The following is a 69325-nucleotide window of genomic DNA, read 5'->3' as shown; positions in this document are numbered from 1 at the left end:
TAGGAAAGCAAAGATCTCAATTTGGAGCCATGCACATGCAACAAATATCAGAGGCCACCCAGATGGCCAGCACACTCTTGGTCCTACCCCTCTGCGTAGCTCCCAAAGAAGCAGCCCCCAAAAGAAGTACTTATCCCCCAATCCACCCTCCCACATCTCTCCAGAAGAAAGAGCTTGCGGCCCAGCCCAGTCCTCCAAGCCTGATATCTGGACAACACAAATATCTACAGCCATGGGCTGAAGAAGGTTCACAGTGAGCTCCAGCACTTCTCCAGTTCACGAGACCACTGCTCAGTGCTGTCAGCCGATGCTGCATTCATGGGTCTGGGCATGAATAGATTTGGAATGAGGAAGGTCCCACAGCTGCTTATTGGAGAAAGAAAAACTGGAGCATGACCTACATCGCCTGCTGGAAACCAGTTCCTCCGCCCCCCGCCATGCTCGTTAGCCTTGTGATGAAGCGGGGAGTGTTTAAAGGGACAAAATTGAGGCATTTTAGTCATATTCATGGGATTTCTGAAGAGGATATTTGAAGACCGAGGTATTATTATCTACGTATGTCTTCACGGAGGTTGCATGCAATTAGCATTATTCAGAGATATGCAATTAGCATTATCCAGAGATATGTATTTCGGGTGGGAAAATAATTGTTTTTCTTCCCAGACAAGTTGTTTTGTGCACAGTTTTCTCAGCTCTGAGCATTTTGGTCCAATTGGAAATTGGAAACATGCCATTTGCCCCAGCTTGCTCCTGGAAACAGAGCATGCAACAGCAAAGGATGGTTCTGCAAGTGCAGATCTTGTTTAATTGGTGAATTTTGGCCAAGCTCAAAGTGCTGGCAGATCCAATGGGCGCCTAAGCAACAAACTGCCCCAATACCACCTGCAGCATCATTCCCTGGTGACCAAGGCCACATCCCCAGCAGCTCTGTTCTCTATCCTGCCCAGATGCAGAGCACCTGCCCCAATCCTGTGCCATCTCCAGGAAGATGAGTCTCATCTCCGGGTCAAGGACCCAAGTCATGGCTTTGGTTGCAAACCTCCCCCTCTGATGTCTGGGGGTCATGCTTGGGTGGACCCAGGCTGCAGATGGGTCCCCATGGGGGGAGCAGAGGACAGCAGCTCCAAGGGTGGGTTCATTTTCATGGCCTCTCAGCAAAATAAAGTGATCTTCCCCCAAACGAAGAGTGGCAGACACCTTCTGGGACTTGTCTTCATTTTTCAACACAAATATCCTCCATTTAATCAGTTGGTTGTAATATCACCTTGTGAAATGTCATTACCGGAGGATGAGAGGTGAGCTCCGTCCTGTCACCAAAATTCAGAAGTGTGGGGTGTCTTGCTCTGAGCGTGCAGGTTTGGATGTCTGGGCATGCAGAGAGCACAACCTCAGAACACACCGTTGAAGGTGGCAGTAGACAGGGAAAGTAGACAGGGGTCTTTCCAACAGGGAAAGATCGATTAGGTTCACGGTTCTAACAGCCACTGGTTTTGATTGCAACTTGCAACACCCTAAATAGTGTCAATAAACACTGAAAAACAGCTTTGATTTAGCTTGGTGAAGATCTGAGCTGTATATAAAGACACATTTTGTAAATTAGGAATTTGAGGGTCATTTAGTGAGAACAGCTCCGTAAATCCAGTCCCTTTTCCCCTCCTCTAGCTTTAAGTTTAAAAGCTGAGGCAAGGGCAAGGTCTAGACCTACCCAGACACTCTCAGCATAACTTTACCACCTGCAGGACTTGTCCTCAAAATGAGAACTCCAGATGATCATTCACTCACAACCATGTTGCAAACATAGTAGGTCCAGGTAAATCCTCCTTCCGTTGCTGACAATTTGGTCACCATATCCATAGGGTCCTTTGAAATGAATCCAATGGGTGTCTGGAGACATTAGTGCTCGCAGGAGCAAACTAAACCCAGCAAGCAATGTTTCACAGAGCTCTTTAGGCAAGATGAAGTGTGTTGGATGCCAGATTTAAAATTGTTTGAAGGCACCAGTTGCTTGGTCATAGTGGAGCACCTTGACGCAGCAGGTGACTTGACTTGAGATAAGACTGTAGAGCACATCCCTGCAGCTCCAACCCATAGCCATGAAATGCTGTGGGAACACTCATCCCCCAGGCCTTGCCCCATCCTCCTGGGAGGCAGGTTAACCTAATGACACAAACACAGAGAAACCACACATGGACTGACGGTCAAACCAAGAGCAGACCCAATGCCCTGACCCCACCACGGGCTCCAAGAGCAGCCAGGCATTGCTGCACATTCAGCTCAGCTTCCCTGCTCAAAGGGACCACAGGGGCCACCACACAGTCCCGCTCTTTCTTTCAGAAAGAGCCAAGCCCTGCAAAAACACCTCATTTGTTACCAGCAGTGCTTCCTCCAGGGCATCCCATGCCAGGTGGCTTCATACTGTGCCAGTCCCCAGTGTCAGTCCCTACTCTTCCTTGCTGCAGCCAAGGACCTTTACAAATAAACAATGTTCCCTTCCAATCTGTTTGAACAAGCTGGCCTCCTCGGTGCCACCAGGGAGAGCAGCAGACGAGAAAGGGCTGAGGAGATGCACGGAAAACACCTGCCCATTGTCCAGAAACACTTATAAAAGACAAACAGGCTGCCTGGGTGTTCTACAAATATCTGAAGTTAGGAAATCTGACATTGCATCTATCAGTGGTGCAACCAGAAACAGCTTCCAAAACATCATGGCAACCCCGAGAGAGGTGCCAAGGACCCAAGAGCCTCACATTAAAGGCATGAAGACTTTCCAAGGGCTAGTGGCCCAGGATGAAGGATTGGATGCAGTGGATGGAGGCCAGAGACAAGCACCAGGACGAGCTCATCCCTGCTGCAAGAGGAACCATTCACTCGCAGACAGCTCCAGGCTGGGCAGGCGCTCGCTCGGCTGCGTGCAGATGGCTCTGCATCCGTCCTTGGGGCTGTTAAACCTCTTCATTTCCCCAGTAAGAGCATCACTTAAATGTAAGCTACAGCAAAGCCACAAGTGGGCTCTGGAGCTAATGCACAAATTATATTTCAAAAGCACTTCTCCCCAGCGCTGGCTATGCAATACAGGGAAATTGCTGTAATAAAAAGCCATCCTCTCCAGATGCGAAAGGCAGCGAGAGGGGCAAGAGGGAGCAGGGACTTCACTGTGAGGCCAGCAAAAGGGCAGCCCTTTGGAATGGGATTATGCAGCATCCCTCATCTCTGAGTACAAGGTGATGCTTCCTCAGGCAGCCAGCTGGGAAGGGGTTTTCCCAGCACGATTGCTGAGACATGAAGATGCAAATCTCTCTGGACAAGGAGTCAAGGGTGAGCAACCCATGCTATAAAAAAATACAAGGTGCAAGTCCCGTCCCTCTACCAAAAGTCTCCAGGGAGGGCTCTGGGGCAGCATCCCCAGGGCACAGTGACTACAGTTTCCTCTTCAGCATCTTTCTGATGTCAGCTTTCTAAATCTGAGGGTAAGCGTCTGATGATGCAGGTCATCCTTAAGGCTCTCAGTCACAGGCAGAGCATCTGCAATCAGTGGCAGACCAGCACCAAGCCCAGACTCACTGAGTCTAAGAGAAGAATACCTGCTTCTGGGCCCTTCGTGCTGAATCCAGGCACTCCAAAGCAGGGTTGTCTCAATAAGTCATTTATAAATGAGCGATAGGAAAAGGATTATTCATGCAAATTATTAGAAAAGTAATTTCCAAGAGCAGAGTGCACTGCTAGTAACACTCGGCATCCACTTTTCACAACAAGTTGGAAAACCTGCTTGAAATGAGCTGTTCCAGCCAGGAGCCTGAGATAAGAAGGTGCAGAGGGAGACATCTCAAGCACTTGCCCTTGCATGGCCACGATACCTCACTGCTGACCACCATGCCCAGCCACAGAAGATACAAACCACCACGGCCCTTCTACATATATCTCCTAGTCTGGAGCATCATCACTCCAGCAGAGCCAGCCCTGGAGAGCACCTGGAGAAGAAGCCAAGCCAGGGAACACCTAATGCCAACGTGCACCCCCGGTTGGCACCCACAAAGGTCACTTTGCAGGCTAGTGGTAATCAAGAGGCTTCAGGGACCTGTCACCTGTACTGATAACAGCCCTCTCTTTGCCAGCTGGTCCCATGCTACAATTTGTCATCATTGGAAAAAAACAAACAAACCACATGACACCAACTTCTGAAAAACTACTAGCGCTCAGGAGGGGCTCACCCTGCTTCTCCCCAAGCAAGGCTGAAGCATCATCCTCTGAGCCCCAATTTGATAAGATCAGGCTGATTCTCTTTTGGGGCATTTTCAACCCAGAAATGAACACATCAGTGTACAAAGTGTCAGGACAATCATTAGCTGGGTAGAATGAGAGCAGCCCCTGGAAGAAAAGCAGGTCTGGAGCTGGCTGCCAGCCAGTCTCAACTGTCCACCCACCCAGGGTTGGGGAAAAGATACAGGAATCCCCAAAACCCACACAGGGTTGCAGAAAAGATACAGGAACCCCCAAACCAGCCTCAAAAGCCCCATATTAACTTTATTTTGTGCCCACATGCCATGCTCTGCATGCAGGAGCCATGGCTGTGAGAGGCCAAAAGCAGCTCCCTGCACTAATTGCTGCTGCTTCCAGTGAAGCAATGTTTAAACTCGAGGAAGTGAAGGGGAGGATCAGACATCATTGGTGTTAACCAGAAATCCCCTGTTCCTCTCCAGCCTGCTCTCAGCTCCCGTTGCTGTGCAACCCCTCTGGTTTGGGGATTGCTCCGGAATCACGACTGAGAGTCAGAGAGGTGTTGGGAGGATGCAGAAGGCGGCTGCAGCAGCTCTCCTGCTCCCAGCACCTTCCCAGCAGAGGAGCGTCAACCCCTTCTGCTGCCCCCATAACACATGGAGTGCCTCCAACCCATCCTTGCAGCATTCAGAGACTGTGCTGGGATCCTCACCCCTGGATCTAAAGAAGGCTGGAAAACATGACATGGATCGACTTTCAGGATGCAGGACACAGACAACCCAATATTTTGGCAAAGTCTCCTAAGACTCAAAAGGTGGAGGAGACCAACTCATCCAGAGCTTGGCAGAGCAGAGCTGCTCAGCTTTGAGAACAACCAAAGATCCCACTGAAGGCGAACCTGACCTCTGCTCTGCCCCACAGGGTGTAGGATCAGGTCAGCCCTTCACCCCATGGGTTAAGGCAGGACCAGTAGGACAACCCACGTAAATACTGCAGGACTTCACGCATGGGGAAACCCCTGGTGAAAAAAGCCACCAAGGATCTCAGGCACATATTAACCATGCCCTGCAAAAAGTATCAGGGAACTGGGTTGTCTACCTCTGATAAAAGCCAAGGGCACAAAAAAAAGGACAAAGTTTTCAAGGAAGAGGGGAAATTCAAAGCTGCTTTAATTTCATGGTGGATCCTCCACCCAGCTCAAGCTTCCAAACTTGTTAGCCGCCATCCAATTCTTCCCTGACAGCAGGATCGCTAATTTTGCACATCCCAAAATAATATTCGCCGAGCAGCACTCTCGCTATGATTAAAACAATATCGGGCACTAAAAATATACAGCTCCTGGGGGAATCCTGTCTACCCAAGACAACAAACTATTTAAGACACATCAAGGAGGAGCTTCTTTCCAGTTAAAGGCAAAGTGGGTCCATGCTCTGTGATGGGGAGCTCAGGAGGGATGAAGGCAACGAGGGGAAAACTGAGAATGAGGAAGAGACAAGGGATAGAAGAGGTTGTTTCAGACATGAGATACCTGTGATAGGAGGGCCAGGGCTGGGGAAGTGGACATCTACCAGCAATGAAGCCCAATGCTTGGAGATGACCCCCAGGTGTCATCTCTGTACCCTCCTGTCTGCAGGAGTTCCCATCACTGGTCAAATTATCTTCCAAAAAAAGCTACACTACTAATAGCTCCTGCCAGCTAATGGACAAAATATCTATGTGTAAGCAGTTCATTATTCAAACAGTCCCCATGGCTAGATACAATTCATCAAGGCAAATATTTGCATTTTTATTCCATCAGCTAGCAAATGAATTATCAGGCAATACCCGCTCCTGGTCCTCAGCAGCCAGGAAGCGTCCCCGAGAGCATCTCTCCATTGCGGTGGCTTCACGTGTTTGCTGATCTGTCCATCCTCTGTACATTTTCTCCCTGTTTCTGACCTAAATCTATCCCCCATTGGGTGTTCTCCATTTGTTCTTGTGCCAGTATTGTCCTTTAGCTTAACCTCTCCCCAGTCCCTGCGCTCTCTTCCCCCCCAGGGCACTGCCCAATGCCTGTGGGCTGCACAACCTCCTTGGAGCCAATGTTGTGTTTCTGGGCCAGTGCAACCCAAAAGCTGCAAAGATCCATGTCCTTCTCCAGCTAAATAATTAATAATCACTTCTCTGAACCTATGATTAGCATGGCCAGCAGCCAAGGTCGCACCACAGAGTGCTTCCTGGTGAAGATCAGCCTCCGATGGATGCCCTGTCACCTTTGACGGTCCAGACAAGGGCAAGGACCTTCTTGGTAGATCCTGGGGCGGGTCCCTGCAGAGCAGACCCCACGGTGAGCCATGGTTTTGAACTCAGCGTGCTTGCTGCTGCCTTTGATCTCCCCTTCATTAGTCTTTCTCCTTTGCTTTCAAACATAATTAATACTTCTCTGATCAAAAGCCGCAGTGCAAGGAGAGCTTTAACAACTCTTGTTTCACTGCATGTTCCCATTAAAGGAGAGTTCAAACATAGGGGAGGAATGCGACCTCGTCATTTGGAGCCTCAAAACTGCAGTGATTTCCCCTCCCTCTGCCCCTTCCCCAAGGTCTCAGTGCCAGGACCATCAGAAGAGTCAGAGCACACCGTGTCCCACTTCTTCCCAGCATTCAGCCACCCAGGCACAGGTTCTCCAGGGAACTCAGGACCTACATGATGGCTGCCTCGGGTCTAGTCAAACACCATCAGCAGCACCTAGAGGAGAAGACTGGGGAAACCATACAGGGATTTTCCACCAGCACCCAGGTGCTGTCACCTCTCACCTGAGCCGGAGGAGGACCACATCATCCATAACCTTCACTGGATTTCGACATCCAGCCCCAACCTACCCCAACTCTTATTGCTCAGCATCAAACTCCAAAGTCCAAGCTTTGAGCAAACCTGATCCCCTCCAAAACCCTTACAACTAATCAACAGCCTTGCTGCTGGGCTGCTCAACCCACAATCAGATAATTCAAGAGCTACATGATTAAAAACCCCTGGTTTACCTTCCTCCACTGACACAAACCCCCAGCAGATATCCTATAAGGTCTTAACCAGCTCATGGGGCTGTGGAAAACAGCCGCTATTGCTGATACTGCAGGGAACAGCACAGGGCAGGGGGTGGTTTCTGAGATGATTGACAGTAGTGGGCACCCACAAAGCCCAGCTTGGTCCCTCCACCCCAGCACTGACTTCCTGTGCACCATTAGATGCTTCCAAAGGCCACAAAGCATCACATGTCTCTTCTGCCAGCCACCTGCCTCTCACCGCCCAAAACCACCCACGCTGTACCTCTGCAGGACGAGCCAGAGCCAAGCTGTCACCCAAAATGCCAGGAGGAAGGTGTTGATCCAAGCACCAGCCTTTACTGTACACTGAGGGTCTCCAGAGACCCAGCTCCTCCCCACATGGAGTGAGACACTGTTTCCCCAGGCGAGCTGGAGATGGAGGTGATGATCTTACATTTTCATCCATCAGCGAACAGTTTTCAATTTTGCTGAGAGAAAAGAAACCAAAACCACCACCCAAAGCATGTTCAGCCCTGGCTAGATACACCTTCCCCTGAGACATCTGAATTTTGATAAAAGCAAGTTGTCTGCACACAACATCCTTCTCCCTTGCTGCTTGCCCTGCAACTCAGACAAAAGGAAACCAAAGATATTTTTTAGATCGAGGGATGCTTTTCGGTCTCACCAGAGCTTTGCTAGCCTGCTTGTGTCCCAGCCTTTGCATCAGCCAGGACAGCAGCATGTCCCACACAGGGACCCGCTGACACCAGAGCCAAGGTCATTACATCCAGGTGACATTACCCAGCAGGCACATCCAAGGTGTTGGCTTTGCTCCCTGGCACAGTCAGCCTGGCCAGACCTTGCAAAGTCACATAAGGTGACATTTTCCAAAGAATTTAACTCGCCCTGATAAAAAGACAGCTAAAAAATCCTCCTGTCTGTACATATCCCTGCTGGGAAATACTGTTCGGGGGGGGAACAGGCTGTTTTTACTGGCATTTACTAGGGGGAAGGAAAGGGAACAAGTTTTTTCCCAAGGTAGGAACCACACGAGATTATTTCCTTTGAAGAGGCATTTGGTTCGGCTCCGTTTTTTATTTTGTGCTGCAGCAGGCACGATGTTACGCATCTGTTCAAAGGCAAAAGGAGAACACAATGCTCTGATCCACCCGGACAACCCCAACTACACACACACACACACCCCCCGCCCCCACCCCCGTTATCATGGTTCAGCTTTTCTCTTGACAAAAACATTGGATTTTATTCCACCTGTGAACAAGAAGGGTACCGAGCAGCTGAATGCCTCACAATGCCAAGCCCTGGAAACCCTCAGGCACTTTGGGAATGAGCCTCTGCCCCCCAAAACAAGGATTTTTTTTCTCCTTTTCATCCTTGCGGCAAGCAGGAGGAGGATGTATGCTTCAGGGTAAATAGCAGAGAAAAGCCTAAAGCTTCTTGGGTCAGGGAAGCTACAAAAAAAAATCTCGTTTCAAGATGTTTTCACAACCTCCCCCTTGCCTAGAGCTGCTGCTGCAGACACAAATCACAGCCCCCTACTCATGCAGACCAGTAACTGGAAAACATGGCTTAGAAACAAAGATTTTATTTGCCTTGCCTTGGTCTTATGCTGATAAAATAAGAGTGGGAATGGGGTGATCTTCCACCTTGGGGGTCTCCTGGGGACCTACCTGCCCAGCCCTGGGAGCTCCCATGACTGGAGAAGGGGCCGGTCCTTATACGAAGCGCAGGGAAGGAGCAAATTAAAAGAGCTAAAGGACATGCAACGCTCACGGTGAGGACATGGGAACTCAAATGCCAAAAAACCCCACCCCACAACATGGGGAAAACAGAGCATCAGAGCAGGGGGGGGCACTGAGTACATGCTGCAGCCCAGGGCAGTCTGATCCTGCTCCCACCACTGCTCATCCAAACTTCATCCTCCAACAATGCAAGGATCCACACCCAGGGACCACAAACACAACTGAGCAGTCAGAACCTGCACTCAGCCCTTTGCAAGTGCAGGATTAGGGCAACAGGGTTGGGGGTTTTTTTTGTCTGGTTTGTTCTTGCATCCCTTAAGATGCTACACCACAGTTCAAGTCCCAGCCCATACCATGCTCCAGCTGCTCCCCTCCTGCCTAAGCTCAAGCTGCCAGTAGTAAATGTCTTCTACTGCTTAAAAGCCGTTCTAATATCACTTAAGAATAACTCCGAGTTACTCTCAACTTCCCAAAACAGGGATTGCGTGACCTTGGGATAAATGTCCCATAAGTGATGTGCAGAGACATGGATACGGGCTCAGGGAATTACTATCAGAGGAGTCAGGGCTGGAGGCACTAAGTTATGGAGGTTGTGGAGTCTGGGGATCTTTTTTTCCTGCCCTTCTCCTTCATTTTCTAGTGGTATGACATAACCCTCTCAAAGTTATTTTTAAGCTCTTGTGACTCGTTTCATCTCAGGACAGATGCTGATCCCAGGAGCACGGGGTAATTCCCGCACAGTAGCATCACTCTGGGAGAGATGGCACAGCCTCGGCTGGTCACCTTTTATACACACTGAAACAGTTTCTAAAAATACCTGAGTTTTTTGTAACATAAACAGGGGAGAAGAAGAGGAGAGGGAAAAAGACCAGTTTGGTTTTCCTGATGCATTTCTTCACCCTGACCGTATCAGAGGACACTGCTGAGGACAAACAGCCCAATTTTTCCTTCCCAGAGCCCATCCCAGACACACTCTTTTTGGGATGCATCACCAGAGCTGAGGTTTTGACCATTTTTGGATAGCAGGGAAGACCAGGACTGCCCCTTTCTTGGGGGTCCTCTTCCAAGGACACCTCTTTGAGCAGGGAGGAGTATTCTGCATCCAGAGCTCCCACAGGGGCAAGAGATGGGCAAGGACATGGTCCAAGAGACATCTCACAAGCTTTGACCCCCAGGGTTGCCACACCAGCAGGAAGGGCAGCATGTCCTCTGAGGTTCTCCTCTGCCTCTGAGCTCCCATCTCTCCCCATTGCTCTCCCACTTCTTTGCATGAAAGAAGTTTGAGTGGTCTCAGCCTCAAAACCCTCACAGCAAGGGCTGGGTAGGTTTTGTGGGACATCTCCAAGCTGTTGATTTACAAAGTAACTGTACACTCATATTCTGGGTGCACCAGGGAGCATGCAAAAGTTGCTAGATCAGCCCTGGTCCCGGCATTAGGGTCTGACAAGAGGCCGTGATGCTCCTGCTCCTACAGCTTCAGCATCCCTGGGGTTTCCCACTGGGCAGATGGGATGTGCCTCCAAAATAAAATCAGCCCTCCTGCCTGATCCCAGCACCTCCTCTCCCTTCTGGGCAGGGAGGGTCCAAGGTGGGGGGTTCAGGGGAGGGGAGTAAAGGAGGAAAACCCTGCTGAGATGGCAATCTGCAGCCAAAGCCAACCCTCAGCTCTCCACCTCCAGACAGCACTCAAGTCCCATGGGAAGATTGCTGTCCCCTTTCATGTGCAGGTTTTCCCCCTTCAGGAAATGCAACGCTTTGAGGGGAAGATATCACACAAAGATGCAGGGCCCACCCACAGTCTCTGGGTGTTTATGGGGTGATGTGCACCCCAAACACAACAGAAAGCTGCCCAACCACTGCTTCAAAGCTTCAATACATACTGGGGGAGCACAGCCCAGAGCTCACGGGGCTGTCACAGGGTACCAGTCAGTAGCTCCACACATGAGGGTTAATTTTGTCAGACTTTCAGCATGGGGAGAGCTGGTGCTTTCCTTTTACTGTGCAGAAGGGGAACAGGTACACTGCTGTCAGGGTAGGGAGAGCATCTCCAGATGCACCAGCAGCACCAAAACTTTACAGTGCATCAGCAGCTCATCACCCCCAGAGCCGAAACTCAACCCCACCCAAAACTCGAGGTGATCTGAGCACACACACATGTGTAACTTTACACACAACCCCCCCATGAACGAGAGCTCAGATGCTCCAGAGACACATCCCCACCTCACCCAAACACACAGCACACTCCCTCGCTCCTGCCCACACACCCGCAAAGCTGTTTAAACAAACCATCTTATTTTTCCTATGAGCTTTAAGGGAAGCAATATATATTATATTGCAGTTGCTTCTATACTTAAGCACTTGGCTCTTACCAAAGAGAGGAAGCAAGGCAGAGAGCGATGGGTAATCCAAGCCTCGTAGCAAACATCTTTGAGTCAGAAAGGTTGAGCCCACATAACTAAAGTGATGCCTTCTGAAGTTTCAGTCATGGCACACACATCTCACCATCGTCTCTGAAGTAAAGGTTTCAGGAAAATTGGTCTAATCCTTTCCAAGTTATAAAGATTTAAATACTTTGCATTTTCATCAAGTGTATTCTAGCTCACAAGGAGGAACAGATCCTCTCTAAGCACACTGAGAAGAGCAGAATCAAGCACGCATGGGGTTAGCAGCACTTTCTCACGGCATCCGATCCACATCCCATCCCTTACAGGACCTTTCAGCAAAAAAATAAAACAGTCACATAATTATTTATGTCTATTTTTCCCAAAGCTCAGAAGCAGCCAGCTGTATTTTGTTCAGACTGTCCCAAAAGGCTCCTAACAAAGAAGAGACCAAAGCTGGAACATGCACCGAATGATTTTGAAAGCTATGAATGACTGTGGCAAGGAAGCAGCTGGGAAGTCCCCCGGCAGACACAGCCCACTGGGATGCCCCATACCCTGCAGGGTCCCCATTTCTTCTTGAAGGGGCTCAAGATGGGCGAGGGAGAGGGAAAAGAGGCCACATGTGGTTCTGGCGGGCTCTCAGCATCACCTAGAACTGGTCATCCAGCTCCCTGCCCCAGTCTCCCCTCTGCCGGCAGTGCTGGAGTAAGAAAGGCTTTGAGACATGGTACAACTCTTGCAGGGGCTGTTAAACCCTCCCAGGCTCATCAGCAGAGGAATTAAATTCCTTCTTCATATCATTCATGGAGAGCATGCATCCTCAAGCAGCTCAGCTGTCCCCAGGAACACCAGCTTTTGATTTTAAACCAACAAAATAGGGGTAGAAATTCAGTGTAACCACAGACACAGGAGGACCAAGACTCAACAGCAGATGGTAGGAAGGACCTGCTGGCGGAAGAGCCATAAATCCAGGGCAAGGAGCAGAGCAAGGGACAAGGAATGGACATCTAAAGCCCATTTTTCTCATTTCCCAGTAGAGCTGGGAAATGGGGACAGCACCTCGCTCATCTTCATTTCTTAAGCTCTTGTGATGATCCCAAAAAATCCGGAAATCCTAAACTTCTGTAGGCTACAAAGCCCGTTCCACCAGGCTGATGGATGGTTCCTCACAAAGCCAAACTCAACACAACCTTGCCTGCAACTCCCCATATTTCTTCTGATGGGCTGAGATGATGTTCTTTGCCACAGACCTTGCCTTGGAGCATCCCACCAGGGCAGGGGACACCAAAATGAACACTTAATGAAAAGAGGAAAGCAAACATCAACCAAAGGAGGAATTACAAAAAAGCAGCAAGATTAAAAAAATAGAAGCCCTTCAAAGTCAGCTCCTTAAGGTTTGAAGGAACACGGCCTTAATTTCATCAACTGTGAAAATCCATTAGCATCTTACTAAAGTCCATTTAAAATATTCATCTGGAGGATATGTTATGCAAAACTGCTGCTGTGTCTTAAAAGCTGCTGCAAAACATTAACAGCCACATTGAAACTCCCCTCCTGTGGCAGTCACCTCCCAGTGGGTTTAGTGAAGGTGGCAGCAGGGACAACAGCACGGGGTGACCCAAGGGAAGGGACAAACAACGCAAGGAGCCCCTTGCCAGCTTCAGAGGAATAAAGCCCAGAGCAAAGTTTGGCCCCGTTGATGCTAGTTTTCTAGCCTGGTTACATCCATGGGTCAACCACAGCACGGTGCAGGGTGATGTGCAAACCCTGCAGCCTCAGAAGGTGCTGAGAAGGGGCTTTCCCGGGGTCACAGCCCAAATCCAAGAGGGATGCACAAGCCCCTTCCTCCTCCTCAGCAGCTCGAAGGAGATTTTTGGGGCAATTCTTGGCTTTTTCTCCCCCCTGGAAAGCACCACAGCTGTTTATTTAACAAGCCTTAGCTCTGCCGCGGCAGGGAATTAGAAGGCAAGAAGCTCTCTGCTGTGGCCTCTGATTAACAAAATATATTATTAGCATCCCAAAGTGCGCTTTGCCAGTGCCTATAAATACGAGCCAGCCATGACTCAGCAAAGCTGTAGCTATTTCCCCCCCAATTTCCCAGGTAGTTGCATCTTGGGGTGTGCATGTGTGTGCGGTCCTGGCTCCCGGGATGCTGTGCATGTCGTCATGGAAACCCACTGCTGCTGAAATCATCCCTACTCCAGGACAATCCAGCACTAAATTTCCCCCCAGCCTGGCCAGGGATGCCCCAAGCAGACGTGGGACCAGGCTGTAACATAAGTTGGCAGCACAAGGAGGAAAATGGGGGGTTGAGGGTTTTTTTTTTTAAGTTATTCCTGGCTTTTCAAGCCACCCATGCAGCAGGGAAGATTCTCTGTTGTCTTGTATGAGGCTGTGCTGGGCACCCTGCCCTTGTCCAGCACCCAGTCCACATTCTAAGCCATAGCCAGGGCATAATGTCATGCTTTTTATTTTTTTTCTCTAACAAGGTTACCTGGGCAAGAGCAATCAAGGGGGATGACATGGAAAAAAAATGCATTTTCACATGGATTTCCCACCGTCTTGGGCACTTCTGTCTATCACTAATTAATTCTGTCATGAAACCAAGGAGATTTAATACATCTGTCCTCCCCCAAATATCAACACCAGTAACACTCTGGGGTTTCTAACAGCCTTCCCTACATCACATTAGTGGACTCACCCAGTCCCAAGGCACAAAACGCTTCAGTTGTTACCGAGCTTAAAGGATTTTCATTTGCAAATTTACCAGCTAAGCAGGGCCCTGGAGCAGAGACAGCCAAAGTTTTCCAGGAAAAAAAAAAAAAATCATCCCAAAAAAACCCACAGGACGCTTGGCAATCCCCAAATTTCCATGTCTTTGTCCAAGTTTGAGAGTTGTTTGTGCCTGGAGGATGCCAGCGCTGTTTTGCTGCAGCATTTAAACAAGCCGCTGCCACTGAAAAGGAGATTTGCATTTGGAAACTCCCTGTGATTTTACTTTTCCATTCTTATTGAAAAAAAAAAAATTCATTTGAAAGCAATTTTGATAGAAATTTCTGTTTTGGCTAGCGAGGGAATCACAACTGGAGCACCGTGGGATGGCTCAGACCCTCTTAGACCAGACACCATGGGGATGGGCACTGCTGGGTGAGATGGGAGCAGTAACCAATTCCATTAATATTAATATTTCCAAGCAGCAGCAGCTTCTGATCAGTGAAATAAGGAGGTGGTGGACAAAATAGGCAGAGTTTGTCCCCCATTCTAAGTCCTGCCCCAGAAGAAACCACATCCCCATGCCCGCAGCCAGCTCTGCAGCAGCCCACTCACTGCACTGCCGCCCTCTGGGGCCAGAGGTCCCCCTGATTAATTATTTATCATTGCACACCATAAACCATGAAGAATTTGAAATGGAAACCTTCCCATGCAACACAAGCAAGGTCACCTTTCGCCTGCCAGGGCTCAGCTCTCATGTTTCTAGATTCAACACTGAGATACCAGCCTGGCAGGAAAAGATGCCGTAATTACATCCAGCTCTCATGATGGTCACATACAGAAACCAGAGATCCCATTTCCCCATCCCAGCATCACAACAAACAAGGAATTGAACAAGATCTGGGGTGAAGTTATCAGGGAACATCAAGAAATTCTTAAATTGAAGTCATCTCAGCAAGCATTGCTGTGGCCAGGCTCTGCCAGGACTGCTGGTCCCAAAGGATGCTCAACTGGCTCCTTCAGACCTGCCCCTGAAAGATCTAACTTTGCTTGTGGAGACCCCCTAAATCATTTGAGGTCTTCAAAGCCAACAAGGCAGCACATCCCGAAACCCGCTGATTTTATCCTTCCTATTTATAGCCACCTCTCCAGCGCGGTCACGCCAGAGCATCTCTGAGCCCTCGCCAGCACAGTTCAGTCCCCACAGAAGTACAGAAGACAGACAAGAGCCAGAAACTCGGATAAGGTCATGGACAAGGCTTTTAAAAATGTAAATGAAGCCCAAGGAGTTGGACTAATCCTGCAGGCAGGCACTTTGCAACATGCAGAAATGAGATTAGCACAGGGTCCCCTTGGCGCAGGTCGGGTCCATCTGCTTGGTATTCTCCTTGCAGAGGGTCTCCCAGAGGACAGGACTGAGTCTAGAGCTCCCAAGGACATCTTCTGCCCCAGAACCGTCCTACTCGGGCATAATCGTCCTGGCAGGTGTCAAATGGGGGAAAAAAAAGGATGCGGTTTTGGGCCAAATCAGCATTTCATTCACAGAATATCACTGCTGATGCGGCATCCCTCGAAGGGAAAGGAAAGTGCAAGTAAAGCTGGAAAACCCTCTTCCAAAGCTTTGGGGAAAGGCTTATTTTTCCTTTCAGCATTTATTTGGGTAGGGTTTTTTTGAAAAGCAGCTGGAAAAATCCGCTTTGCTGTCGAGCTCCAGCGCTGGCCCACAGCCCTTGGCCGCTGCTGGGGCTCCTCCAAGCCCAGCCTTGCTGCATCCCTGGTACCTCCCCAGTCCTCCCAGCTGGGCAGCTCCAGAGGAGCACAAAGCCTGCTGAGCCACACTTCAAATTAGCATCTTTATAAAAGAATTCCACTTAAAATATGACACGCCAAACTCCAAACAAGACCGCTGTGTACAAGCTGAGGATGGCAGAAAAGATGATTTAACACTTGACCCCAACAGTTACTTTCCAGGGGTTCAACTCTGAGCCCAGGCTAAGGTCCATCTGCCTGCTGCCCACCAGCCTCCCGATACCTTCCCTGCTTTCCTGGAGCACTTTCAGCCCAAATACTAAATGGAAACGGAGGTACAGGGCGATGGATGTCACCTGCCAGCTCAGCAGAAAGCAGCAGCCAGGGTTTTTCAGATCCATGCTCTCCAACTGGAGCCTCTTGCCCCTCAGCAGACACCTCTACAGCAAAGCCAAAAATGGGTATTTTTAAGGCTGACCATTTAGGGCACCCCCAGCTCCACCAGACCCCATGCTTACTCCCCTCTCAAACCTCAGCGTGGATGCTCAGAGGTCTCCCCTCTGCTAATTTCCAGCACTGTTTGCACAGATAAGCCATCCCTGAGCAGACTCAGCTCCCCTCACTGGGGTGATTAATAGCGGTTTTGCTAGTAAAACAAAAGGCCATTAAGAGCGCTAATATTTGCTCTCCCTACTCCCTGCCTACTTCATTTCATACTTCAACACGAGCTCTGCACGCTTTCCCCAATGAGAAATTAATAAGGGCATGAAGCCACATTGATTTTTCCCCCCCTACAGGGGATTGGCTACATCGCCCTGAACCCAGAGACACTCAGACCCACTGCCTGTGAAAGCAAGGATGCTCCCAACTCCACCCACCCAAATAAGGGATAAATCCCAGACTGGGGTTGAAATGATGGGGATGCCTTTTCTCTATTTGAGACCAAGTTTTTTAATACTAAGGGGAAGAGCAGCATTTCCACAGGGCTTTTAGCTGATCTGGTCACAGAGAGGATCCCATATCCATCCCCATCCCAGCCTTACAGCAACAGGGATGCCATTAACATAGAAAAGCTTCATTAAAAGTAGCTCTGAGCAGCCCAGACCTCACAGGTCTGGGCTATAAAGAGTTAGGAAACCAGGAGAGAAGCCCTAAGGGACCAAATCCCAGGAAGAAGACCCCCACTTTGGGGTTACTCACTGCCCACCAGTGCTAGCTCCCCCAGAAGACGCATGGGGACAACCTCCCCTTGCCAAAAAACCTCAGCTGCAGAAGAAACCCCCTTTCTCCAAGCCCCTTTAGATGGATGTTGGGGCTCCTTCAATCCTTTTATACTGATGGTCCCACCCTGCTCAGGTGGGATGTGTCTGAGCTAAAAGCCCTGGGGAGGGAGGTTGAGTGCCTTTGGGTTTATTTGGGCTGCGGTAGTGATTTGCTCCAAGAGCTGAACAAGTCAATATAGCACAGGCCAACAGCCCTATGGGATGGGATACATGTTTTCCACGCAGATACACAAATTCATGAAAATATAACCTTTTTCTCAGGCTAGGAGCAGTTTTCCATTTTGAAAGCATCTTTGGAGAGCAGTTGTGAGTTTTCCCATGTCTCATTCCCAGCAAAGCAGGTGGTTTTACAGGTCACACCCATGTTGACAGTCCATTTTAACACGCTTTTTTGATTTCTACCAGCTTAAAAGCAACAAGTAGATCTGAAATCACCCAGCCACAACACATGGCCTGAGCACATTGGCGGAGCAAAACCATCACTCATCCTCACCACAGCCAGGCTCCGGGCTGTGATTTGAAATTCAGGGATGCTCTGCTCGCTAGGGTGAGCAGATGTTGGGAATCTGGGGATTTGGACCCTCCGTGGTGTGGCTTTGAGGGTGCTGAACCTGACACCAACACCAGGCAGAGCAGGGTGCTGAACCCAACACCAACACTCAGTGCTGGAGCTGCCAGGTTCTTCTGGTGAGCAACAGACTTAAGTTCCCAAAAAGAGCTCATCATGAGCCATCTCACAAAAAAAAAAATCCCTAATTATCACCAAGTACAAGGATTTTGATTTCACGCCAGGTCTTGCCCTGGGGAGTCGAGACCCCAGCAGGAAGGGGAGCCCCATTTTCCCCCAAACCACATCAAGGACCATGTTTTGGAGCATCTCAGAGATTAATTTGCACGTCCCATGTTTCAAATGGTCCAAGGATAAAGTCAGTCCAGGAGAAATCTGTTTCACCATGAGTATCCCGTGGGATTTCTCCCGAGAGGAGGCACCGTCTGCTGCCGCAGGAACGCAGCAAGATGGGACTCGCAGGTCTGCAGGCCAGGGAAGGGTGATGGAGATGGGGAAAAAAACATATTTTGAAACATTGCTCTAAACAGGCTTCTTCAGGGATTATTTTCTTTCTCCTTTTTGGTTTCTTACCATATTCTCTGCAGGTTTTTCCCGGGCGGCCAGGACCTGAGGCGCTCTTAGGCTCGGCGCTGCTAACATGTATTTCTGTATTCTCACATCTCTCCTCGCTAATCTTTGGGGAAAGAGGAATTGACAAACTGGTGAAAAACTGACTGACACTCCAATCAAAATACAAAAGAAACAGAAATAAATGGCTCTGAAAAGAATTGCTATTTAATTAGAAATTAGATCTGTGCCAGTGAGTCACGGCGGGGAAGCGATACATCAGCGGGCTCGGCAGCGAAGGGCACCTGCCAGCAGCATGACAATGGGGACCAGCTCCATCCCGGAGCTGCGACAGGAGATTTTGGGGGGATGGAGGGGACCCCCTGCTGTGCTGGTCCCCCGCTAAGCCTTGCCAAGCTGAGAGCCACCCTGCAGGAACCAGCCTGGCACGACCCTGGAAAATAAAATGCCTGTGAGCCCAAAAGCTTTGCAGAGAAATCCCCTCCCAGCAGTTTTCCTGCTGGAATGGGAAAATCCCCAGTAAATCAGATCTAACAAAAAGCATAAATAAAGATTGCAGAATGAGGGAGATTAGGGAGGTGGAAATAAAACTGCTCCTCTCTCTCCATCGTGCTCTGGCCATGTCCCTCCTGTGGGGAAACCCCAACCCTCCATCAGTGGGGTACCCAATCTGGGCAGCATCTGGGGATCCCCCCAACTCCTCTGGGAGACTTCAAGAAAGATGGGGTGGGATAGCAGAGGATCTGGCAGGGAGACAGGGCACATGGATCATTCACAAGGGACATGAGATGCTGAGAGCGGGGTAGTCCGTGACCCCCTGAATGATGCAGCATCCTCAGGGAAGCTCCTGCTGAAAGCTGTGTCTTTCACTGAGCTCTTCGCGGGGAGGAATTCAGGCTTTGCAAAGCAGCAAATAAAAGCAGAAAATAGATTTTTTTAAAAAAACAAAATACCATCTTCCTATTTTTCCTCCACAAATGATGAATCCTCCCACAGCTGGAAACACGGTGGCTTTCACGAGTGGAGAGAGGCAGCATGGACACTCCTCCCCCCCGCAGCCGCCACTTTGCCCCTGGCACTGGGGGTGCTCAGGGCTAGGGGTGCCCCTCGGCATGGGACCGGCTGAGAATGTCTATCCAGGGCTTTGGAGCAAAGGAGAGCAGGAGCGAAAGGTGGGGTGTGCTGTGGGTTTGGCTTCTCAGGTGTCTCATAACAGCTGAGCCTTTCTGTCCCCTTTCCAGGGGTAGAGCTCGCTGGCTCCCCCTCGTTTCACATCCAAGACACCATCCAGAGAGTTTCAGAAGGTGGTAGGAAACACAGCTCTGGCCTTGGACCTCACTCTGGAGGCTGTGGACATCCCTGCAGGGACATTTCTGCTGCCTTATGTTTTCCAAGACTTTCCAAAGCAGGTTTTTGGGCAGCTATGACACTCAGGGTCCCACTCTCCAGCACTGGGTACTTTCAAGCATCTATTATCACCCTGGCTTGGACCAAAACTCCCTGGGCTGCTGGTACTCATCATGGAGGTGATGAGCAGATGCCTACAGGAGAGGGAAGAGGAAGTCATGGATGAAGTGATGTTTCCTTCCCAGCCCACATCTCAGCCACTCGTTTTATCCCCCACTGTAGTTTATTCAGGTCCTCCTCTGGCCAAAATCATTCGATATCTTTTATCACCTTTGCCAGATCCGCTGTGTGCATTCAGAGGTGAGACCTCACCCGGTCCCGCATCACCAGTCCAAGGTGCATTTCCCAGGAGCAGCACCTCCATCCCAGTTTTACCACCTCCACTCTTTTCCCAAATTACTGTCCTAATACCCCCGCGGATTTTTGTCTCTGCCTGGTTAACAGTGGAGTCAGAGCATGAGCTGGCATCGACCTGCTATTAGAGGAAATCAGAGCCTGGGAGCAGAGGAGAGAGTGTCATGGTTGTCAGGCACCCAGGTGGCCACGTTGTCCCCGACTGAGCTTCAGATGCAAATCACTACATGGAGGAGGTTCCTGGTGAAAACTTCCCCTTTGGAAAATATCATTACAGTAAGGCTGTGCACTGAGGGATTGCTTACCAACATCCACCACGCACCCTATCGCTCCTGCTATCCTGGGGATCCACCGCTGGACTCCGACGTTCTGCGGGAATTGGAAGAGCCCCCAAAGCATCATCTCACGACGAGCTGCTCTCTAAAGGATGAGTCAGTTCGGGTCCACGCCAAAAAGTGTGTTCAGCACTTTTGAACATACCCGGTAGGAGGCAATAAATAACACGTATGCGCACACGCCGCCTCGCCTCTTGCAGACCTGGGATTGCCACCTATCGTCGCCGTTCATCTCTAGGACAAGAATCTCTCCTTGCTCCCATTGCTGCTAAACTGGATGGATTTTCCCAGGCTGGATCTCTGCTTCAGGCTGATTCCCTCCCCTCGTTGGGGTACCCCGCAGACCAGCACACCCCCCCACTCCCCCCCCCACCCCCACACAGGCCCGTGGTTGTTATTTTCCCAGGCAAGTCCTGCATCAGGGACCTTTCCTAGGATGATGCTCCTGCATCCTGGGTGCGTGGGTGCTTTTTTACAGGTCCTGCAGAAATTGGCCCCAAATATGACCCACAGGGTGGGGACAGACATTTTGCACTCAGAAGGGACCAGCCTTAATAATCCTATTATTGGGGCGGAATAATGGGGAAACTGAGGCACAGCCCCCCTTCCCGAGCAAGGGACCCCCCCAGCGCTGCCTCAGTTTCCCTGGACGCTGCCCCCCTCCCCGCTCCGCGCCGTGCAAAGGGACTCCCGGCCCCTTTAAGCCCCCCCCGCCCGGCGGAGGCTCGGCCCCTTTCTCTGACACAGCAGCCGCCGGGGCTCGCCGAACCGGGAGCCGCGGGGAGCGGGGAGGCTGCGGCCGGGGCCGGGGGCCGGGCGCCCACCGCCGCTCCGCCCGCCCCATGGCTCTGCCCGGGGCGCCGGGCGCCGCCCGCCCCGCTCCGCCCGCCCGGCGCCCAGGGGGCGGCCGGCCCTGAACCGGCATCGCTGCCGCCGGTCGGTCCCGGGGGCACCGGGGGAGGGTGCGGGGGTGCGGGCAGCGGGGGCACCGCGGAGGGAGGGAACGAGGGAGGGAGGGCGGGAGGGAGGGAGGGAGGAAGGGAAGGTGGGGGGGTGCGGGCAGCGGGGATGGAGGATGCGGGCAGCGGGAATGGAAGATGCGGGCACAGACATCCTCCATCCCCGGTGCCCCGGAGGATGCGGGTACCAAGGATGGAGGATGCGGGTGCCGGGGATGAAGGATGCGAGCAGCGGGGATGGAGGATGCGGGTACCGGGGATGGAGATGCGAGCATGCCGGGACCCCCCCTCTCTGTGCGCACCCCCGAGCTGAGGGGATGCGCCCCCCCACCCCACTCCGCCTCCGCCCGTGCTGCTTCCCCCACCCCCCCACCCCCCACCGCCCAGGAAGGGGGGGGCATTTGGGGACAAGGTGGGTTTTCCCCCTTCCTCGGCCGGGGCGGGGTTGGGGCTTGGACCAGGCAGGAGGATGGCGGTGGGATGGCCCCCGCGGGGGGAGGAGGTTGCCTGACCCCCTCCACCACCCTCAAAGCGGAGGGGTCCCCCGGGACGTGTGTGTCCCCCTCCCCAGCGGGTTGTCACCTCTGATAACGTCTCATCCCTTCCAACAGCGACCGAAGGAAGGTGGCCCCCGGACTCCTCTTGTGCCACGCAAAAGATCCGAGGGAGGAGGAAGAGGAGGAGGACGAGGGGGAGGAAGTAAGAAAAGGAGAAGGAAAAAAAAAGACAAGGAAGAGCTTGGACTGGAGCCAAGGGGGGTCTGGATCGCAACGGTAAGTTCCTGAGCTGCTCGGCTGTCTGTCTGTCTGTCTGTCTATCCATCTAGCTCAGGAAGACTCCGCTGGCTGTGCCCAGTCTAGAGGTCTCAAACTGGAGGGGGGGCAAATTGGGGGGTACCAGGGACAGTGCCAGGCTTCATTCTGCTGCCCCTCAATTAGGGGGTGTTGCTGTGGGGGTACCCGGGTGCTTGTCCTCATGCCGGGGCTGAGATCAAAGCAAGGTGGGAGTGGGCAGAGCCCCCCCCCAGCATTCTGGCTCCAGAAGGGATGGCTCCCTCACGTTGTCTGTCTGTCTGTCCTTGCAGGAGGGGACCGTGGGCTCCCCAGGACGCCTGCGCCCAGCTGGGAGACCCCCCACCACCACCACCCAGTGCTGGAGCTGGCGACCCCAGAGCGAGGGCCCGAGGCTGGGAGCAGCATCACTCCCCAGGGACACCCAGCCCTGCACCTCCCTCCCCAGCGTCGGGGAGCAGGAAAGGCGTGAGCCGCTGGATTTTAGCTTCCTGGGACATCCGAGGACTCTTCCTCTTCCTCCTCCTCCTCCTCCTCCAGCTCTGCCGCATCAGGCAGGTGAAACCCTGCCCAACCAGGCAGCGCTTGCCTTCTCTGCTCGCCCCATGGCCACCCCACATCTCCCCACGGCCACCGGCTGAGCCCCCTGTGCAGCGTTCCTGACTCCGCATGGTGCATCCTGACCCTGCTCCCCGCTCCGAACCGGAGCCCCCCGACCTCGCAGGGAGGCGAGCGTGCGGCTGGGACTTTCCTGGAGGCAGGGGAACGTTAAGATGTTGAAAGCTCCCCGGCCGAGAGGGGCTGCGCGGACGCCAGGCCACCCGGCTAGAGGGGAGCAGGATGGACAGAGCCGTTGGGGCCGGGAACCGAGGCCGGTAGGGAAGGATGGACTCCCGGACCTGCCAGGACAGGAAGCCCAGTGACCACCCCAGCAGCAGCAGCAGCAATTGTAGCAGCAGCAAGAGTAATTGTGAAAGGGAAAGGATCCGGAGTCGGATGAAAATGGTGATCGGGCAACTGGAAGGCATCTTACAGGAGCTCAAGGAGGTGGCCAAGGAGCTCCGGGAGGTAGGAGAGACCTCGCAGTGCCATCGCATCCTTACGCGGGTCATAGTAGCTGCTGGCCCCAAATAGGGGTGTGCTGTGCCCATCCCCCTGCCTGTCCCCTGCCTCCAGGGCCAGGCTGGGGGGAGCAGAGCCAGCTCAGCACCCACAGCCCACTACCCCCAGGAGGGAACTGGGGTGGCACAGCCCGGCTGATATGCAATAGTATTTTCAGAAAGAGGGGGGAGAAAAACATAGACACGGTTTGCAAAATTGCTCTTGACCTTGACACTGGGATTTGCTTGGGGTCGGGGGGCCTGGTTGTCGGCACTGTGTCACACTTAGTTCTGCTCTGCCTTGAGGGGGGGCTTGGGGGGGTGTTTTCCAGGCCCATTTCAAAGCAGGGAGGTGGATGGAAAGGGGATGGTGGGTCCCTCTGGCATTGCAGAGAGCACCAAAAACATGGCACCAGCCCGAGGTGCAATGAGGGGGGTGTCCACGGGGCGGGCAGGGGGCCAAAGTGTCTAGCTGTCCCAAAGCCTGGCTGTCTGGGTCCATTGTTCCTGCAAAAAAAATAATTATATATACACATATAAAGCGTGGTTGGAGTTTCCTCCCAGTGCGGAGACACAACAGAGTTGCTTTGGTGGGGAATTTAACGTTTCTGTGGCTCAAGTGTTTGGGCCACACATCTCCAAGGTGCAGGGGAAGGAGACCTGGATGGGGCTGGTAATTTAGGACATCTCTGCAAGTGATGGGTGAAGTTGTGGATAGAAAGTGTGTGGTAGCCTTGAGCACAGCGTGGCAGCTTGCTTTTGCAATAGGGCAGGCGGGCATTTGCATCCTCTCCGTGGCCTGAGCCAAGCGTGGGGTTATATCTAGAGCCATGTGAAACCTCATCTCCCCCCAGGAAGGGCAGAAAATGGTGGGTGTTTTGCCATGGGGCCACCATGGAGCAGCCCTGCACAGGTCAGTGACATTTGGGTGCCACCGAGAGAGCGCAGATGCAGGTGGACCAATGTCATCCTCAGTGCAGACGTGGCCATGGTCAGGGAGGTGACATCTTCCAGCCTGAAGCATCCCCTGGGATGCAGTGTCCTCCTTTCAGATGGCTCTGCTTGATCTGGGAGATTTTAGGAAGGCTGTCCTGCTGGGAAAGCCAGTGCCGGGGGGATGCCACGTCCCACCACGCTGCCCCACTGGGTCCCTGCGAGGGCTCAACCTGGTCGTGGCATCCCTAGAGATTTTCCTTTCTTTTATGGCTTTTCCAGTCCTTCCTGCAGCAGAAAACAAACGCAGCCACCCAAAGCAAAAAGCCCCCCTGATTCCCTCAAAGCCAACGGGGGAGCCCAAAACCCCTTCAGCAAGTCTCTGATGGATTAAAAGTCATAATAGTGGTAATCGGAGGGAAAGCTATTTTCCATTTAGTCGGAGCTCACTTCATGCTCCTCCAGGATCTTTAAGAGGCCTTTAAAATTAGGATTATGGCAATTGGCCCCTTTCATTGAGCCCGTGGATTTAAGGCCTGGTGCGACCACTACGATCGTAAAGCATCCCTTCTGCTGAGGATGCAGAGGGATAAGGAGGACCGAGATGGGACAAATCTCTGACCATTTCACATCTGAGGCTGGGTTATGCTTCCCACCAAGCTTCGGGTGGGTCCACAATGTCCCCATCCATCCCTTGGGGCCAAAAGGACCTTGAGCATCCCTGCAGCACCCTTGGTAGGCTTCCTAAGTCAGCTTGTACCAGTGTGTCTCGGAGCAGAGAAGAGGAGAAGGTGGCCTGAGAACACAGGGGAGGGGTAAAGGGTGTTCAGTGTTCCCTGAGCAGGCTCAAAGGAGGTGGAATAACGTTGGAGGGTGGAAGAGCTGGGCTGGGCGCAGCAGGTCCAAGTGATCTGAGAAACAGAGGGTGGCCAGAGAACACCCATCCTCTGCCCCTCACCCCAGGGAGACCCTGCTCTTGTGCCAGGGAGGGGGTCCATGCCCCATGAGATGGTATTTCTAGAGGGTGCTGGGAAGTGTTGAGGCCTGGAGATGATTTTTCCATGGAGCTGGTACATCCCCAGGCACCAGTGGCCTCCCAGGCTGCATCCCATAGCTGCCCTGGAAGAGCCACTCACATCATGGCACGATGTGACCAGGTCAGTGTAGAGCCAGCCATGAGGTGCCCACCACAAGATGGGCCCTAAACTTCAACCCTTCTCAACAACTCCTACAACATACCCGTATAACTTTGCAGCAATTAGTAGAACTTACACAAAACAGTATAAAACAGTACAAGAGCAGGCTCCAGAGCTGAAATGCACTGGTCCAACCAGGCTAAACTGGGCTGCAGTGACTCCAAAGAAACAGAGGTCTGGTTTTGCCCAAACCAAGCAGATGTTGGGCATTAGAGGCTTTAGAAATTCAACCCCTTGTCTTCTGGCTTGCTCAGAGAAAGAGCGATGGGAGCGTGTTACATGGAAATCTCCTTCAAGCCCACCTATTTGCTAGACACCAGGCTGGCAAATCATAAGCTCTAGTATATTGGTGAAAGAGAAGTAAAAAAAATAAGCCTTTGTGGTTGTCTGCCTTGCCTGTAGTGATGTTCTTCCTCAGCTGGAGCTGAGGGCCAGGACATGGGGACAAGACTGGGGACAGGCAGCCCTGCAGCCCCAGGCAGGGACTGATGGCCCCAAGCTTAAGCCCATGGGTGGGGGGGGTCTCAGGTGGGGCTGCTCAGGGTCATCAAAGCCCTTTAGTGCCCGCAGGGCCCTGGCACTTGTGATATTGGTGTATTCTCCAGTGGAGCCACCATGGGGGCTTTGGAAATGTCCATCCCTGCAGCCATCTCCTTTGCTTGGGGCTTTGCTGATGGGTTGGGGCACGGGGCTGGATGTGCTCGGTGAGGGCAGAGGGAGACCTGATCCTGCTGCACCAGACACACCCATGAAGCTGGAAAACCTTCACTGGGTGATGCTGGAGGGCACTGGGTGATGCTGGACCTGCTTCTTCTAGGTTCTTCTTGCAAGGGGAGCTGGGTATCAGGACTTTACAGGCCTGGAAGAAGCAGCCAGGTCATGCCCACCTTCATAAAAATAACCCCCGAAGCCATCAAAACTTCTGTGTGGGCACAAGGGCTTTCACCCAGGGATGATTCCTGCTCCAAAACCACGCACCAGCTCCAGGCACAGCTGGCTCTGGCTCACATAAGGCTTTTCTCCCAGGTTGTCCCTGCTTCAGCAGAGATTTTGAGTCTTGGACTCAGCCAGGATTGTGGGGTGCTCCGGGGAGAGGCTTCGGTGGGAGACCCCAAGGCAGCTCCACTCCACTTGCCCATCCCTGGGGATGCAACATGGGGCCAGACCCTGGTTCAGGCTCCATCCCCAGCTCCCGGGAGCAGTTCCCACCTGAAGGCTGTCATTCCAGATGTCCATTTGATTCAGGATGCTGTTTTACCAGTTTCTCCGCTCCCACTCTCCCTCCCTCCCTCTTTCCCTTTTGTGTATATAATTATTCCCCAGCACTCCAAGACAGGGCTGTATTATGTGTGGGGAAAATGATTATTAAAATCTTTGATTGAAATCACACACTGGAAGTAGAAATCAGGCAGGAGGCAGACAGGGAAGGCGCTTCCGCCGAGTGCTTGCCACGCTGCCTGCCCTCCCACGCGCCTCCTGCCAGCCCTGGCCTTTTCCCGTAGGGTGATGCCACAGGGAAGAAGATACCCCAGGAGGTCCCAGCCATCTCCACTGCAGGGCTGAGCTCCTTCCTAACCTGGGGACTGGGACTGGGGGTCGTAAACTGTCCATGGGGGTATATTCAGAGATGGAAAATAAAAACAAATATCTGCGTAAGTCTCCCTATGTGCAAACCCCCCAAAATCCCACGGAAAGGGCCCTATCACCCCTGAACTCTGTGGCATGGGAACAGTAGGGTTCCACCACCAAGGGAAGCAGCGCCAGGGGGTCCCCTCCAAGCCTTTGGCAGGAGGAAAATCCTCCCTGCAACCCCTTATGATAATAAATACCCTAATAATGTAATCAATAGGTGATTAGCTGGGAACGCTTGGGAAAGTTCAAGGCAAGAAGACAGCTTATTATTCTAATAATAACATGTTTTAGAGATCTGTGTGATGATTTTGAACTATTTAGCGGCTGATGATCTAGCAAATGATCCCAAGATCCACGGCACGCTCATTTATAAGCATCAGTTCAGAGAAGAGAGGTCCTGTAACCCAGCTTCAGTTTGCGAGCTCCAATTAATCATTTATTCCTTATTAAATATTTACTCACCTTGCCTGCGCTGGGAAATGGTTTGAGAGATGTGGGAAGGTCCCTGCTCTGGGAATGTTTGGCTGTGGGGTCATGGGGCTTTGGGGTGGCTCTCTTCCCCTGTGGAGGGAGGAACTGATGTTCAAGGCAATGGTGTCAAATGCCTCTGGCATGATTTGATGCTTTGGGAATAGGGTTGGGGATTTTTTGCATGGCCCACGCAGTCCCGTTGCCCATCCTCTCCATGCATCAGCTGGCAGCAAAGCACAGTGCAGGGCCCGGTGGGTCAGATCCAGCCTGAGAAAGCAGCTGCATAGTGTGGAAAAATGCTTTGGACCCCAAAATGTGCTGCTGCAGGTGCACAGCGGGATCCTGGGGATGGGGACTAAGCCAGCAGCCGAGGGAGCAGGGGTTCTGGGGAGGATACACAAAAATCCCTGCCCCTCTCCCAGCCTGGCTGGTGATGAGGTGCTTTGCTCTGGGCTGAGAAAACACTTGCATCTTGCCGGCGGGCAGCTGAGGGGACACACACACACACCATTGAAAAAAAGACACCCCTCTTTGATCTCTCCAGCCCGGACCCCACCTTCACGCAGTGGTACCCGCCCTGAGCGCCGATCGGCTTCACCCATCCGCTTCAAAGGCCCCGCCGGGATGAAGGGGCTGTTAGATCACACCACTTTGATCCCAGCATCTCCCAGCTCCTTCCCCGGCCTCGGGAATATGCATGACCAAATACCAGCCATGAAGCCTTTGAAGTCCCCTCTCATCCTCCCGCCTTGCCCTCCATTTCTCCAGCATCTTCTTGAGCTTCCAGGAGGTTTAGCTCCTCGATAGGAAGCAGCATGACCAAAATTTGGAAGCTGGAGCCACTACGCCCAACTCACAGCCAGGGACCTCCATGCTTGATTTGCAGCCAAAAAGAAAAAATCCCATTAAAAAATGATGCTCCAGATGTTCAACATCTGCCTTAGCTGGGGAGGTAAACACCCTGGCTTTTATCTGAAAAGATTCTGTCAGCCAGCAATGTCCATGGGTGCGGGGACTATCTGTGGGATGAGCGCCCAGCACTTCTGGTTGGGCTGAATGGTGAGAGCTGGTTTTTGGGGTGGGGATGAACTGGTCAGCGTCACGGTTTAGCACACGCTCGCTCAGTGCCCATCTCCATGCGGTACTGCAGGGACATTCCTCTGCCTCGCTCCAGTTCATCCTCTGGCTGCTCAAAGCTCATCACTTTGGGTGAGAGCTGAGCACCCTTGGCTACCCAGTGCCTGCTTTCAGGGCACTCAGGTGCAGCAGGATGAGGCCCCCTGGTGATACCACACATGAGGTCAAGGGGGATTATTTTTGCTCCCTGTTTTCCCACTGCCAGGTACCCCTGGTTTGACCAGGATGCTCTGCTGTCACCAAAAAGATGGCTCTTTTCAACAAAGCGAAACCTAAAAGTGAGGGAGGATGGAGACATCCTCTCTCTGTCATACCCATGGCACCTCCAGCACACACCAAGGACACCCCAACCCTCATCGCCTGCTTGTGGGGAGGCAGAGCCACCCCAATTCCCACGGGATGAGAGCATCACTGGGGTCTCACCTGAACCACCCAATTCCAGGCTGCGGGATGGGATCTGGTTCATCCATCCCTCCCTCTCCATTGGTCTCACCCCAGCTCCCTTTGCCAGAAGCGATGGCCTCAGCTAAAAAAGGTTTGACAACCTGCCCCAGGAAGGAGAAAAGGGGGGACAAACCCCCAAATCCTACTTTACATTTAAATCCTCAGCGGGTACCAAGTGTCACATAGGTATTTAACATCCCCCCCCTCCCCGCACCACCACCACCACCAGTTTAAAATAGAAAGCGCTCCTAAAAATATCCCCGAGTGAGCCACTGCTGATGTGACACTAATCCCTGTGTGCCGCGACGAGGCCCGGGATGGGGACAAGCACCAGGATGAGGACGTGCCTACGTGCCTCCTCCTGGCACCAACTGAGCCTGAATCACAGCGGGTCCCTTTAATGAGGATGAGGAGGAGCAGGCACCCTGGGTGACAGGGACCCAACTCAAAGCCCAGGGAGATGCTCACCCTGAACCCAGTGTTGTAATCACGGAGCCTTTGTGAAAATAGAGGTGATCTCATTTTAGCTGAGGGTTTCAGCAGAATCATTTGCTGCCTTATTAAAAAATAATAATAGCCAGGTGTTTCCCAAAGACAGCTCTTTTCCTGCCCTTTTTCCTAATTCTTTGTTGTCACCAAGAAAGAAGAGGTCACTTTTCTTTTTTTTTTCTCCCCTCTTTTCTTTAGTTTCACCCTTTCTCCCCCAAATAAAAGAGAAAAAAAGGGGGAAAAAAAAAAAGAAATCTGATGGCGCATTGGAACAGAAGCAATCGCCTTTTCTAATTTCAAGACTTTCTTGTGGATGCTCCCAGCTTGTCTTCAGCACCCTTCAAAGCCAAAGCTTGAAGGGCAGATGGGTCCCTGCCCACCCTCCCTGGAGGTCTTGCGTGGGCAAGGAGGCAGGAAAAATAAGTCGGAGATCATGGGTGAGGAGCTTAGGTAAAGCCCCTTGCCTTCTGCTGCCTGGGATGAGAAGCGCTCAGCTCACTATCCTCACCATTACCCTGCTTTGGGGACACAAAGTCCCTCCGGGAGATAAGGACATGATGTAGGTCCAAGGTCTATCCTGCAAGCAGGACCAGGGATTGGCTTCAAGAGGTCCATCTAGGAGAGGAACCACCCATGGGGCCAGCACATGGGGCTGGGGCCATGTCCTCATGCAGCGTGGCTCAGGAGAGGACTTTCAGCCCAGGGCTGAGCTTACATGGGCTCCTGGGCCGTGGGCAGGGAGGGGTGGGCGGCCCAGGGACTCATCAGGACCATGAAGGTGTATTAGTGCCCATCCCCATGTGCTTAGGTCTGATGGTGGGAGCACTCTTCTCGTTATCAACCCACCCCTTTTTCCCTGAAAAGATAGTTTTTGGCATCTTCTATTGCCTACTTGTCCAACAGGCTCCCAGGCAGCAATCCCCAGCCCTTCAACCTGCATTTCCCTGGTGACACCAGCCGGTCCCATTTCAGAAAGGGTCTCCCCATTCCCAGGTCTCCCCAATTACTCTGCTCCGTGTTTACAGCAGGCAGCAAATGCACACATCCAGCCCCATCACCCTCACCCAAACCATATGGGACTCCTGTGCCCCTTGGGATTGTGACCCCATGGAGGTGACACTATTTTGTCCTCCAGACATGCTCATCCGGGTTGTCCTCAGGTTTTCATACAGTGTTTGGTGGCCCAAGAAATGGTCCTAGCCACAGCCAGAGCTTGGAGATGTCCCACAGGGACCTGCAGCTGGTTTAAAAGAGGGGGTGCTGCATGCCTACAGTTGGATCCCCGCAACAAGCAGCTGGGGGATTGGGGTCCTCCATCCTTGGTGCCATCTCCTCAGGAGCTTGGCAGAGCAGGAGAGCTGCATGGGCAGGACTGTTGAACAAGTGAAATTTGGAGCTCAAATATGGGAATTTTATTAAAATTAGGTCAGCAGAATGTAATGGAGCCACTTCGGTTGCTGGCAACATAATCATCCCCCCTGGGCTCCTGGTTTCAGATGCACAGACATATTAAACTACCCTTAACTCTGCCCATGCATCTTCATCTACCATGAGGGCTTTGCGAGGAGCCTACCCTGCTGAGCCATGGTTTATGGTGCATTTCTAGCAATTTATGGTGTTGACCCAAACCTCTACGTGCCAGCATCCAGCAAAGGGACGCAGAGACCAAGGGCAACCTGGCACTGTGACAGTAACTTTGGGGTGCCCACCCTGGGCCACCCAACATAAGGATGGGATGGGGTGTCTGAACCCAAGGACTCAGTTTCCCCCAGAAAAAAGCTCAAAAAAATGCAATTATGGGCTAACAGCAGCATAAAAATGACAGAGATACGTGACATGATTAATTATTCTTGGTGGTTGAGGAGGTCCAACACCCACTGATGAACCATGGGACTTGTGGAGATATGGCAAAGCTTTTCAGCAGCATGAGGAGAAGGAAAGGAAAGTTGTCTGACAAGATATTGCACATTGATTTGTCTTCCCTCCCTTCTTTTGGGAAATCTGTGGCTGATTTTCACCAGGAAAGGACATGTGGAAGGGCGGTGGAAGGAAAAAGGTGGGGAGAGAAAGGCAATCATGAAAAATAACCAAAGAAAAAAGCACTTATGCCTGGAAAAACCACCTGGAAAAAGCCAAGCAAAGGGTCTTTTTCACTTCCAAATGCTCCATGTGTGGGATGGGGGTGCTGGGAAGCCGAGGGAGAAACACAGCCTTGGGGTGCTGGGCAGCACCAATGCCCACGGATGCCCGTGCTGGGTACAAACAGAAATGAGGGGTATTGAGGGGTTCCCCCTAGGCCCCCCCACCCCTTGTCTGCCGCTGCCCACCTCCTGCTTGGCAGCACTGGGACCGGCCAGGCCCTCTGCCAGCTCCCCCAGAGAGGCGGGGGGAGGCGAGCCAGCAACCCTGCCAAAAATACGCACTTCCAACTGCTTCTGAGTTGAATTTTCACGTCGTGCTCTGCCTCCCACACAAAATAAAGCCACACACACCCCTGCACATATATATACATGCAGAAACACCAGCCAAGAAGCAGCACGATGCTCCCGGACACACAGCGATGGCTCCATCCGGATGCCACGGCAGCAGGTGATCGGATGGGATTGGGGTTGGGCAGGATTAGTGCTGTGCTTAGTGCTGGGCAGCCCTTGAGCTGGATGGGATTAAAGATGTGAAGGTGGGTGATGACCCTTTTACATCTGAAGGTCATTAGATGGAGACCACGGTCCATGGGAACCAAGGACCTCCTTTTTCCCTTCCTTCCCCTTCCAGTCCTGCCCATGGCTTGAACCTCAGCTGGGACATTACATCTATTATTTTTAATTTTTTAAGAGCTTGTTTTATTCATGCCTCACATGGGGTCCATCCCCTGTGGCGTGGTGGGGCCATGATCCCGTCCCCAAGCCACCATGGGTCTTGATATACCCAACACCTTGTAAGAGACGGAGGACAGGGGACTGAGCCCATCAGCATCCCAGCCAGGATGGGGGGTGACAGTGCTGTCCCCGCAGCCCCTGCCCCCTTCCCATGTATTTTGTCCCACGACCCTGGTACATTTTCCACCCCCTGCCTCAGTTTCCCCACCCGCGGAGCTGCCTTTTCCAGGGGGAGGAGGTGGTGGTCGCTAGTGGCTCCCCATGGTCAAGTGAGAGGGATCGAAGCACCACGAGCATGGGAATTTGTGGTGGCACTCATGGTCCCGGGGCAGAAGACAGACCCCAGGACCACCCTGGGAAGGACCCATCCAGCTGCACCAAGCACCCAGGGGCACCTAAGCCTGCTTGGGGCCCATGGGTGCTCTGCTGTCAGGTGGGCTTTGGTCCCTGATGAGGGGCTCCTGGAGCAGCTCCACTTGGGCTGAGACCTCCCCACTCATCACACCAGTGGTGCCAGGGGAAGTGGCAGAGATTTAGGGATGTGGTGTTACTACAGAGCAAAAACAGGAGGGTCCTGTCCAGCCACTCCTCTCTGCCCATCCGTCCGTCCGTCTGTCCGCAGGTGGTGAGCCAGATCGACCGACTGACGTCCGACTTCGAGTTCGAGCTGGAGCCGGATGACTGGACGACGGCAACGGCCAGCAGTACCTCCAGCAGTGAGAAGGGGGGAGGCACTTTCGAGCTGGGACCCCTCGATTTTGCCGCCTCCGACATCCTCTCTGACAGCTGGGAATTCTGCTCCTTCCTGGATGCTTCTACCCCCTCCGACCCAGGTGACTGTCCCGAGCTCCCCCGGCCGCAGCCACAGCCCCCACCAGCTCGCCAGCCTGATTACCGGCTGATGAACGGAGGGATCCCCATCACCAATGGTCCCCGGGGCGGGGGGACCCCGGATTCATCCAGCGAGGAAGCCTTCGGCACGACGGCCAGCCAGAAGATCTCGCATCACCGGCCGGCTGGCACGCGGGAACGGGTCCGATTCAGCGACAAGGTGCTTTACCACGCTCTGTGCTGCGACGACGACCAGGACGGTGACAGCACGGCATCCCCGGGGGATGACGGTCCCGAGGAGCCCGGTCATAAGGTGCTGGCGGGGCCACCCTCGAAGCACCCTTCCACCGGTGCTGGTGGTGGTGGTGGACCCCCGGCGCGGCGGCTGACGAGGAACAGCAGCACACAGACTGTAGCCGATAAAAGCACCCAGACGGTGCTGCCTTATATCCCGGCCAAGCAGAAAATTAAAAATAAAAACTGACTCCGGCTCTGCCGCACGGATTTGGGGAGGGTGGGTGGATGGGGGGATTCCTGGGGAGGGACAGAAAAATATATATATATATATAAATATATATTTAAATAAATCAATACTAATAATAAAATCAATGAAAAGGTGACAAAGAAGACAAATGTCCCAAATACCTACCCGTCATTTTTGAGGCTCAGGGAATTTTAAACTGTTTCTTTGTGTGGACAGAAGCTTCAGATCAATAAACCGTCCGTCTTGGAGAAATAATAACAATAACATATATATATTATATGTATATATGTACCAAGAGAGGGAAGCCTATGTGGAGGGGAGGGTCAGTGCATCTGAGGTTGTGGCTGGGGGATGGATGGGGACATGGGGACACTGGAGGTGGGGGTGGCTGAACCATTTGCCCTCCCTGGGACATTTTATCCCTGTTTGGCTTAAGAAGAGCCGGTGTGATCTGCTTTGTCACATCTGATGTCTGAGCAGAGCGGGGATGTTACCGGGGGTGTCAGCGCCCCAGCCAGCACGTGGCCCATAGAGGGATGGAGAGAGGCTTGCAGAGAGCAAAACCACACCAGTGCTGAGGAGTCAGGCTGGGGAACCATCCCCGCCCCCCCCTCCCCATTTTCTATCCTTTATACCAGGTCCAGGGGAAATATTAGTGACCTTCAAGTCTTGCAACTGTCTTAAAATGATGCAGGAAATGTCTCCAGCTTTCCTTTTGCATTTCAAAAGCCGCAGCCCTGATTTGGGGGGGGGGAAAGCTGTATTTGCTCTAAAAAATGAAGGAATCTGGATCTCCAAATGCACGCTTGGCATTTTTTTTTCGACTTCCAGGTTTTGCCAAAACCCTCAGCATCCAAAGGGGTTGGTGCAGCACCTGGTCCTGGAGACAAACACCCAGTGTCCTCCCCATCGGCTCTTCCTCCCACAGAGATACATTTGCACTGCCAGGCCTCGAGCATCCCTGGCACAGCAGTGTTTTTTCTGAGCCTGACAGCAAAAAAACATCGCCTTGGCTCCTTATTTTTAATCCAGGTCAGATATGTTCTGTTTCAAGGTTTTTCCCAGTGTCACCCTGAGTGTCACCCCAGAGCCAGGACCCTCGCTGCCACCCAGCATCGCTACCCCGGGCGAGGGATGCTTGTGTGAAACACTCATCAAAGAGGAAGCGGCAGTGATCAAAACACTCTGATTTCAACCCAAATCATAGCAGAAAACCCTTTCACCCAAATTATATTGAATTACTCTTTCTTTTTTCTTTTTTTTTAGTGATTAGGCCCCAAGGGACAAGGCATCACTTAGGGGATCAGTGTACGTTTCCACCATGTGCAGAGCCTGGGAAGGTTTGGTGCCTATCCCCACCAGGACATCCCAGGCCTGGACAAAGCTGGGAGAGGGAAGAGCCCTGCAGAGGGGACTATGGGGGGAAGATGATGCTCATGCATCATCTTCCTCCACACCTTCCCCTACCCCCAGGCCTGGGACTGGAAGGGGAGCATCAGCCCCTGGTTTTTCATAACAAAGAATGGGATGTCCTCATCCCACATCCCAGAGAGGGGACAGCCAGGCTCACCCAGCACAGGCACAGGGAGATGTGAGATGGGACAACTCCTCTCCACTCCCACCATTACTCTGCGTGTCAACAGCTGGTTATTTATTTATTTTTATGAGCTTTTTGCAACCTGGCCCCATTGTAAAAGCATGATTAATAGATGTAGCTTTGTTCTTTAATAACTCCTCCTGAGGGATGCCAGGAAGAGCACGAGGCAAAAATTCAGAGCAGCCAGAGCTGCACGAGGAGATGCTTTTTGGCTGATCCGGATTTGGGAGCACCCGCATCACCTGCAACCCCAGAACGGGCTGCAAAATCAGCCAGAGGTGGAACTGAGGCACGGCATGGGGACGCAAAGCTCTGGCTCCTGCACAGCTCAGGGCAAAGCCACTCACCTTGGGGCTGGGGATTTAAAGCCAATTGCTGCAGCCAGGGCTGTATGGACAAGGGTAATGGCTTCTTCCCCCCACGTTTCTATTAAGAATGAATTTACAGCTGTGCAAGCTTTATTTCATGCTCTCCGATAAATCCAAGTGACGGCAGCGGTAAGCGCTATATTAACCTTTCGGGCCCACGGACAGAAAACCTCGATAAAACAGGGGTAAACAGAGACAGGGGCAATTCCTCTGCTCCCCTTTGCTCAGGGTAAGGGGTAATAAAAGCCACTGCTGATATATGGAGAACCACAGACAATGTCCTTGCTGCTCCTCTGCACACTGAGAGGGGATTTGCTATTATTATTTACCAGGAAAACCTGCTGGTTTGGGGTTTTTTTAGGGTAAAATTCAAGAGGATGGGAATGATTATTAAGACAAATATGGATAAAGCATTCAAACTGGTAAAAATGGCTTTGTTACACCAGTAAGTTATTAATACTGTTATTAATTGCACCACCAACCTAGTTATTAATGATGTTGAATTAATGGACTTTGCTCTTGCAGGGACAAGATCCAGCTCATCGGGGTTAGCCTGTGGCCATGGGGAGGGCAATGGGGGATGCAATCAGGGCTGGACTGGGAAAACACCTTGTCTGTCTCTTGACATCATATATTAACAAATTAACAAGCCTTTTGCCCACAGCATCCTGGCAATGTCCCTGTCCTCCATCCCGAACCCCTCCCTGGCCCCCAAAACCTGTTTGGGAACACCCAAAACAGCAACCAGAGAGTTGCCAGAGATGGAAAAGGAAGGGGCAAAGGGCTCGTGTTTCTTCCAAGAAGCAATAAAGAAACCATCAGCAAATAAAATGAGAACACGGACCAGCCAGTGACCCAGAATGGCGGATACCTCTGCCATGCATCCTGCTGATTTTTGGCCGGGAAGGATGCTCGGCGGCTGCTCCAGCCAGAGCCAGGCTTTGATGGGGTTTAAAGTAGAATTTCGACTTCGTGTTTGAATCCTCCAGCTCTGACCCTCCCCATGGCTCCTATTTGAGTTGACCTGAATTACAAAGAGGCTCTGCTGGGGTTTGTGTTTTGAAGAAACTCCTCCGAGCTCATCCAATCCCTCCAGCTCACGAAATCCAGCTGGAAAGTTTCCCCCCAGAAGAAGACATCTTGCTAAGTCTTGCTTCAGCAAGGGCTGAAAATAGCCCCCAACTGCTGGGAGACTTCACTTTTGAGCTCTCTGACAGGAAAGGCAGCCATCAAAGTGGATAACAGGATATTTTCCAGTCTAAGGAAGAGCTCTGGCTCAGGGTGGGGCTTTGGGAAGGTCAATTCTGCAGGGGATGGGGGCCCAAACTGCATCCATGGCTCCCTGTGCTCAATCACCCCTGGGAAGCCAAAACTGAAGCTGTCCCCATACATTAGGTGCAGCTTTTTTGTTGAAATCTATTATGATCCGCTCTCAGGGGATGGCAGCAACCTCTCCCCCCACAGAGATGGGCTTTATTTCACATAGCCCTGGCTCAGACCAGGCCACAGCCAGCTCCCTTGTATCTCAACAGCTGGTAAAAGCATCCCTGGATTTTAGCTGCCCCCCTCCCACACTGCTCGGGGCTGGTTGCTCACTGTGGCTGGAAGACAAATGCTTTGTTTTTGAAGGGAAAGGCTATGCTTCCTGCCTCTGCTAATGTACAGCATCTTGTCTTATTTGTTCCTCACTGTTCCACAGCTGAATTACTGCAAGTGATGTACCAGCGCTTCGTATGATGCTGCTTCTTTAGAGCCGCAAGAGGAGTGTTCCTTCATTCTCATTTTCCGGCTTTCAGGAGTTAAATCCATCTTGGGCCCTGTGAGGGGACCATGAAGGCTCTTTCCCCTTTATCTTCAGCCATCTGGCCAAGGTGCTGCACTCCACAGGGAGTAAAGGAGCATCCCTTAAAAAACTATAATCCCTGTGGGCTGGTGCAGCTCAGCTGCATCTCCCCAGCTTAATTTTGCTCCACCGTGCAGCAAGCCGGGGGTCACATCCTCCCCACCTCTGCTTATCTCCAGCTTCGGAGCTGGATAACTCACTGGGGGTGGTTATCTCCTCACAAGAAAAGGTTGTATGGAGAGGAAGCAAGGAGCCCTGCTCTAAGCAAAGTGTACCCACACTGCTCACAGCACGTTGATACTGTGTCCATCCTGAGCACAAACCCATCTGTCTCTCCCTGGGGCGTTACCACAGCATCCTGCAGCATCCTGCATCCCTTTGCCTCCTCACCCCCAGCCCAGGGTAACCCAGTCAGAGGAGAAAGGCAGGTTCAGGGGCACCCCCAAGCCATGGATCAGGACACTCGGTGACTTGGGTTACAGATTCACCCTGATGCAATTGGCACTAAAATCCCAAGCAGTGCAGCATCCCTGCTCACACTTCTCTCCGGGCTCTGCCAGCCAAGCCCTCCCGGCAGCCACGGGATGGAGATGTATAAGTCAAGCCCAGCCAGACATGGGCCTGAAATGGGTGCTCATGGCCATGGCCCACAAATTAATCCTCATTTACACCTGGCACTTGCCAGACTGTAATTTCACAGCTTGCTGGAGGCCTCCGTACCACAGGATGGCTGCCAGTCACTCCGTGGCCAAGGCAGCTCCCCCATGCTTATGGATGGAGTCGTGGGCTCCAACCTTCTCCGGGGCTGATAACCCAAGGGTGGAGCAGTGTTGGCTGGACAGCTGCAGAAAACTTCCTGCTCTGCCAGGAGAAGGAAAGAGAGGGATTGGGAGCTGGGATAGATACCCAGCAGCAGGCAGGAGCCTTCACCCTACCCTCAGCAAGAGAGCAAGGGGAGATGAGGAGGAAAACAGTGTCAACAGAGAGCTCAGAGCATCAGGCAAGGTGGTGAGGATGAGGCAGGTCCAAGGCAAGGTGGGAATAAGTTTGTGGTCAATGGGCACGGCTGGAGAGCAGCATCCCTGCAGCACAGCTCAAGCTGGGACCAATAACCCCAGGCTGAGCTTAAATGTGCTCCTGGGTCCACAGGCAGGGTGTGGATGGGTGTCCCAGGTGAGGCTGCCCAGTCTATTTAATGCTGCCAGGGTGGTGGGAGGCCAAACGGAGGGTCTCTGCCTGAACTGAGCTGAGCTGCCAGCTCCACCATCATCTCCAGCCCAGCAAAACCCACTTCTCCAGTGGCCACCTCTCCTGGAGCTCAACCCTCCGGTACCTGGATATGGCCCTTGCTATGTCAAAGCGAAACGTCTATTTATTTACGATGTGATCTCGCCTTATAAAAAGCGTTTCTCTGGGTGATGGCTGGGTGCTCTCCCACCACTGGGTGGCAGTGAGCACACACACGTACACGCATGCACACGGACACGCGTGCCCCACGCAGGGCTGCCTCCCTCCTCACCACCCCTTCGGAGACCTGTGCCAGGCGCCAATGCCGTGGTGGCCCCATCTCACACCACCTCCGTGGATGAATGTTGTCATCACCCCGTGCTTCATCCCCAGTGGGAGCATGGGGACAGGGTAGCTTCAGCCTGGCTGCATCCTGCTCTCAGGAGGAGAGCATCTCCCCCAAAATGCAGCCAGAAAGGGCAAGTTTGAGACCAAAAGTGCTTCTTACCTCTATAGCCTGGAGGCAGCAGCAATCTGGGTCTTACCTCGACCCTGGGACAAGGGGTGCTTGGCAGGAGCACCCACCGTTTGCAGGGCAGCACCCCCCGAGAAGAGCCCCAGGCCCCCCAGAGCCATCAGGTCCAGCTGAGCCTGCAGAAATGCAGCGGCGCTGGAGAAGCCCTGGAGGTACTTGTAAGACAAGGGATGACATGCTTGATGGGACTTCTTAATTAGATCTCACTAAACCAAAATGTACCGGGGCTCCCCTGGCAGAACAACGTAAGACAAAACATTAATCACGCTCCAAATAAATAATTAAAATGTTGGGGCTCTTAGAAGGGGAAAAAAAATCAACAGGAAAAATCAAAGGCATCGGTGCCAGCCCATAATAAGGAGCACTGCCCCTGGCTCTGGCGATGCCCTGGCTTTGGGGGGGGGGAGCAGAGATGTCTCCCCAAGACCACCTGAGTCAGGTGGGACCCAACATGTTCAGCAAAATCTGCAGCCAAATTCTCAGGAGGTGTCAGGATGGGATTGACACCTGGAGTCATGGGATTACATCCTCATCTCCGCTTTACGTTAAAACGAGTCTTTTCACAACTAGCACCTATGGACTCAAACAACGGATTAAAAAAAAAAATTATTTCCCCACTGATTGACTCATGTGGTGCCCTGGGACATCATCCATGGTCACCTTTGGGATGCTGCACGGTGCCCAGATCTCAGGCTCCAGCAGGTACCTGATGTAGCATGGGAAAATCCATTCACCCAGCATTTAGGAAACACTTTGGGAGGAAACAAAAAAAAAGGCTCGAAAAAAGAAAGCTCTCCCTCTCCATCCCCTCTTAGCCAGAGCGGAGATGATTACTCAGTGTAAGCAACACGGAGCTTAAATTATGCATGGAGGCATTTGCATCAAAGAACATGATTGAGGCGGAGCTGGTCCTGTCCCTCCCAGCTCCCAGGCGGGATTGTGGGAAGGCTCCCTGGGACCCTGCATCCTCCATCCTGGCATCAGCCTTGGCCAAAGCCTCTGATGCAAGTTTATGGGAGGAAGATGAAAAAAGAAGTATGAGGGGCTGCAGAGAGATGTTTTCCCCTGCGTGGCCGTTGAAACCACTTGGGTACCAGTCTTCAGAAATGAAAGTCTCCTGTGCTCTGCTTTCTTCTTCTCTACCTTTCCTACAATGTGTTTATTAAAGAGCAAGCTATACTTATTAAAGAGCAAGTTATATTTATTGAAAAGCAAAGCCAAGGCTGTGGTGGGATGGAGCTGCTCCCCTCGCTCTGCTGATGAGCCAACACTTGATGATGGATTTAATGCAATCACCATCTTTTTAGTTCTGGTTTTCTTCCCTGTAAGGCTGCAATGCTGCAGGGAAAGGGGGTGGGTTTTGCCAAGGATTGGGCAACCCCATGGCCCTTGGACGTGGCCACCAAGAGATGATGCTGATCACCCAGAAGCTGATGGGCACCTGTAAAGCCTCACTGATAGGCAGCATCCCTGACCTTTCTCCTCCTCCCAGCCCTTCCCCAGCACATCACCTGGGTACAAAGCTTGCTGGGAATGAAGGACTACAACAAAACCCACTTTATTACATTAATATTTGCTGGTAATGAAGCTAGCTAGCACTTAGAGCTCCAATCAAATTAGGAAAGCTATAATGAACAAGAAGCGGTGCATTAATTCATTAGCAGGGAATTACGCTAAATTATCTCAGCAAATACTGCAAAACTTTAATTTACTGGCGGTGTTTTCAAATGGCTTTTGCTCCTTCATCTTCATTTACACCACAGCACATCTTTTCTGGCAGCAAAAACACGAGAAGTGGATAAAAAGATGGACAAGGGAAAAAAAAATGAGTAGCAATTTCCTTGAACATGTGCAGGCAGGGCATTAATAATGTACATCGTTAGGAAATTAGCCCTGATACTCAGCTGCCAGTTTGTACATGCTTAATGCATAAATTTGGGCAGCAAAGTTTAATGGCCTCTTTAATGTCTGGATGCAGAGGGCTGAGAAAGGACACAACTCATGTCATGTCCTCAACCTGAAATGACTCAGGAAAGCAATTCCTGGACCCTTCGCATCCGGGCTGGTGCAAGAGCCAGCCCCACATAACATCAGCAAAGGAAAAGCCCCTCTTGCAGGGCCCCTCTCTGCAAACAGCTTTAAAAAAAAAAAAAAAAAAAGATAACATTTTAAAACACCAGAGGGCATTTTTCCCGATTTTTTTTTTTTTTAGTACAGGGAATATTTATTTATTTTTAATGAGCTTCCCCTGTGTTCACAGGCTTCCAGGAGCTGCTGATGCAGGGACACCTCTGCAGTAGGAGAACAAGCCTAAAGCTCCCATGCTGGGGTCAAAGCGCAGCCAAAAAAGCAGGGTGAGATCCAGAAGAGATTTGGAGCAGAAATAGGATCCTTAGAACATCAGGGATCTTATTCAGAGGGGTAAAACGAGGGTGGAAAGGAGCCCCTTGCACCACGGGGCACGGGTGCCTGCAGCTTCCTATTTAAATAACCAGGTCTGCAGCAATACTCATGCAGCATTTAAGGCAAGAGGGCTCTTGGCTTGGGGAAACAAAATTTAAAAAACAGTAAATAAGACTGGGAAGTCCTTTGGCTGGGCAGATGTACCTCCCTGTGGCTGCAGGGCTCCACAAACCAGGCTTTGTTTGTCTTTAATTGCAAGGCGGGTAGCTCAGGGATAACAGGGGAGGTTCCTTTCTTTCAAAACTAGAAAACAAACCCCTGAAATAACACCCTGGCTGCAGTGACCTGGAAATTTCAATCAGATTTGGAAATTTTGGTTGGGTTTTTTTTTTCAGCGATCTTAACAGACCAGGAATCCTTTTCAGAAAGGTCCCTTCTGCTGTAGGATGGATGGCAGTGCCATGAAGGGGATAATCCCATGGGATGAACTGAAGCACCTCAAGTCTTGCCATGTCAAATATCCTGCTTAAAAGTAAACTGCAGTCCCTTGAGTTGGAGGGTTAGGGTGAACCATGGCCAGAGAGAAGGATGTCTAGCTATGCAAACTCTTTGGATGCTGTAACAAGACATTAAGGAATCCCTAAAATGAATATTTCCTCCTTTTCCCCTCAACTTTCCCTTTCCCTGGTTGCTGCTGCATCTCCATAGAGGTCACCTCCAGTCTGCCCTCAGATGCCACAGCAGTGCAAAAAGCTCGTGCAGCCTTCCCTGGTTGTGCGAGTGCATCCAGGCTGGTGCAGGGCTGCTGCTGGCTCTCCAACATCAACCTCACAGGGATGTGGCCAGGCTACCCCCAAGGTGCAGGCAACAGGACCTCCAAACCCACCCAGACTCCCTGCAAAAGTGAGTTTCTACAAGCCCCAACTCACTTCTTGGAAAAGTTTTCCATTAATTATTTTACTCTGGCTTTAATTGTTCTTGCTGTCTAATAACAGATGGGCCATGCCCAGAGATGGAAGGACACAGCAGCTCCTGCTGTGCAGAAGGGAGATGGGCACTGATGCTCACACCACTTCCACAGAACAGCACAAATTTGCAAATGAACATACGAAGCGGCTCACTTTTACCCTGAAATTCCTGTAAGTACCACTTGATTGTTCCCCTATGTGGTAAATTAATTTTCTTTTAATTAATTGCCTTGAATGCCACTTATAGCCTATCACCAACATCTCTATATAACAGGGTACTTACAGCAAGCTGGAGACACACGTGAATAACCACGATGCATCCTTGTTCACATTATTAATTCCCACAAATTTATTGTTCTGACAGCAACTTACAGCTTTCTAATTAAGTCTTTACTCAGATGCTCATGTATGCAAGGGAAATGAATGTTAATAAAGTCCAGAAGCGGCAGTTATGGGACTGGGATTGATAGGGCTCACAGGTGGGGAAGAGCAGGTAAGTTGGGTGTCACCACCAGCACATGCCCTGCACTTTCTCTCTTCATTCATCAAGCAATTGCAGAGGGCTGTGTTAAACCAGACAGGAAAAATAGACCAGCAATGTCACCTACTAGTCCAGCAAGAGGTCTTGGTCGGTGCCTTTGGGGACAGTGGAGCAGCATCTGGCACTGCCCAATTCTTAGGAGCATCCAGAGGCAAATTTCTGCCTGGTCCCTTAATCGGATGAACGCTTCATCATCCTCCAAGAGACACCTTTGTCTCCCAGCTCCTTAATCCACCTACAGCAATCCCAGCTTTGGGAGCCTTAGCTCTGGGCTGGATTTCTGGGAGCCATTTCTCCACCAAACCCTTCTCCTTCTCAGCTCTTCTATCAAGTTTTTTCCCAGTAAACAGGGGAAAAAAAAAAAGAGATTGGCTAGGTATTAATAATTTATTAAAGAATTAATAAACTGTGTTAAATTATAATGCTAAAATCCACAGATGCGTTAGCTACAACGGGGGAAGCCAACAGTGTTATAAGCAACAGTAGCTGATGTGCAGGCCTTCGGGGCTGGGAAGGGGGTTGGCAGAAGGGGAGGACAGCCCAGAGCACATCATCTCCCAGCACAAGTCCTTCCTGCTGAAGACAGGCCTCAAAAAAAGGATCTGAGCACAGGCTGAGGGATTAGTGCTAATAGGATCAGATCCAACAGGGCTCAGAGCCCAAACATCAGGCTCTTCTCCCCACGCGATGCCCAGCCACTTCGGCTGCTGCCGGCATCATGAGCACAGGTCATCAAAAGACAAAGAGCGTTCAGGCTTTGGGCATGGATTACCTGCCAGCTCACTAATGAAGGTTTCTCTCCATCACAGCTAAAAGATTAACTCAGGAGGGTATTTCCAGCAATAACCAAATTGAATGTATGGGTCAACAAGCAACATGTGCAGCCCCACACTTGGCACAGCTCAGAGCAATCCCTTCCCATGCTGGCATTTGTCCAGTAGCTCCTCAAGTGCTCCCTGACCACTGCATTTCTGGAAGAGCACCATAGGCAAGGAGGACTTCCATGCCATAATTAAAAAAAAAAAAATCCACATTTCCTCCCCCTTTCCTAGCCTGGATGCTGAAGCCCTTAGAGCAGAGAGAAGCCCCATGCTGCTGTCTGCCTCCTTAGAGCCTGCACCAGGGGACATCACAAATCCACATCTTCAATTAAGATTACCCACAAAGCTTGTCTTATTTATTAAGCTCCTCACAGGTTTAGAAAGGGAAGTGGTGCTGGCAGCACCTGCTCAGCATGGGATTGGGCTTTCACAGCTGGAAGATCTTGCAGGGGAGGTGACACCCAGAGGAACACAGGTCTCCATCAAACCCCTGTGGCATAGGGCAACAGTGACAAGAGCAGCAGATCCTGCTCAGGGGCAGATTTCTTTGGAGGCTGGGAAGCAAGTGGCTTTAGAGATGAATGAGGAGCCTTAAAACAGATGGTTAGAAGATTTAGGATTTCTTGTGAAGGACAATCTTCAGCTCCCACCCAGAGGGCACAACTGAGTCTTCATGCCCTTGGGAGGAACACCAACACACTTTTGGAAGGGTAACATCACAGCCTGACCACACACTCAATCCAGACACACAGTGCATGTCACCCTGTCAAGGTAAAAATTAAGAAAAAAGGGGTTTTTAGTCTTCTGTAACTCCTTCAGGAAGGAGCTTGTGCATAAAATATGAAGGCTGATAGCCCGATCTGGGAAGATACCAGGGGAAAAAAAAGCTTACATGTCTACTTCATCTTTTCACCTGATTATTTCAGCTCAGCTGCCTAATTAGTTGAAAACAAAAGCAGGAAATACTTGCCCTAAGCACATCTTCCCTGGGCTTTCAAACCAAGCTTGCCTGGGGAAGGGGTTCCTGCTCTACACTCTGCCAAGCCCATGGAAAACAAGCACCAAGCTGATTTCTCCATGTTAGGGAAGGCTCATTTGCAGAGTTGTAGCTGTGCTTAGGCTTTGTTGGAGTATGTTGTATGGAGAATCAACATCACTGCATTGCAAGCTAGTGGCTAGGGGATTGCAGCTGAAGAGCTTCAGGGCAAAAGTGTTGTTTCCAGCTTTCAGCTGCCAAATTTAGGTAATGCCTTTAACAGTAACAGTTTTCAGAAGGCACTAGCAAAAGCAGAGATCAAACATCTGAGAACTGGGGCTGCTGACACTGTTCTGAGTCAGCCTTGATGCTTTGCCCTGTTTTACTCTTTATCTGGGACCAAGAGCAGTTTCCTCAGCTCAGAAAAGGCTGGTGTAAGCATCAGGTCTTTGACTGCCCCCAGGATGTAGAAAGAACATGAGGTATAAGGTTATTCAGACCAGAAGGATGGAGGAGAGTCAACAGGCTTGGGGATTCTCCCTGCAAAGTACACAAGGGTCACCAGCACCAGCATGCTTCAGAGAATTTGACTCCATTGCTGTGCTCACCCAGGAGCACAGGGTCCCACACTACCTAAAACAAGGTGATTAGTTCACCTGATGCAGAGCTGTGATCTTTATACCAGGTGGCACTTCAAAACACATGGCCCTCCAGCCATGGGCTATCAAAGTCCCACAGCCTCAAGGCTGGACTGGAGGTGACCGCTGCTCCCTGGGTCACATCACTGTAAGTGACACAGCCCAGGGTACACAAACCACTTTTGTTAAATATTTGTTACTCAAGCTCCTGAGAAGTGCAACTGGTGTTCAGCTCACCACATTAGGCACTGAGATACCAGGAGTTCATACCCAACTTGAATTCCACCAGACAGAAGACACTTCAAGTCTTCAGCAGCCTAAACCAATCAGTCAGGATAAGCCTATGCTGTGTAGGAGGGAAAGCCACAGAGCAAGGAGAGCTATTTAACATAGCTTGAAGGCCTGTCTTGTGCCTATTGGCTCAATTTAAGTGTAATAAGAACTCCTGTGCCCTGTAGTACATCTCCTTCAGCACAGCAGGGATGGAGTACCCAAGGCTACTGCAAAGAGAGGTGATAATAGTCTAGGCAGACCTACTGGTTGAGGGCTTCTCCCCTCTGCAGCTTCATATTTAAAAAAAAAAAAATCTGTTTAGTGTAGGTGGACCAGTAGCTTTCCTTATTTGTCCCCTTCCTCCTAACTACAAAGTCACCAGTTCTACCTCCCCATCCAGCCATTGCTCTCTGTACAGCAGAGGCCATACCAGCTAGAAGCAACACCCATCTTCAGCCCTTGCCCATCTCTAACACCAAGTTTTTCCCTGTTCTCCCAGCAGAAGCCATACTCAGCCCCAGTACTCACAAAAATCCCAAGTCAGAGCTGCTGTTGTGCCCTTAAAGAGGTAGTGTCTCCTCAGCCAGGCTGTGACAACTCACACCAACAAGCCCAAGACAGGGCTGCTGTTATCACTCCTCCAGTATCACCCCTGCTAAGCAGCAGCAGACAGGACTTCTAGAGTCAGGAATCCATTTAGCATCTGTTAGCAGCATCAGTTCTTCCCTCATTTGCCTGACAATAGGAACCATACCTTGCTTGCAGACAGTATTCAGGATTCCTTGCTGTCAGGCACAGCTTTGCACAAGCATACAACATATAGGGAGCCTCAACAGCAGCACTGGACATTTGGAAATCTTTCCTGCTGAGAGGCACCTTCCATCTCCATGTGCTGTGGTTTGGGAGACGCTTTGAGGTGGCAACGGCACTCCATATCTTTGGTCCCACCACTGGTTCATTGGTAGCTTCCCTAGAGCTTGTGACCACCCCAGGAGATGGCTTACCTGGAGGCTGGTGCATGGGCACAGGCACAACTCCCATCCGAGCAGACCAGAGGCTGAATGCTGTCCCTCCTCCCCACCAAGAACACAAGGGAGGACAGAAACATTTCTCTTTATTAGGGTTGAGGAGTTACAGTGACACTCCAGAAGGGTAGCTATATTTTCTGCACACAAGAAACAGTCCAAGAGCAGTTAAGCTCAGTACAGTGGCTGCTGTGAGCATGGCAACTTGGACCAGCATAGGAAGTCCTTCAGCAGCACCTGGAAGAGACAAGAGCCACTTACTACACATTTAATGGCTTCCCACCATCAGCCAATGGATGAACTTGCAATCAGCTTTGGGAAGAAGTCCTCCAGACTGTCTTTTGGTGATTATACTAGAAAGTCTGTCCAGGTGTGACATCATGGGGGATCCATGAGTAGATCAACCTGGAGTCACCTTCAATTGAAACCTGAGGACAGTCAAACAAATAAAAAACACCTCCCAAAACCACATACCATGTGGGGTCTTCCCTGCTGGTGCAAGGCCTCCAGAGGAACTCCATAATCCCTGAGCTGAATCAAGGATTAACAGTGGTCCAACTGAAACTTCAGCCTCTGCTGCCCTTGAGGACCCACCTAAGAAAAGATGAATATGAATGAGTTTATAGGGGAAGTAATTCCTGCTTAGTCTGGATTTCAGGGCTTACAGAAGTGTAGACCATGCAAGAGCAGATTCCTAGTAGCTTTAAATACAAGGACACACCAACAGTTACTTGCCAAGGACATTGGAGAAGAGCTAGGTTTGTCCTCAAGATGAGATGCATTTGCTAAAGATCTTCCAGCATCTTGGTCATCCCAGCCTGAAGGGTGTCCCTGCCTTGGGGGTACATTTTGGACAGAGCCCTACCTTGCTTGGAAGAGATGTCTCTCTTCAAGCGCCTCCCTAGCCATCTGGCCGGAGGGTTAATTCTCCGGGAGTATCCTCCATACAACGGACAGTTGCCAGTCTCACAGCAGCTGCAGATGTCTCCAGTACCCTCCACAGGAGCCCAACTGAAACAGAATCACCTGTAAGCTCTCTCCTCCAGGCTGGTCCCCTCCCTCCATGCACCAGCTACTCACAGGCTGCTGGCTTTGTTGAAGGAACAGGCCTTGTTCAATGGATCGGGGGCTTGATCAGCTGGGGAGACCTTCAGGTGGCAGGTGATGTAGATCTGGAAGGGAAATTAAACCAACATCCAAGGTTAAATTTGTTCACACAGAACAGCACATCTTCTAAACACACTGGGAGAGGAGGGATGGACACCACATCTCACCAAATTCCTGTCGTCTCCCACAAACTTGAATGCATCAACCACAAACTGCAGTGTTTCCTGCCTCGGCCTTGGAGAGATGAAAGCTGAAGTGGTGTCATCTGATCTCCCATCCACCAAGCACCTGGACAAGGGTCAGAAGTCAGAGACATCCCAGCCAGCTACAGCAGTGGCACCCAGAGAGCACTGCAGCCCTTACCCGCTGAGGTCAATCAAGGCATATCGGGGAAAGGATTTCCTGTCTGGACTCAGAGTAGCAACACAGTCATCCACAAAGAGCCTTAGAGGTACATGGTCCCCAGAAGCAACATCAGCCTGGAGGTGCAGGCTTTCCCCCAGCTGGAAACCATTGGAGATTCTCTCAGTGCTCCAGTCATCTGGAAGGTAGATTCAAGGTTACAGGTCAACTTGGAGGAAAACACATTGCCCTCTCTTGTATATGGGACCTCTTAACTGAGCAGCAACCCCATGTCACTTCTGCAAGATTTGATTTTAGCCCAGGTTATAGCTCTGGACTCTCACTATGTGGCCAAGAGCTGGCAGGACCAGGAACCAGAGGGAAAAGGGACCGCCAGATCTGCACCCACCATTCATGAGGCGTAGGGAGAACATCAGCCTCTCCTCTGCCGACAGGGTGGAGCGGAAGGGAGCCCACGTGGGCTGGATGGCATTGCTGCTCACATTGCTCTTCCTAAATAGAAGAGATGTGTATTAGCAAAGATGCCACCATCAGCTCAGGTCCATAGGAGGAGACACACAGCCCCCATTTGCTCACCTGGGATAGTGACACTCAATAGGAACCACAGCTGCATTGGTCCTTACAATGACCAGGTTGCCAGAAGGAGTAGGTTTGTAGGACAAAATTGTTTTGTAGATCAAGGAGTCTGGGGTCATCTGGAAAGAAGATTTGGGAGAGCTGGTAAGTCAGTAAAACAAACCAGTCAACCAGAAGCTCAGCGCCATCAGATGCCCAGGTCCATCAGCTGTAAAGACACAGGCTGTCCTCCATGTTACCAATCCAGGGCCTATAGAATGCCATGAAGCTTCTCATTGACATCCCAACAAGGTGCCAGCACTGTAGGAGGTCAGTCTCAAGGACTTTGGCACTCCAGCAAGTACCCACATAAGGAGGGCAGGGGCTGTAGGTCTGCAAACCTCCCCCAGGTGAAGTGGGGCACACCAGCTCCAGGCAGCCCTTCTCCTCTCCTGCTGAGGAGGTCAGGAAGTTCCCAGCAAGCCCCTTTCCCTACTTGCCCAGCAACAGCCACTGCAGTTTCAAGCTGTGCCCAGTTCTCCCATATACTCCTGCATCCAGTTGCATGGATGAGGATAGTACCCATACTCCCAAAAACTAGCTCTTCTATGGTCACACCACACCTCCTGGAGATCTGCTGCAACCAGATGAGCCCCTCCTCACCCCAAACCCTGACATCACCTTTACCACATCATTTCTAGCATCAAGACCTCTGCCAAGATGAATTAAGCAGCATGACAGCACATTGCTATCTAGAAGTTAAGCTGTCCTCAATAATTCCCATTTACCCCCCTAGTACTGGTCAAAGCCCAAAGAAGGTCCATTCCCTACACAGCATTACCAGGGATGGAGCAGCCCCTCATCCCAGCATCCCACCTCACCTGCAGGGTGCTGCCACACTCATGCAGTCCAGCCACAAAGGTCACTGTGCCCTCAGCAGTGCTCTGGGCCACCGGCAGACAAGCAGCAGAGCCCAGGGTCAGGTCCGCAACCTTGACCAGGCGCCCTGTGCCAAAGAGGTCCCTGTGCACTGTGACCACCATCTGTGCCTCCTGGCACTGCACAGCCACAGGGTGCAGCGGGGCTGCAGCCTGGAGCTGGGACACATCCACCCATGCCCAGGGAGAGGGCTGGGAAAAGGAAGGCACATGAGGCCGGCTCCAAGAGGAGTCCCCACGGACCCTCAAGACCCCTGAATTTCGTTGAGGGAAACCCCAGGGGCTGTAAGACACTGCTTCAGCCAGCACCCAGCAAAACAGTGCAAAGCCCAGGCTGCCTCCAGACCCCATCCTGACTCCAGGAAAACCAGCTCATGGAAGAGATGCTGCTCAGGAGCCTTTTATACCAACACTCCCAGCAGCTCAGCCCAGATGGAGCACACCTGGGGCCAGCAGGAAGGCCCCCACCCAGCCAGGAGCAGTTCAGGACAACAGGACCCAGCTGGGATCATTCCTCCCTCTCGGGGCATGGAGGGCGATTTCCCTGGACCTGCACCTGGGAATTGCCCTGGAGCAGTTTGTCCCATGTCCCTCTGTCTTGCTTGTTTGGGTTGGCATCAGTTGCTGCCACCTTGGTGGCCAGCTGACCACAAGCTGTCTGCTTTTGTCCCTTATACCTCTGCCCGTGTCCTTCTTGCTATATGAGATGGAGCCAATTTTGGCCACCAACATGGCAAGGGCTCAGTCAGGATCCCACAGGCATTTCTCCCCTGGTTTCCCCCACATCATCAGCATCAGCAATTCCCCAAAACCCAGCTCCTGGAGCACCACTTGAGGTGACACGTTCAGAAATGGAGAGGACTTTAACTGCGAAATCCACCTGGGCTCTGGCCCATGTGTGTTGGCAATCTGTCCGTGCTCGATTTCATGGGTATCTGCGCTGAGTAATTGTATATCGAGTAATGAAGGCATCATAACCAGCTTATTTGCATAGAAAGCAGAGGTACAAAAGCCGATCTTCCCATAATAGCAGCTGATAAGTGAATGGCAGGCATAATCAAGAGATTAATTGGCCCTCGTGTGTTAATTATGCTAATTGGCACAGCTGCTCATGTGTACAGTACAATGACTAATGGCTCTACATCACCAAGCTGGATGGAGAGGTTGGGGGTCATTCAAAGTTGCTTGTTGCAGTGTCAGAGCCCAGTGAGTGGGGTCCCCTTGACATGGGGCTGATGCCCTACACACACCTGCTCTTCAACAGTGCAGCTGAACAAGCCGGGAGGAGTTTTTTAGCCTGAGTATTTGTGGTGCCTTTCTAATGGTGCTTTATATGGGTACTCGGGGAAATGGGTTTCATTGGCTGAAGCATCTTCCTCCTGGTCTGCTAGGATCTGTGGGATGGTTTTGGGGTGAGGGGACCTGCACTATTTGCTTGTAGGGGAGACCTCAGTGATGAGCTGAATGAGCAAAGCTCCCACCAAGACCATGGGGGTGCACACAAATTCCTGGTGGGATCCCCTTCCTTTGCTGGCCCATGCATTAGGCATTAGGTATTATCTCCCTGAAGCATGAATAATGCCACACACATTCATGTCATCCTTTTCTAGGATGATCTCCACGTCCCAGACTTGCCCCTGATACTTTTATGAGTGATGAATAAATGATAAAACAAGAAAAACCTCTCTGGTGGCTCAAGCCTTCTTTATTAATTCAGCAAGCAGTGGATCATCTCCAAACCCAGCTCATCCCCCGTGCTAGGTCAGTGTCTTCTACCCTGCAGAGCCACATAAGCTTGGTTTCCCAGGGGTCTCCTGGAGCCAAAGGCATCCAGGAGGAGGGGAGATGGTGCTCATGCTGCTCACAGCCCCATTGCCCAGCCTGCCAGCAGGACACGGCACTGAAGGCCCAGGGCTTGATTCATCCAACCTCCTGCAAACCATCTCCGTGAGGAACCAGGTCTACGTGGATGGGTGCATACACCCCACACCCCTTTGCTCCTGCTCCAAAGGGAGAGAGGCAGCTCATCCAGAAAAACAAGGAGCCACGTACAGCCTGAGCCCCATGTCTCACGCTAACACAGCCCAAAGTTTCTCTGCTCAAAGGTGTGTTTCTCACACCTTGCCATAGCTCCAGCCAAAGTCTGGCAGGTCGAAGCACCGGGAGCAGGATGGTGGGAAATAAATTCAGGCATCTGGGATGAAACAGGGATGGGAGATCCACTGGCCTTAAAAGCCTGAACCTGCTGGGAGGTGAACAGCTTTTATTCTCATTTGGGTGCAAAAAGAGATCAATAGGCAGCAAAAAAAAACCCCATCCACCCCCTCTCAGCTCATGAGCCACAGCGAGTGCAACATCCATCACTATAATCTGTATTTAATAGCTCTGAAGGAATACCCGTTTCCATCTGCAAAGCCCTCCAACTATAGATTTCCTCTGGGAATGAAGGACACTGGGGGACATCTCCTTTTTTGCAGCAGTGGTCTGTCCTTCCCTCGGCTACCAAGAGCTCAGGGTCTTTACTGAGTCCCTGCTAGAAGGGGAAGGCCAACAGTTGCACACACCCCATCCATGCTCCTTGGAAAACCTTTGGACAGGACAAGTCCCAAGGTGGAATTCTTTTACCCATGCTGTGGGAAGCAGTATCACATCCTCCCTTTGGGATGGGTCTCCTCCTGAATTTTTAATTTTTATACACAACTTCACGACCTAAGATGAGAAAAATCATTTCTGTGTCGGGCATGGAAAAGAAGTGCACTGTCAGCACTTTTTCTCTAGATGGCTCATCCAAAGGCATCCATTTATTTACCAGGGTGCTTTTTCACTGGAGTGTTAAATACTGTATTAATAGGGGAATTGAATGCTTCTCTGGCAATATTTAAGAAACATCTCCTTACCTGAGACAGCACATGCTTCTCTAAGGCTCATTAAGCAACACCAACTTCTCGCCACTCATCCCCAAGAAAATGATGTTATCGCCGAGCCCGCAGCGCAGAGGCTCAGATCCCGCTTGCGAAAGCATTGCCAGGGGGGTTTGTCTCACCCGCTGTGAGTAACGATCGTAAAATGACATTGAAACGTCACCCCAATTCCCTCGTCCCCACGCCATGCTTCGGCTGCGCATCCCGAAGAGAAACGAACCCCGCTTGACTAACGCAGGAAAAAAGGGGAATTGCAGTTTCAGAATGATATTGCTCATTAATTTCCCTGGCTGGAGACAACTTCTTAATGCCAGGTAGGGTTTTTTTAAGCAACATCACCGTTTCGTTTCAAATCTCTCTTAAACGACTTCTGAGTCACCGCGATAAATACTCCCTGCGCTTTCTTTCTGCTTCAGATACCTTATAACTGCTGATGGATAAATTGCTCGAGTTACCCAGGATAAATCACGCAGGATAGCCAAATCTGTAATTAAAATGTCTCTCAACTCCTCCATTAACTCTGACTTAGCGGGACCAGATGCACTGTGGCTGCAGGGAATAACCCGCTTGGGATTTGGCTCCGAAAAATGGGTTCTGGGAGGGAGAAACTGGCTCTGAATGTGCCGACTCCATGTGGTTTACTTGGGAATACCATGGCACTCTTCATCGCCCATCAAAAGGATTTGGGTACCAGGATCAATGGCACAAGTGGAGAGTTTTTCACGGCCTTTTTTGTTGCCAAAAAGGAGCTTTTGAGCACGCCAGCACTTTGCATGGGCTCTGACGTGCCCATAGCAAACTCCCCGAGCAGAGCTGGCACGGAGCTGGGTGGTTTCTCCATCCCAGTTGTTGCACTAGGAGGAAACCAAAGGGAAATACAATGAAAACTGGTTGTTCACAACTAATTCTGGATTTTTAGACAGATTTAAATCTTTTTTGGATGTTGCTTCTCAGGAAAAGCTACAAGCAGAGGTAGAAAGAGATTTTTAAAATTCCTTCTGCCTAAGACAAGCTCCCCCTCAGGCTCACAGCCCTGGCCTCAGGCCTTTGCTCCTTGCTTTCATCAGCTGAGCAGCAGGAAGATCCAGCCCTGGGGCTGTTTCTGGGCTCTGCTTTCCCAGAAAGTCATGTATTATGTTTTCAGAAAGCAGCTCAGCCAGGTTGCTCTGAGCTTTCCAGCTGAATTCGGGTCTGGCCTGGCAATTTGGAGGCCAAGAATTGAGTATTTGGGGACAGTGTAGGAGCCGGATCCTGCTCATCCTGATGAAGAGCACATCACCCACGGAAACAAGCTCATGTAGAAAATAGTGCTTCTTGCAAATCCTTCATCTCTGGAAAACAACACTGACCCACACCACAGGGCAGGGGCACCCATGGGTGCTGGGCAACTCTTGGGTCCAACCCACCTCACAGGGTTTCCAGAGCATCCCCGCTGCCTGCAGGGACACAGCCCCATCCATGAACCAGGGCAGGACAAGGGGACAACAGGGACAAGCAGCAATGCCACCCCAGCACTGCAAGGGCATCACCCATCCCATCCCATCATCCAGCCCATGCAGTCCTCAGGGGGAGGCCACAACACGGCTCAGCATCTCTATCCTCCCCACCCTCCAGAATTAGGTCAACAGAAGAAGCAGGAGCCCTTTATTTATTATTGATGGGAAGAATCAAGCTGCCATCGATCGGCGCTGGGGAGAGACTCACCCCAGCGCTTTCTGAAATAACCTGACAAATGTGATTTTTATATTGTTTTCTACCCATCAAGGGTGTTTGAATGAACTCACAGCCTCGCCTGCTCCCGGGAGGGATGAGAGCAAACACAAGCAAGCTCCGGCAGCTGAGCTGTTGCCAGGTCTCAGGGCCGGGTCCTGCGCGCTCTGCATCCATGTTAAAACCCACTTTCCCAGCTTTCCCAGTGCCAGGTTCACTGTTACCCAGGAGCGGGTGGAGAAGGATGTTGGGGCTTTTGGGAAATGGAAAAAACCCCGCAGAACCACAATGTCATGGCTGACCAGCCTTGTCTCTGCCTGGGTCTCACCCACAGCATCTATAAACCAGCGTGTTGGATTAAGGAGACCTTGAAGAATAGGATGAATGACTTCCTCCCCCAAAAAGACCCATCATCTGGACAGACCCAAAAGCAGAATGGCACCAGGGGACGAGGGGACAACTAAGCTCCTCCTGGAGTGCTTTATCCCGTGCCAAAGCATCCACGCCGGGACAGCAGTGAGCAGCTCAGCCCCAAGTAGAAGCTCACAGTTCAGTACAGCTCCTCAGCCTGAGCCAACCTAATCAATATTTTCCCTGGGCTGATGTAGCTTAATTATGATTTTCTCCCTTGTCACACTCAGGATCTCCCTTCCCTGCATGGCCCAGGCTGCATTTTGCAAAAAAAACCCCCTCAAATCTACCCAGAGAAATACCCCAGAAAGCTCCCAGCTGGAAGAGACATCCCCAGGGATGCTGGCACCATCTCAGGACCCTTAAAGATGTTCTGGACATGTGGACAACTCATCCTGCTGCCCATCAAGGAGCTGGGGGTGGTTAATGGCTTCATTCCCCCAGCCCAGCATCTGGGTGCTAAATAATATTAATGGTACCTTCTGGCACCTCATTAAAAATTGCAGCAGTGCTTAATTCAGGCTGTAGATCAAACCCTCTAAATGAAATCACCATCCATCCCCTCCCTAATCTGAGTTTGATTCCAGCATGCTTTCCCTTTGCTCGCTTTTAGAAATATTTTTCTATTGAAATGGAGAGCCTGGCTTCATGCCTGGGGAAGGACAACTAAAAATAATCCTCTGTGGGTGATTTAGGAAGGTCCCTTCCCCACCAGCCCCCATCAGACCCCGCTCGCATCCCATTGATGGGATTAACCAGCCCGAATTTTGGAGCGATCTCAGATGGATGACGATGCCCCTTTGGGATTTTGCTCTTCATTCTGCTGCTTAAGGTGCTAAAAGAGGAGGGACGAGGGGAGGCATCTTTCAGTTGCTGAAGCAGTTTTCTCCCCGTGCTGCGTGATGGATGACGGTGGCACAGTGCAAGGTGCCACAGTGGCGAAGGGGACCAAGAGACAAACAGGACTGGGCTGAAAGGGGAACACAAAGGTTTCACTCTGGGAATTTCAATATTTAAACTATTTACAACCAAAGCTGCATTCTGGAGACCACGCCAAGCCTTGAAAGCATTGTCCAAAACAACCCCCAGATTTATTTGTCAAGGCACAAAAATCCCCTTCAGATTTTGGATTTTAAATAACAACGAAAACCAGAAGAGCCATAGAGGGGCACAGAGGGGACTTCTCCACCCACAACAGCAGGACCAGAGACACACACCCTGTTCACCCCAGGAGCCTGGGTGCCCCCACGCACCCTGCAGGTACCCAGCAGTGGAGGGAGGACCCCCAGAAGACACACCAGGGCAAAGACCCCCGATCCCACAGGAAACACGAGGGCTCAACCCCACGCACTGGCCAGGTCTGCCCCCACCAGTGCTTTAGCCCCTAAAGCATCAGCTTTGTCACCACGGGGAGGACAGGGGGGCTTCACCTGGCCGGCAGGTCCCCCCAAAGCCCTGCCTTTTGACCCCCCTCCCTCAAAAAAATCCCCCGGGTTAATTCGAGGCAGGCGATAACTGCCCCGATGGGATTTTGCATTTAAGGCAAAAATAAAAGTCCAACAGGAACCACAGTGGTGCAACATGAAAAAATAATCGTCCCCATATGTCCCCAGAGCGGTGCAGCCATCGGGGCCAAGAGCACCAAGCTCTGTCCCCCTGTGCCTGGGGGTCCCACAGGTCCCATCCATCTTCCCAGAGCCTCCTGGGCTCCATCAGTTGCTCCCAAGAACCTCGCTGAGCCCATCACCCCTCTCAAGGTCTCTAGGCTTGGAAAGGGCACTGAAATTTGCCCTGGAAGGCACCTGGAAGGCGGCTGGGCTCGGCTGCAGCCATGCAGGAGCAGGCACAGAGGGGGCCAGTGGGAATGGTCGACCCTGGTTGCTCTCAGCCCCACGTGGGGATGGACAGACGGACAGGGAAGAGCCTCCACCCCACGCACACCGTCCCCGGGAAGGATGCACCCATCTTCGGGGCTCGCCAGGGATAAAGAGACACAGCCTCTCTCCAGCCCCAGGGTGCCCCAAAGACGTGGCCGGGGGAGGAGGGTGACATGGCCTGGGACAAGGGGTGGCAGCAGGTCTGTGCCCTCCCCAGGGGACCCGGAGTTCATCCCCACTGGGGACATCTCAGCTGGTCCAGGGCACAGGGCGCTGCTTGGGGGTGTCCCAGCTCCCATCAATCAATCTCTTGCTCGTTATCTGGGGAGAAAAAGAAAAAAAGACTAAATAAAAATTGGTGAAGACATTAAAAAAAAGAGTAATAATTCACGGGTCCAAATTAATGGTCCAGTTAATTTGGTCGCTTGCAGCTCTGGGCCCTCCTTGCCCTGGAAAACTGGGATCCCCACTCCCAGGGCTGATGCCACCGTCAGGCAAATACAACCAGGTACATGTAGATGTGTTTTTATCCCTCCATCCATCCTTCTGGCTAGAAAACCCCCTGCAGCCAGCAAACCCTGGGAGATGTTATTATTCAAGGTTCGTTTCTGCTGAAAAAGTGGTTGATGAGCAAGCGGGAGATGTCTCGCACATGGGGTTAAGCAAACAGGCTGCATCAGGGATGAAAAGCCAAGGGGCTGGGAAGCCGAGCACAGGCTGTGGAAGCTTGTGAGGGGGAGATAAGGGCATGAAGGAGGAAAAAAAAAAAAAAGAGGAAAAGCAGAGTCGATGCTTTGCTAGAAGTGTGAAGGGGAAGGAAGAAAAGGCTTTTAAAAACCTATCAGGGTGGGGGGGAAAAATGGCACTAGAGAAAAAACAGGGCTGTAAATAAAAGAAGATGGAAGGGTTAAATTAGCAGCGATTCACCAGCAGCAGAGGCCAAGTCTCTGCCTTTAATAAGAAAGGAAATAAATTAAAAGATTGAGATCTTGGGAGAAGGATGAGTCGGGGAGGAACGGGGCTGACCAGGCATGGAAAGTGCTGGAGCCCATCACTGGGCTGGGATGGGTGATGGGCTGGTGGCAGCATCAAGCCAGGAGGTTGGGAGCAGTTACTAAAAGGCAGAAACTGGAGCTGGGACTCTTAATTCCTATGAATTTCCACCAGAAATTTGGTATTGGGCTGCTGGTGGGGAATTTTGCATGGGGAGGGATGAAGCTCACGCTCTCCGCAAGGCAAGGACAGACCCCAGCAATTCCCCTCCTGTTAGGAAACTGATGGCAACGCTCAAAACACCCAAATTCCTTGCAATGACCCAGGTTGGTGGCACAAGGCTTTTCTCAGCCCCGAGCTGCCCAAGAAAAGGAAGGATAAGAGAAGAAAAGCCACGTCAGAGCTGTCAGTCACATTGCTCCATTGCTGCTGGGAGACAGGAGCAGCAGCCAGAGCAAGCACAGCCAAAACTGGAGTGCAAATGAGTGCTGGGAAATTATTGATCTGGGAAAATTTGATTGAAAACTGAGGGGAAAAAATGAAAAAAACTGAAAAAAAATGGAGGGGGGTAAAAAAAGACCCCTACAAAAACCCAGTGATGGATGATGGAGATGCAATAGATGTTTTACACTTAGATCTGAGCATCATCTCCAGCATGCTTAGGAAGAAACCTTCACCATGAGCCAGCTCACGGTCCTACGCTGCTGCCTGGCAAACGCACTCACCATCTTTGCTCTCCGCACTCTTCAGCGGCTGCAGAGCTGTGAAAAGCAAACCAGCACATGGTCAGTCCCCACCGTGCAGGACAGAGGCTTGCCTGGGAATGCTTCCCCAAAGGAAACAGCTAAGAGCCCCATTTTGGGGAACCAACCCCAACAATTGCACCCACCAGTTTCCATCGCAAACCAACCCCTGGTCCCTAAATCTCCCCGGCAGCGAAGGAGTCGACATTCCAAGCAGGTTTGCTCCTGCACCAGCAGATAAAGGCAATCACTGGGCATATAATTAACCCGTTTGATGACAGCAGAGCACCACAAGTGCTTTTTTATTAAGAGATAGGGTGGCTTATCAGGGAGCTGCCAGCCTGAGGGGGTGCAGCGAAGAGCGGGCAAGCACGGGGAGGGCTGAGCACTGGAGGGTGCAAAGCACGCCAAGGTGTTTGCTTGCGTAGGGGACAGTGGCATGAGCACACTTATAATGCACTCACATATATAATAAACAAGTATCATGCACCCACCTGTCTTGGGTTCTTCCCCCTCCTCATCCTGCTCCTCTGTCCCTGCAAAAAAGCAAGCCAGAGCATTGTGAAGCATCTGCCAGGCTTCACCCCAGCGCCCACCCTGAACCCCACAGATTCGTGGATGCTTCTTGGATCACCGCTGTCCCCAGCTGCTTGGAGCCACCCACGATCACCACATATCTGCTCAGGACCAGGCGCTGCCGAGCTACTGGCAATGCTCAGGGAGGAGGTGACTGGTACCCACCTGCACCCAGCAACCCCCTCCAGCACCCCACGGTGGGTATTTCCCCCAGCACAAGGTTGTGTCGGGGTGGCACATCCCCTACAAGCAAAGCAGAAAAAGCCACAGCTCTGGGCGATGCAGCACAGCCGCTCGCCTCCCTATTTATAGCACAGCTGCCATCTGGAGCGGCGCTCAGCGAGGGGCTTAGCGGGGAGACCACAGATCCCCCGGCATCCCCAGGACACCCCGTCGGCACCGAGGGATGAACATCCCCTTCTCCCTCCTGCAGCACCCACCATGCTGCCACGCCATCCTGGAGCCCAGGAGCTTTGCACCCCATGGATAAGATCTGCCATGATGCTGTTCCTGGCCAGAAAGACCAGAAAAAATTGCTGCTGCTGTCTCCCGTGCTCATGGGCAGGGTCTCTGCCTTGTTTCTGGCTACTAAGAGTCACAGCAAAAGGTTATTTCTAAGGGTGTGAAGCCATCGGGCTGGGAACTGTGTGCTGATGCTAAAGGACTGATGTCAGCTGGCCCGGGGCCATGGTTGAGCATCATGGCACTGCAAATCCCCTGACTAAGGAGAAAATACTCTGTCACAGAGGGAAAAAAAATGTTGGTTTTTTTTTTTATATATCCTGCAGACAAACCCCTGGGATCTGCCAGGGAAAACCACTACTGGGGACACTCAACAGCCAGGCATCGTGGTGGTGGCATCGGCACCGACATCCTCCCCGGCATAGAGAGCCCCCGGGAGGGAAGCTGCGGGTCCCAGCCCCACAGCACAATGCTGGCAGGGAAAAGCTTTGGCAGAGCAAGTGCCTCAGGAGTCAGGGAGAGAAAACAACCAGGGAACGCCACTCTGCAGTCATTTTCAGAGCACAGCAGCTTTTTTAAAGCAACAAAGCCCCCCTTTTTGTGCAAACACCTCTTCATAAGAAAAAAACCCCACACATCAAATAGAAGGATGCAGAAAACAAGAGTGTGGAGCACTTCTCATGCTATTTCTGCGTGTCAAAGTGCTTGGCATTTCCACGGTGGTAAGTGCTAGAGGCACCTTCTCGGAGGAGATGCACCACACACACCCAGTTGTGGGTACCAGACATGCAGAGGATGCTTGCAGCATCAAGGTGAAAGGCAGAGACATGCTGGGTGGCAGAAGAACTAGGTGTATGTTTGAAAGAGCCTCCTGGAGTGATGCATGCAGCCAGCACAGGCTCTCTGGCACAGATCTGCTGGTGCCTGCCAACCTTAGCAGCTCCAAGCATCCCTTCATCCTTTAAAAGATGCCACCACCAAGGCAAACCCGTGGTGGTTAAAATTTGCGCCAGCTCCCCCCATCCATCACTCTCCATCTGTCATCCCTGGCAAACCCCATCCCTTTTAGTGGAAGGTACCCGCCACATTACCTGCATTTTCCTCCTCTTCCTCCCTGCTCTGGCGGATTTTCTTCTGGCACACATACACCAGGACAGCGAGCAGCCCCACGACGCAGATGGCAAGTCCCACCGTCAGCCAGAGTGCCACAGCGGGGAAGGCAAGGTGTTGGCCTTGAGGGAGGGAAAAGATAAATACCACCACGGTGAGCATCGCTGCCCGACCAGGGGGATGCGTGCCCAGCATCCAGGACCCCATGGTGGCAGGGACATGTCCCCATGGAGGGAGTCAGTGGCAACAGGGGTGGCTTTGGAAGTAAAAAATCATCAGTGCCTCTAATTATGGCCTCCCCCAGCAGGTCTGGATCCAGTCAGGGAAGCACCAGGTCAAGTCACTCCCTAAAATACTTTGTTAACCTTTTAAATAATTGCACTAATAAAATCAAATGGCAGGCTGACCCTTCACTTGCTAAGAAGCTCAAAAGCAGCATTAGATGATGTTCCACCCGCTCCCTTTCCCCTCTCATCTCATGCCACGAGGTCAGGAAGGATGGGGACACCTTCCCCAGGGTCTGGGATGGCCTGGCAGGGACCACCAGGGCATGGGGTCCCCAAGTGCTGGGAAGCTGATTTTTCCCCATAATATTGCTCCTTCTTTGAATAAAGTCTTGCCCCAAACCCTGTCCCTGCACTGACGTCACCCCAAGGCTGATCATTTGCTCGTGTGCTTGGGAGCCCAAGCAAAAGCCACCGCTCTGTCCCCGACCAGCATCCACATGAGTCTTCCTGCAAGAGTTGGATGCATCCAAACAAAAAGTTTATCCTCCACCCAGGGACCCACCTTCCCAACCCAGCAAGTGATGTACCAAGGGTAATTAAACACCAATTAATGCTACCAGGGAGCTCACAAGGTTATAAAGAGCTCCAGAAGGGCAGCGAGAGGAGCTTGGAGTGGAGCAGTGAGGCTGAAGGTGCTTGATGAACTCCTCCAGCCTGTATTTCTGAAGCAGGATTGCTGCAGCTGGGATGGAGAACCCCAAATTGAGAGCATCTCATGGCCACATGCTTAGGAGAAGACAACTACCATGCCAGCTTTCTGGGGTGGTTTAGACTGCAATGAGGCAACTAGCAAAGCTAAAGACTAAGAACTAAGGATGCTGGTTCCAACTGGGAAGCTGACGGGGGGTGACAGGAGAGGACAGCACAGCCTCAAGACACCCTTGTAGATTCATGGGGAGAGAGGTAGAGCGGAGATACGGGCTAGCAACCCCCAGGGTGGCTCTGTGCCACGGATCCCGGTGCCACCACAGTCACCTTCTTCAGACAGTCCCGTGGGGTTAAAAATGGCAAACTAAACTTATTTATGCAAGCAAAATAAAAACTTAATCATAATTGATAATGGTGTGATTAGACCAAAGGACATTAACCAGAACATCTACTACACCGTATAAAAGCTATAGCTATTATTTATTATAATTATCATTCCCTAAATCAATAGTTCAAAGCTAGCTTGATAGGCAATTATTTTATAGAGATTGATGTTACTCACCCATGTTGATGCCTGTGGGTAGCTCTCTTCCGCTCAGCCTCGAGGGGTAACCTTGAGGGGTGTCCCCGCTCAAGGGAGGAATATCCAAACACACTCCACAGGGAGGGGGTGTGTTAGAATCCCTCCTGTTCCAAAGCAGGACTAGGCTTTTATAGTATAAAGTGATTGACTGACAGTCATTTGTTGCCAACCCAAATCTTCTAGCTCAGCAAAACACTGTTTATCTGGGTTTTTTTCCCCTCTTCCTCTTTCTGGGAACACCTGGTGTCACATCTTACCCCATAACATTTATTCTTGAGGTTATGGTTGAGGCTAATCCTCAGTGTCCTTCAACGCTAAGGTGAGCGTGACCCCTCACATCTGGTAGTTTTCCACCAGAAGGCCCATATGAGTGGGGTGAAGTTTGAGACAATGTTCTTACTTTCCCCCCACTTAGGCAGAGCATCCTGCTACACAGATTACCCATCCCTTCCTTCCCCCAGTTTTGGCCCTCGCTGGCTCACCCGTGATGGTGACGGAGGCGTGGGTCTCCTGCTGCAGCACCGGGTTTCGCACCAGGCAGGAGTAGGTGCTGCTGGGCTCCACCAGCACCTGGAGGACACTGTGCACATCAAAGAGACCTTCCTCATTGGCCACCTGGGACGTGGTGATGTTTTCAGTGATGTTGCTGCCCCGGCTGTCCTGCCAGAGGACACTGGCCTCAGGGTAGCCGCGGGAAGCGTGGCAAGTCACAGCCGCCAGATCTCCCGGCTTCAAGTCCTTGTTGGGCTCCAGGTTCATATTGGGCTTGGAGTAGGGAGCTGCAAGGGAGAGGACAGCCGGCATGAGGCAATGGAGAAGACCAAAGGATCAGGAGAAACCCAATGAGGCTGGGCAAGCCCCAGGACAGACTCTTCCAGCTGATCAGACCAACCAGCTGAAGCCTCCCCAGCTTGGTTCATTTATGCCAGGCTTCCAGGTGGCCTCTCAACTGAGACCCTCTCCATCGTGGCAGGGAAGGGACCACACACCCCACAAGCAGTATTTTGGGAGATGCAGCTGGTCAGTCTCTAACAGAGAGTTGAATTATTGGGGAGACCACAGCAAGGATGGAGAAAGAAAGACGCTCCACAAAGGACCAAAGCATGATGGAGAACCCTCTTCTTTGGGGGATACATGCCAGGGCACCCCAACTCTCCATCTCTCACCTGCCACCTGCAATGTTACGGCCGCACTGCTGTAGTCCCGGACCCGGACAAAGCAGGTGAAGCTGCCCTCATCCGAGATCTCCACACGCCGGAGGAGCAGGGAGACATTGCCCTGGGCCAGCTGGTCGTAGAAGAGGGCCGTACGGTTGGCGTAGCCCCCACCCTGGTCTGCCAGTTGGTCCTGACCACCGGAGAAGCTGTGGACCAAGCGCTTGGTGTCCGTCAGCTGCCAGATGAGGCTCAGGTCATCGAGGCTGAAGTTGGCCTCTGGGGAGAAGGAGCAGCGCAGGGTGGCATCTCGGCCAAAAAGAGCCACCACGGGCTCATCCGGGACCTGGATCTCCATGGCACCTGCAGGAGGGTGGCAAGGGTAAAAGCATGTGGTGGTGAGAACCTGCAGAAGCACCTCCTTAATTCTCCATCTGGATAACATCTACGTAACTTGAGAGATGCCCATGGGAGGGACCTGTGGGCAGATAGCATCTCAGGACCCTCCCCAGCACCGACCCCCAGCCAAGCCCACCCTGCCAGCAGGGAGACAGTCCCACATCCAGCACCAAACCTGGGGCATCGCTGCCCTCAGCTGCCAGCTGCGGCCACGGGCACCGAAACCTGCATCCACCCAGGACACACAATCTAGTTTCTCCCCACGGGGAAAGGAGGTCGGCGGGTGACGGCAGCGGGGACCCAGTCCCGTGTCCCCGGGTCGAGCCAGCTCTGGGCAGCACCGTGGCTGGGCTGGAAGGCGCTAGATGGCACCAGTGCTCCAGTGCGATGCCAACCAGCGTGCCACGGCAAGCTGCCAACCTTGTCCCAGTGCCATGGCACCGTGCCAACTGCATCGCTGAGCCACAGCGGGATGTCAACCCTGCCACCGCGTCAGGGAGCAACGCCAACCACGCCAGGGCTACCGGACCCTCCTCCTGGGGTGCCTGTTGGCAGCAAGCAGCAATGTCCCCCAAAACAGACCCAGGGCACCACCAGTGCTTCATTCACCAATTCCTCCCAACCCCTAAACGGGGAGGAAAAGGGGAAAATCCTTGCCTCAGACCAAGGATTTGCTTTGTATTCTGATCTCAACACCGTTGCAGAACACAGCAAAGCCATTAACCAGAGCAAATACCTCCCTGGGGACAAGGGCAGCAATGAGACATTAAATTTCAAGCAAGAGCTCAAGCAGGGAGGATGAGGAGCTGCGGGAAGGAGCCGGGCTGGAGGAGACCTGCCAGGGGCTGCAGATGGGCAGACAGGCAGGAGAAGAGTGCTCGGGCAGCCTGCCTGGCTCTAGGCAGACTCGAAAGCATCACATCTCCCTCTGGCTAAAAATAAATAAACACCAGCAGGTTTTAGGAGCATTACCCAGCCTGGCCGGAACTGCTGCTGGCTGCTGAGCATCCCAAAAGGATTCAGTGTCAATATCTCTCCCAGGTTAGGGTGCTGCAACCCCGGGGGGCCAGGAGGTGCAGCGCATGGGGACACACCCAGATAAGTCAGAAAGCTTCAGGATTTAGTCCTCCCAGGGCTTCGCCATTCAACTGTAGCGCACGGGAGGTGGTGTCCCCTGCTACGAGGGTGGCCTGCATGTACCAGAAGCCATCACACCCACGGGGTGATGCCCTGGGCAGCTGGAGGCCCACAAAACCAGGAGAAACACCTTGTGGATGCAGCCACCAGGAACCACAAGTCAAAGGCAGCTTTGTCAGGATGAATGCGGCATGCAGGATATCTCCTTCAGAGTGGTGACACACAGACCACGCCAGCCCCAAAGCCCCCCCCGCCCCACTCACCTGCCAGGCTGAGTGCCAGCACTCCCAGGGCAAGCAGCGGGCAGCAGGGCATCCTTGGCATGAGCAAAGGTTGGCTAAGAAAGCAGAAGCGAGCACGGCCCCAGGTGACCTTTTCACGGGGAGTCTTCTCTCTCACCACAAGTGCCCTGAGCTGGGGAAAAATAGAAGAAAACTCTAAGATGGTGCTGGGAACCAAGAGCAGAGAGCAAGAGAGGGCAGGAGACCAGCATCCCCCAGGGCATCAGGATCCCATGCCAGCCGTCCCCTCCAGCTGCCACATGGCAACCAGAGCACCCACCCCATCGCAAAATGCAGGAGGGGGTTTGCCTCCAGCCTGGCACCGGCCAAGGAACCGGTGCATTCCCTGCACGGGGGATGTGACGGACCCGGAGGCAGCACTTGTGCCGGAGGCGCTGGCTGGTGCCCAGAGGAGCCACGTGAGCCTCTTCCCTTCCTCGCTGCTTCTCCTCCCCTTTTGTTTCTTTCTTTCCCAGTTTTTCCCTGCAGCATTGGGCTGTTACATCCCTGTCCTCCAAGAGGAGGCAACTCGCTCCTGGTGTCCAAAATGGCTAAAAAAGCAAACAAAAGAGGTTTGCAGATTCCTGGCTCCACCAGCAGCTCAAGGGGTGTGAGGTTCATCCCTGCTCACCACAGGAAAGTCTCCGGCATGAGGTTGCCCCAGAAAATGAGGAATAAAATCAGAGGATCTAAGAGCTGGCTGTGGGGAGAGGCGAGGGCAAGCTGCCCGGAACCGCTGGCTACCGTGGTTTGCTTCCCGAGCATCCCTCCCTAGCCGTGCCAAGAACTCACCAGGCCCCTCGTGACCCGCGTTCCTCCCTCAGAGCATAAATGAGCCCCAGATATCGCAGCCAGTGCCGCTGCTGCCGTGTCCCATCCCTGTCCCAGCACATCCCAGAGCCCCGCTGTCCCACCTGGAGCCCTTAGTGCCGACGGTTTTCAGTGCAATAAATCGTTTCCCAAGCTGCAGCAGGAACGACTTTGGCTGTTGGTGCCTTCCTCCTTTAACCCCCTTTACTCGAGGAAATGGCAGCCCCGAAGCTCTGCTCAGCTCAGTGCCCATGGGGGAAACAGAGACACAGGGGGGGTGGAATTGAGGCCCATGAGAGGGAAGAAACTGAGGCATATGGCGGTGTGGGGAAACTGAGGCACACAGAGGAGGGGAACTGAGGGGGAAACTCCGCCCCAAGAGCTCTGGGGAAGCATCCCCTCTCCTTCCCTCTGGAGCACAAGGCTCCTTTGGGGAAAACAAATTATGCAGCTTGTTTTCTTAAACCAAATCCCTGACTCTCGCCTTTCCCCAAGCAGATGAGCCCAGAGCCAGCCCCGTGCCAAACCCCAGGCAGCTGGGAAGGGAGGGAGCCACGGTGGGAGAGGGTGACAGGGCATCGCTCAGCTGCCCAGGCACGGGAAACCGTGACTCATCTCCCTCACGCTCAGCCTTGGAGCTCTTGCCTTTTCCTGGTGATGCTAAAATAAATTATATTTTTATAGGTTTCGTGACCTATGAGTCCTGCCAGACCATCTCAGAGTGTCACAGGAAGGGGTACCCATGTCCCCAACCCTCCTTTTGCAATCAGGAGTCTTTCAGTGGGTCTCTCACCTCTCCATGCCTCAGCTTCCCCATCCCTGCAGGGTGAGCCCCAGCCAAAGGACAGGCTCTGCCCCAGACCGGAGCTTTTGTCGCAGGTGGGATATAGAGAACCCCACAAACACGTCCCTTGGAAGAGGGATGCCCTCGTGCGTGGCAAGCCAGGATGGCTGAACCCTCCAGAAACCCAAGGAATAATTAAATCCACTGTTGCAGCAGGACCCCAGGGACCATACGTCACCCGTTCCCCATTTAATATTTACTATCGTGCAGCCAAAACGCTGCTTTTTTATAATATCTAGATTCTCAGCTGTCAGATTATCACCCTGACATGGCTGGAGGTGTGAAGAAAACATCCGCTGGTCCAGGAAGAAGCCCTCACCCACCAGTCCGGGTCGGTCCCAGCTTTTGTGGGTGCCAGGGCTGAGGCCCCCGCTTTGCTCCTCTCCTACCCAGGGTTTGTGCCAGCGAAGAGCCCAGCTCTGCTCTAGACTATTTTTAGTCCCCGCTTAACTTCTCAGCGCACAGCAGAAGCTCCCCCCTTTGAAAGGCAGGACCCTGCAGGAAGGAGGGGTGGAAAAAAAGGGGTGCAAGGCCCAAATCCCAGGCTGGGATTTGGGGTGCGATATTTGGCGGTGGAAAGGAAGGGATGAGTTCTCCTTTTGCTCATCCCGAGGAAAAGGGAAACAATCACTTCCCCCCGGAGCTCGGGCTTTTTGTCCCCCGCGCGGGGTGGGGTTTAGCTCTACACATTACATTTGGCATTTTAAATCGGACGGATTTAGGAGCACCCGGGGCCTCTGGGGACACCGCCCGACACCGAGAGCCCCCCGAGAGCCTCCCGCTCCCCCCAGCAGCAAGAGGAGGGGACCCCCACCCCGGACACCGGCCGGCGGTCCCCGAGCCCCCACCCCGGCCCCGGCTCTGGCTCTGCCCGGCTGCTCCGGGCTCGGGGGGAGCCTCATTCATTTCGCCCTCCCGGAGCCGTCCCGCGGGAGAGGAGACGGGAGCGGCGGCTCCTCCCCGCCCCAGGGCACCCCCCGAGGGCCCCGCGCCCCGCCACGTCCCCAGCGCCGCCCCCCGCCGGGCCGGGCCCCGCCGCGCCGGGCACTTACCGGAGAGGCGGCGCGGGACAGGCGGGAGCGCGCGCTCCGCCGCGGGCGGGCCGGTCCCGGGGCGGCGGCCCCGGCCCCTGATTGGCTGCGGCCGCTTCCGGCGGGGGGAGCGGGGGGGGGGGGGCGGCGAGAAGGAGAAGGAGGGGGAGGAGCGTCCGCTCCCGGGCCGGCCCAAGGCCCAAGGGCTGGCGCGGAGGAGGGAGTGGCGGGGATTGGGGTGCACGGAGCTGGGAGTTGGGGAGCACAGAGTCAGGGATTGGGGTCTATGGAGCAGGGAGTTGGGGAGCACAGAGTCAGGGATTGGGGTACGTGGAGCAGGGAGTTGGGGAGCACAGTCAGGGATTGGGGTGCATGGAGCGGGGAGTTGGGGAGCACAGTCAGGGATTGGGGTGCGTGGAGCGGGGAGTTGGGGAGCACAGTCAGGGATTGGGGTGCGTGGAGTGGGGAGTTGGGGAGTACAGTCAGGGATTGGGGTGCATGGAGCGGGGAGTTGGGGAGCACAGTCAGGGATTGGGGTGCATGGAGTGGGGAGTTGGGGAGCACAGTCAGGGATTGGGGTGCATGGAGTGGGGAGTTGGGGAGCACAGTCAGGGATTGGGGTGTGTGGAGCGGGGAGTTGGGGAGCACAGTCAGGGATTGGGGTGCATGGAGTGGGGAGTTGGGGAGCACAGTCAGGGATTGGGGTGCATGGAGTGGGGAGTTGGGGAGCACAGTCAGGGATTGGGGTGTGTGGAGCGGGGAGTTGGGGAGCACAGTCAGGGATTGGGGTGCATGGAGCGGGGAGTTGGGGAGCACAGTCAGGGATTGGGGTGCGTGGAGCGGGGAGTTGGGGAGCACAGTCAGGGATTGGGGTGCGTGGAGCAGGGAGTTGGGGAGCACAGTCAGGGATTGGGGTGCGTGGAGCTGGGAAGCACAGAGTCAGGGATTGGGGTGCATGGAGCAGGGAGTTGGGGAGCACAGTCAGGGATTGGGGTGCGTGGAGTTGGGGAGCACAGAGTCAGGGATTGGGGTGTGTGGAGCAGGGAGTTGGGGAGCACAGAGTCAGGGATTGGGGTGCGTGGAGCTGGGAAGCACAGAGTCAGGGATTGGGGTGCGTGGAGCAGGGAGTTGGGGAGCACAGTCAGGGATTGGGGTGCGTGGAGCGGGGAGTTGGGGAGCACAGTCAGGGATTGGGGTGCGTGGAGCGGGGAGTTGGGGAGCACAGTCAGGGATTGGGGTGCGTGGAGCGGGGAGTTGGGGAGCACAGTCAGGGATTGGGGTGCGTGGAGCGGGGAGTTGGGGAGCACAGTCAGGGATTGGGGTGCGTGGAGCGGGGAGTTGGGGAGCACAGTCAGGGATTGGGGTGCGTGGAGCAGGGAGTTGAGCACAGAGTCAGGGATTGGGGTGCGTGGAGCTGGGAAGCACAGAGTCAGGGATTGGGGTGCATGGAGCAGGGAGTTGGGGAGCACA

At 52.5% G+C, this 69325-nt stretch overlaps 3 protein-coding genes across 6 annotated transcripts; 1 reads left to right on the top strand and 2 right to left on the bottom strand.

Annotated features, from left to right (window-relative positions):
- The first annotated feature begins 21183 nt into the window (after positions 1 to 21183).
- On the top strand, positions 21184 to 33719 carry INSYN1 (inhibitory synaptic factor 1). 3 transcript variants are annotated; one of them, XM_074837211.1, is made up of 4 exons: positions 21184 to 21293; positions 21928 to 22089; positions 22401 to 23175; positions 33008 to 33719. In XM_074837211.1, the coding sequence occupies exons 3-4, from the start codon at positions 22993 to 22995 to the stop codon at positions 33698 to 33700; spliced, it is 876 nt and encodes a 291-aa protein (XP_074693312.1). In that variant the 5' UTR covers positions 21184 to 21293; positions 21928 to 22089; positions 22401 to 22992; the 3' UTR covers positions 33701 to 33719. The 3 variants fall into 3 exon arrangements, with proteins under 3 accessions (XP_074693312.1, XP_074693313.1, XP_074693314.1); XM_074837212.1 differs by lacking the exon at positions 21184 to 21293 and adding an exon at positions 21469 to 21566; XM_074837213.1 differs by lacking the exon at positions 21184 to 21293 and having other exon boundaries at positions 21914 to 22089.
- A 12803-nt stretch (positions 33720 to 46522) lies between these two features.
- On the bottom strand, positions 46523 to 50229 carry LOC141928540 (zona pellucida sperm-binding protein 3-like). The gene is made up of 11 exons (XM_074836933.1): positions 49822 to 50229; positions 48962 to 49080; positions 48774 to 48877; positions 48386 to 48563; positions 48190 to 48310; positions 47996 to 48087; positions 47781 to 47926; positions 47390 to 47509; positions 47026 to 47152; positions 46895 to 46901; positions 46523 to 46675 (listed from the first exon to the last, which is right to left on the bottom strand). The coding sequence occupies exons 1-11, from the start codon at positions 50227 to 50229 to the stop codon at positions 46523 to 46525; spliced, it is 1575 nt and encodes a 524-aa protein (XP_074693034.1).
- A 5760-nt stretch (positions 50230 to 55989) lies between these two features.
- CD276 (CD276 molecule) lies at positions 55990 to 67929 on the bottom strand. 2 transcript variants are annotated; one of them, XM_074837159.1, is made up of 8 exons: positions 67877 to 67929; positions 65153 to 65303; positions 63366 to 63716; positions 62682 to 62978; positions 60663 to 60803; positions 59028 to 59069; positions 58516 to 58551; positions 55990 to 57118 (listed from the first exon to the last, which is right to left on the bottom strand). In XM_074837159.1, exons 2-8 carry the CDS (start codon positions 65211 to 65213, stop codon positions 57096 to 57098), a joined length of 951 nt encoding a protein of 316 aa, XP_074693260.1. In that variant the 5' UTR covers positions 65214 to 65303; positions 67877 to 67929; the 3' UTR covers positions 55990 to 57095. The 2 variants fall into 2 exon arrangements, with proteins under 2 accessions (XP_074693260.1, XP_074693262.1); XM_074837161.1 differs by lacking the exon at positions 67877 to 67929 and adding an exon at positions 65451 to 65512.
- Positions 67930 to 69325: the final 1396 nt, after the last annotated feature.

Source organism: Strix aluco, chromosome 12 (genome assembly GCF_031877795.1).
Source record: "Strix aluco isolate bStrAlu1 chromosome 12, bStrAlu1.hap1, whole genome shotgun sequence".
Classification (NCBI taxonomy): Eukaryota; Metazoa; Chordata; class Aves; order Strigiformes; family Strigidae; genus Strix; species Strix aluco.
This window is presented reverse-complemented; position numbering and strand designations above follow the sequence as displayed.

Bases quoted from the DNA above. Each gene is read 5' to 3' on its own strand.
- INSYN1 (XM_074837211.1), top strand. From the start codon at position 22,993: ATGGACTCCCGGACCTGCCAGGACAGGAAGCCCAGTGACCACCCCAGC. The intron at 23,176-33,007 runs GTAGGAGAGACC...GTCTGTCCGCAG, and splicing joins TGGCCAAGGAGCTCCGGGAG to GTGGTGAGCCAGATCGACCG.
- LOC141928540 (XM_074836933.1), bottom strand. From the start codon at position 50,229: ATGGGGTCTGGAGGCAGCCTGGGCTTTGCACTGTTTTGCTGGGTGCTG. The intron at 48,311-48,385 runs GTAAGGGCTGCA...ACCCTTGTCCAG, and splicing joins GCCTTGATTGACCTCAGCGG to GTGCTTGGTGGATGGGAGAT. The intron at 48,088-48,189 runs GTGAGATGTGGT...TTTCCCTTCCAG, and splicing joins TGGGAGACGACAGGAATTTG to ATCTACATCACCTGCCACCT.
- CD276 (XM_074837159.1), bottom strand. From the start codon at position 65,213: ATGCCAAGGATGCCCTGCTGCCCGCTGCTTGCCCTGGGAGTGCTGGCA. The intron at 63,717-65,152 runs GTGAGTGGGGCG...ACCCTCCTGCAG, and splicing joins GCTGGCACTCAGCCTGGCAG to GTGCCATGGAGATCCAGGTC. The intron at 59,070-60,662 runs GTAATGTGGCGG...GCTTTTTTGCAG, and splicing joins GGAAGAGGAGGAAAATGCAG to GGACAGAGGAGCAGGATGAG.